The sequence below is a fragment of the Arachis hypogaea genome, chromosome 3 (assembly GCF_003086295.3).
Source record: "Arachis hypogaea cultivar Tifrunner chromosome 3, arahy.Tifrunner.gnm2.J5K5, whole genome shotgun sequence".
Lineage (NCBI taxonomy): Eukaryota > Viridiplantae > Streptophyta > Magnoliopsida > Fabales > Fabaceae > Arachis > Arachis hypogaea.
Window position 1 is genome coordinate 140,725,416 of NC_092038.1, and position 60,948 is coordinate 140,786,363.

Sequence of the window (60,948 nt, forward strand, 5' to 3'; positions counted from 1 at the left end):
TTCTTAGTCTTTTCACAAAGTATCAGACTCTGGAGTATCTTGATCTCTCCTACAACGAGCTCCGAGGAAGAATCCCCCAAGAATTCGGGGACATGGAGGCCCTGCAGGTTCTTGAGTTGTCTCACAATCAGTTATCTGGAGAAATCCCTTCAACATTAGGCCAGCTAAAGAATTTGGGAGTGTTTGATGCATCACACAATAGATTGCAGGGCCATATCCCTGACTCATTCTCAAACCTGTCATTCTTGGTGCAGATTGATCTATCAAACAATGAGTTAACAGGGGAGATTCCATCTAGAGGGCAATTGAGCACACTTCCAGCTTCTCAGTATGCAAACAATCCCGGTCTTTGTGGTGTTCCTTTGCAGGAATGCAGCAGGAATGATAACGCCCAAAGCACAGCAAATCAAAGTGAGGAGATTCCCAGAGGAGGCCATAGATCAGCAACTGCAGCATGGGCTAACAGCATTGTCATGGGGATTCTGATTTCTGTGGCTTCTGTTTGTATTTTGATCGTGTGGGCAATCGCGATGCGGGCGAGGAGGAAGGAGGCAGAGGAAGTGAAGATGCTTAATAGCTTGCAGGCATCACATGCTGCCACAACATGGAAGATTGACAAGGAGAAAGAGCCTCTAAGCATCAATGTTGCAACCTTTCAGAGGCAGCTTAGGAAGCTGAAATTCTCACAGCTGATCGAAGCAACCAATGGATTCTCAGCAGCAAGCCTAATTGGTTGTGGTGGTTTTGGTGAAGTGTTCAAGGCCACACTGAAGGACGGTTCAAGTGTTGCAATAAAGAAGCTCATTAGGCTGAGCTGCCAGGGTGATAGAGAATTCATGGCTGAGATGGAAACCTTGGGGAAGATCAAGCACAGAAACCTAGTCCCTCTGTTGGGATACTGCAAAGTTGGGGAAGAGAGGCTGCTTGTGTATGAGTACATGGAGTATGGAAGCCTGGAGGAGATGCTCCACGGCAGAACAAAGTCGCGCGACCGGCGAATTCTGACATGGGAAGAGAGGAAAAAGGTTGCAAGAGGTGCTGCCAAAGGACTTTGTTTCCTTCACCACAATTGCATCCCACACATAATACACAGAGACATGAAATCAAGCAATGTGCTGCTTGATCATGAAATGGAGTCAAGAGTGTCTGATTTCGGAATGGCAAGGCTCATAAGTGCACTTGACACACATCTCAGCGTCAGCACATTGGCCGGAACACCTGGCTATGTTCCACCCGAGTACTACCAAAGCTTCAGGTGCACGGCAAAGGGAGATGTCTACTCTTTTGGAGTTGTCATGCTTGAATTGTTAACCGGAAAGCGCCCCACCGATAAGGAGGACTTTGGAGACACCAATTTGGTCGGATGGGCCAAGATGAAGGTTCGCCAAGGGACTCACATGGAAGTCATTGATCCTGATTTGCTTCAGGTCTGTCAAGGTTCAGATGAAGCTCAGCTCAATGAAGTTAAGGACATGCTTCGCTTCTTGGATATCACTCTGCAGTGCGTTGATGACTTGCCTTCTAAGAGGCCAAACATGTTGCAGGTTGTTGCCATGCTCAGAGACCTTCATCATGGAACCACCAACACTGCTTGACACCAACATATGTTCCCTATTGCAATGCAAACTCCCAATTAATAATAACTTGTTTTCTGCCTTCATTCTTCATTTCTGTTTTCATGTTCAGAAACTCAAAAGCCCAATAAGCATGGGCCAAGGAATCAGCACCTTCAGAGAATGGGCCGGAATAACACCCCATCTATGTCACCAGGCAGGGCCCGCCATCTAAAATTTATGGCAGAGAAAGAACGTGCGCATTCTATATATATACACACAAACATGTGTATCTTGCTGAATTCCACAAGGTAAGCTAATAATCGTAACCTAATTAACTAAAGCAAAGGATTCGTTAGCCCTTAAATACGTATTTTAGTTGAGTAATAAGAACTAAGAAGACATTTAGACAAATAAAGAATTTGAATTATTTTAAAAAGAATTTAACGAATTTATGCCTTAACAATATATATGAATAGAGTTTAATTTTGATTCAATTGACATTATAAAACGTTTTACATGAAATTATAATCGTTCTTTTTTATGACCATTTACGCAGCCAATATAAAAAATAGTTATTTTTGCTAATATGACGTTATGTGATTAGATACACATGTACAACAATTTTATATTGACAGAACATTAAAATTAAATTCAAATTAATATTATAAAATAAAAATATTTTTATTAAAAAATAAAAAAGTTTTTCTTTTTATATATTTTTTATATTTATTAAAAAATTTAAATATTTTTATTAAGAAAGGTCAAGTATGATTTTGGTCCCTAAGGTATAAGTTGAAAATTTTTTTCATCTCTAACTTTTTTTTGCATACAAAATCATTCATAAGGTTCAACGTAGTTTTAAAATCGTCTTTCGGACTAAAATACCATTTCTTTTTCTTTTTCTTCTTTTTCATCACAACATCTCTTCTTCTTCATCAGAAGCAAAACCAAAAACAAAGAGCCAATGAGATCAAACAAACCAAATCCAGAAACAAACCCAGAGATATTGTAGCTCTCTTTTTCCGTTTGCACTCTTCACTTGTAAACACCAACCAAGGAAAAAAGAGAACCAGAAAAAAATTGATTCATTGATTAATGGATTCGATAAACTCGTTCAAGGGGTATGGAAATAAAATCATGGACGTGCAATAAGATCAAATTAGAAATAGAAACAAACGCAGAAACAGCCACGCTTATGGACGTGCAATAAGATCAAAGAAATAGAATCCAAATCAGAAGCACAAGAATAATGAAATCAGAATCAGAAGTACAAGAACAATAAAATCATAATCAGAAGCAGAAGTAGAATAAATTAGAAACAGAACCCTAGAGAGGACCAGCGGCGAGGATGCGAAGCAGCGGCGAGGACCAGAAGCAGTGGCGGCAGTGGTGGCTGGCAGTGGTGGAGCGCGACGGTGACGAGGCACCCCTCTTCATCTCTCTGATCGTGCGTTTTATCTCTCTTCACAAGCTCTTCGACGGCAGCAAGGCTCGCGTCTCCTCTCTCCCTCTGGTTCTAATTTCTGATGGCGGCAACGGCTCCAAGTCTCGCTGGTACCGTCCCCCCTTTCATCTTTCCCCTCTTCTTCCCTCCCTCCCCCCCCCTCCCAAAAGTGTGATTCCCTTCCCCCTTTTTCTTTAACCCATTTTCTTTTTTTATATATTTTTTTAGTTACGGGTAATTTGGTAATAAAAATTAAAATTCTGGTAAAAAGTACAATTTTAAAACTAAGTTAAACCTTAAGGACGATTTGTTTGCAACAAAAAGGTTGGAGACGAAAAAAATTTTCGGCCTATATCATTGGGACCAAAATCGTACTAAACCCTAATAGTAATCTTATCGAGAAATTGCAATGGTGGTAGGAGATGGAATCAGGGAATGGCGGGGGTGGAAGATGCCTCCCTCCTCTCCGTCCTCGCCCCTAGATTTTCTCCCTGTCTTCATCTCTGATTCTTGTCATGAGGAATATTGCTCTCCATCTCCATTTTTTGTGGGCCTTATTTTTCATCTCTTCGATAGTATTCATCTTATATAAAAACAGTAAGATTTTATACAAAAACGTTAAACAGCAGACAATGACTTCTTTCGAACTGACGCAGTAGAGAGACGCAACGGTGAGGCAGAGCATAGAGCAATGGAAGAAGTGAGGAATGCGGCAACAGAGAGAAGAATGAACACGACAGCAGAATTGCGGAAAAAAAAAAGAACGCCACGAACAGAGAGAATGACGCAATGAGAATTGATGGCACAATAAAGGGTGACAATATAAAGAGAGGTGACAGTGCGATGAAAAAGGAGAGTGGCTACAGAAAAAATTAGAAATATAGATAACGTTAAAGATCTTTAAATTGAAAAAAGATTATACAAATCAGGATTAGTAATTTAGGATATATATATATAGGTGGACGGATTTATATTCATGGATGTGGGGGCAAGTGCCCCCAGTGAAATTTAAAAATTTTTTAACTAATACATAGTAATAAAATTTATTTGTCCCCACTATATAATTAAATTTGACCCCACTATGATTAAACTTCACTCATCAATTTCAATTATGTAAAAATAAATGGTAATTCAAGATTCAAATGAATTTATTACAATAACCTTTAAAAATAGAGGTAACTACCAATTTAGTATCCAAAAGATTCAAGCGCAAACAAAATAATTCCTAAATGATTTAAAAATTTAGTCATTCACAATTAAAAAATTTAAAAAAAATTCACTTGACATAAAATTATAAATTTTTTAGAATGGAAAGATCTTATTTTTTTAATATTACTTACAAAAAATTGCATCAAAATATAACATTTAAAGTCTTTTTTCAGAAAATATATATTTAATGTATATCTAGTTCTTCGAGACTTATTTGTTGTTAACACATTTTAGAGTTATTTTTTGTCAGCGATGTAAATTTTGATACTATTTTAATTGTTTACTCGTTTAAAATAATATGTTTCAAAACTTTTTTTTTATAAATTACTGCTAGATTAGCATCTTAATTTTAAAATAATAAAAATATTTGGTAGTCAATAAAATTCAGCCCAATATTTTATTAGATTTGATTATAAATATATAAAATTATTCTGTTAAATTAATTTCAAATTAAATAAATTATCTTATTAAACTAATTTTAATATTAAATTAGAAATTACTAATAAAAATATTAATTTTATATTGACCATTAAATAAAAAATAGTTAAATAAATAATAATAATAAAATAAAAAATCAAAATAATACTATTTATTTATTAGTGCTTTTTTTTAAGTTAACTTTAATTTTTTCTAGGACAACATCAGTTGAAATTTTTTTTAAATATGAATATTATAAAGAATCGATTTTGTAATCCTATGAAAAATGAATTTTAAATCATTATTTAATGACATATATAAAAAGTGAGACATTTAATTGTATTGACAATAAAAAAATTATTTAATCTTTTTAAAATATAAAACCTAAAAAAATAAAATTTTAATCTATATATTATTATTTAAATTATTATTTTAATATTTTAATTTATTATTTAAATAATTTAAAAATTAATTATATTTTATAATAATAAAATATAATTATAAAAATTATTATCATATTATATATATTTTGTTCCATTCATAAAATTTTTTGGAGTTGTCATTAAAATATATATATATATATAATGATTAAAAAATATATAAAAAATAAATTATTAAATAAATTTATGAATTTTAGAAATGAGTAGAGACAGAATAAGAATCTCCACTCGAATCTCTCAGAAATTTTACGCTGTTTCTAACAAAAAAAAATCTCACAATTTAATCTCAAACGATTTTTGCAAAGACTCCCGTATTTAGGAGAATTTCAGCGTCCCTAAATGGTGGTAGATAGTAGCGGGGATGCATTAAAAGGTGCGGAAATTAAAGAAATAAAGAGGAGAAGAGGTTGCACGTGGTCCCAACAAAGTATTCATGATTAACAGGGTAACCCCCTCTCCCCATTTCTGATTCAGCTACTTCCCTTTGAATTGTCAAACAACAGTCTCCAAACTCCATCCCCCACTTTGCCTCCTCATCTTCTTTTTGTCTTCTCCTTTTTAATTCTTTTTACTTTATTTGTTTTTATAATAATAAGTAATTTCATCAACATATACTTTCATACTACGCTACTTCCTTAATCATCATCATTATCTCCTCTCACACATAACTCTACTTTCATACTATACAGTAGTCTAAGTAAAGTGTTTAACTTTGATACAAAAAAGTAACTTTCTTTTATCCGAAAAGCACTTACGAGTTTCGCTTTTTAATAAAGACTTAATGGTAAGCGAGCCAAAGATCTTTCTATGAAAAGAAAAAGATTCGAATCCTAGAAATAACATGAACAAAAGTCTAGCTATATTATATCTCAAAGCATACAACTAAATTTTCTGTATATAAAAAATAAAAAATCAAAATTAATCACAACATATATACAATAATTATATAATAATTAATTTGATAAGTTATTTTTAGTGTACATACGTCTTAAAAAAAGCATAAAATTCATACTTAAAAGATACATCGAAAACAAGAATAGTGAGTTAATTCGAGTCTCTATTTATAGTAATATATTTCATGTTCAGTGTATGTATCACTTTTATTTAATGTTAGATGTGTTTCTTCTATCTTTCATGTTTCATTGAATGATAGTATGTACTATGTCACTTAAATATTTTTTTAATTGTCAGATAGATCCATTCATCACAATATTATTATATAACAAATAATGATTAAGTATACATTAGATGTAATTCATAATTTAACTTTGTTTATATATATGGTAAAGATGTAATCATCATAAATTAAAATACCACAATAAATTACATATAATACGGGCCAGATAACAAAAATAACATAATACATATTACAAAGAGTTTAAATGTATATTTTCTACCCGTATTATTTTCTACCCGTATAAATTAGGTAACTTATGTTACCATATTTTCTAACTTGTATTAGTTAAAAAACGAAGCGTGTGAATACAAGCTTAAAATTTACAATATTGATAAAAAGTTATCAAATATTTTACTAAGAAAGATAATTAATATAACAAAATTATAAAATTAGATAATCATTCTATTCTAATCAAATTTTTTAAAAAAAAAATTAAAATGAGTAATTACTCTATCCAAACCGAATTCCTGACTAAGAATTATAAAGCGATAATTTGTAACATACACTCAATCTAAATATATAAAAAAAAACCTCTTATTAAATTGATCAACTTATTATGCTGTAAATATAAACTTTTATAAATTGTAAGCAAATTAAAATATTTGACTATGCATAGCCATGTTTTAACCAAAAATAAAGAGCATGCTGTAACACTCTTCTTCTAATAATATCTACTTATTTGTCCACTTTTATTTTTAATTCATAGAGAAATCAAATTGATTTTAATTTCTTCATTTAATTTTTATTAAATAAATATCTCTTGAACATACTATTTCGAGAGTTACCTGAAACATTAATTTGGGCCTAAACGTAAGGTTTTTAGCAAGGGTTTTGAGCAGATTTTTAGTAGTGTAGATCGTGAATTATACTTGGGGAGGTGTCAATATATTTATAACCACATTTGTTGGAGTAGTTTCATCTTTATTGATGGATAACCGTTACATTTATCTTCATAACTTGTTAGGATCTATCTTTCAAGAAATATTGAGATAATTGGAGAGATTCGGAGAGGCAGTTATTTAAATAAGTATAAGTTACCCCTTTGAATTGTGTAAAGAGTTCGGGTATGCGATAGAAACCACCTTTTGAGGTGGGCATTTTATTCTTATTGGCTTGACTTTTGTGTTTTGGGCTCGAATATGAACACATGCCAATGTTAATTTTTTATAAATTAAAACATGCTTTAAATAGTATGCGTATGGTATCATAAACAAATCTAAAAATTCAGTAAATTAATAATGTTAATGAAAAATATAACAAGTACTGGAGTTGAAACCTTCAAAGTTAATAAGATGACAATGTTTTCACTTTATAATACTAAAAGTCAATTTAAAAAGCAACTACGTAATTCCATTGACTCCAAAAGAAGAAAAAGCTAAACCTAATTTGCTTTCTTTTTATCTTTCAAGAGCACAAAAGTTCCCTTCCATGTTCGGATGTTCCAATAGGGGAATATAGACGTCTAGTTGCTTTAAGGTTTAGTTAACATGCTCGCTCCAAATTGATTGATGTGTTTGAAGTTGTTTGTTATATATGAAGAATTCAAAATTTGAATTATTTAGTTTAATTTGATAATGAATGTGTTTAGTTTAGCAGTTAGTAGAAAAATGATAATTAATTAATTATATGAAGGGAGGGCGTGGCATATATGACATTATTGAATGAAAAAGGTACTGTAACCCCCACTAGGGTGCTGACACTGCAAGCTCCCAGTGTGGTGTTAAAAGTATGTGCGTGTTTAGAGGCTTGTGTGCGTTTGTTTGCGTTGAGAGGGACGAGAGCACCCATTCAACTCTGGCACTGAAAAACATGGCATGGCGTCTATATGTATTATTTTATATGGATATGCATTCAATTTCATATATATGCAGTGAAAATGACCCTCCATCTTTCACCCTCCCTCTCTGCCTCTCTATTCCTCCCACATTAAATTCGACCTCAAAAGGGAGATATACCCCCCTTTGGATGGTCCCAGGCCCCAACCCTCACTGCTATCATTCACCCAGATGAATGTCACATGTCTCCTTCAATTAATATATCAACAACATTAATATCCATTGTCTCAATAATCATTCCTTCCTTATTTTATTTTCTTAATTCTATTAGCTATCAAATGAACAAAACAATTAATTAAGTTTACAACTACTCAGGACTTTTGTCAGTACTCAAACTCCTAAGCACTGCATCTCACGATCGATCACAACAACACAATATTAATAAAGAATATGAACTTTCTCTAAATCATACAACAAATTTTCAGACAGCCAAGAGTAAAAAGAAAACAGAAAAAGAAGAAAACAACCATCACTACTCAATTAGCTCGTAAACCTTTTTCATCTTTTCTTTTCTTTCTAAACGGCATAATACAATTAAAGGGGTTATATATGTGACTGACTATTCTGCTTCACCATCATCCGTGTTGTTTGCTGATGACATGTAACTCATTACAATGGAGGTCTCTTCAGACGGAACCCCAACGCCATTGTTGGAAGAGTGAAAGTTTTGCTTGCAAGCATGGCATGTTATCTCCATGAGAGTTGAAGTCATCTTCTTGATGGCTTGCTTTCTCAAAGCTTCAGCCTTTCCAAGCTCAGCTTGTGCTTGCTTCCTTATCCTCTTTGCATTCTCAAACTCAAGCTCAGCTATCTCAATCTGCCGTTTCGCTTCTCTCCTTGCCTCTTCTGCATATGCCTTTTCCGCCATTGCCAACTTCAGCTCCTGTCCTGCACACTCCTTCAACCTTGCCACTTCCAATGTGGAAGAAGAATCACCCACCATCATTACATTATTGTTATTGTTCCGTTCTTCTTCAACACTCCTCCCATTGTCCCCACCTATTGCGAGTCTCAAGCGGGTTTCGTGGTTTTGACGAGAGTTTATTGAAGAAGGTAGGAGCTGAAGTTCCAAGTTGTGAGTATTAGTATTGTTCCTGTGAATCTCTGAAGGTGGTGGCAGTGGTGGTGGTGGTGGTGGAAGTGGTTGCAGTGGGGCAGTCACCGTAAAATTAGCATCACTGGATGGACTTGTGCTTGAAGCTGTTCTTGAAGAGCATGCTGGTTGCAGTGCTTGTAACTCTGGTCGGTGCTGCCTCACAGTGCACGCATCCTGGTGTTCTATGAAACTCTCCACCCTGAAATATATTAATATTACACAAACTTTCATTTAATCTGTTACTGTTATATCCATATCACCAACATACACTATATGTTATATGCTTGTGTCGAATAAACCAAGATAGCAAATCCTTATTAATTTATTCATGCTATAAAAAATAATATAACAGAGCAGTGTATAGAATTTTAGGGTTTGAAGAGGGACCTGGAGAAGACGCGGCCACAGTCACAGGAATGGCCACGGGTGCCACAGGTTTTGATGTGAGCTTTGTAATCGGATTGAACGGCGTAACCCTTGGAGCACTTATGGCAGACCCACTGCTTGTGGTTGCTGTGCTTTCTTCTGAAGTGTTTCTTGATTCCCACCAGGTCGCCCAGTGCGTGGCACGGGTCATGGTGCAAGCAGCTGGGCTCCGGGCACACGAACACCTTCTTCTTCATCATGGTTGTACCGCCTCCTCCTTGCCTCTTGAGAAGCTTCCATGGCACCTTGTGCCTCCTCCTATGCATTTGCAGGTTCTGGTCCCTCTGGAACCCTTGGTTGCAGATCTCACACACGTAACGATCCGATTCCAGCAGCGTCTTCGGTGACAGAGACACCACTTCTGCATCTGGATCTGCGAATCAATGAAGCTCATGAATAAATGAATTATATATGAAAAATGAAATTGAATTGAATTACCAGGGGTTCCAGCGGGTCTTCTTTTTCTTTTGTTAGGGAGGTTTTGGGCATCGGAAGAACAAGAAGCAGTATTGATGGTGTTGTCTAACATGAGTGGTTTGATGATGATGGTGGTGAGAACTTAAAAACAATAAATTGCTGTACAGGATACGCTTGCAATAGTAGTAGTGGAGTTTCAGCTTTACCCGGACCTAGCTAGCTAGAATCAACAATTTTAAAAAAGGAAGAGAGAGAGAGAAATAAAAAAAAGCTCTTGCTTTTAATTATGTTCAGGGCTTTTGCTAAGCCACGACCTTACCCTTGACCTCTCACCTCCACCACCACTCACCACTCACCACCCAACTCTTGTTTATAAAGATATCTTTTCTGATTACTACATGTGTTTTGTTTGGGGGCGGGGCTGACCCAATCTAATCACATGATTAAATTAAGGAAAACCCAACGCACCATACGTAATTAAGGAATCTGGAGAGAAACAAAAAAAACATCCTCCTCCAAATACGGTAGTCGTAGAGAAGAGAGTGGTCTTTCTCACGTGACTAAGTGACAAATTGATATTACACCTCTCTCTCTAGTCTCTACTACATACGCTTAAAAGGTGGAGGAGACAGCAGGGTGAATTATGGAGGATAGGGTAAAACAATGACAATTTCAGTTCCCATTGGCGCATGTAACGGGCGCTTACTTATATCTTCTGGACTCATGCGCATATATTATGGATGGATTTCTACATTTCCCAATTAATTCAAATTAAACTTCAAACCCCACCACACATAACTACGTCTCTTTAATTTTCCATAATTCTTTCTTTGCCTACTATTATTACAAATAATCGATATCGAATATTAATCATTCAACCACAGACTAACACCTTCTGCTCTACTCAATCTTCCTTGGTACTTTTTTGTTTTATGTACCTACTTTTTTCTTCTTAATTTTATATTACTAATTTGTTAAGTTGCCACAATTTTATTGCGTATTATTTTCTAATACATACATTATTGTCTAGTTTCGATCAAAATCCATAACTAGATACCATTCTTTTGGCATGCTGCGTCAAACACTCTACTCTGCGTACAATATACTGTGTCATTCGTACCAATGTAAATAATAGAGGTCCCAAACCTACATATCTGAAGCTCCCTTTAAAATAACGTAATGTTATCTGGCCAGACACAGTAAAATTAAACGAGTCTATATTTTATTTGTATTTTAACTGGGATCGGGATACGCTCTATCTTATTTAATTAATTAATTATGATATCAGGTTTTTATAGTATTTAGGGAATTTTCTAGGGTTGAATGAAAGTAGATGGACGACATGGCATTACTGCTGGATCCATTTTTCTTTGTCTTTTGGTCATAACAACTGATCCACGTGGAACATCCACAGCATGCCACCTAAGCTTGTATATAGTGATAAACATATATGCTAGGACGTAATAAAATCATTGGAAAAAGTGATTAACGATGCATTCTGCGGAGATCAATGTTTCGCTAAGTTCCCTCTCACACTAAGCTTTATTTATATTAAAAAGGAAAGAAAAACAAAACTACATACATAGCTAGCGTGTAAACAAAAATTGGTATAAGGACATGTTTTCAAATGGGTTCTTGATTATCTGCCGCCATAGAGAAAATCTGTTGCGGATTGGCATTTTATCTTGCTTGCTTCAAATAGACCCTTATATGTATAGATGAGTCAAAAATAAAGTCCCCCACATATCAATTCAAACTTTAATCATTCTTGGTCAGAGGAATCAAATGGATCGGTCCTACACACACATTCAGCTAACTCTTTCAATTTTTCTTACCTTTGCCGACTTCATATCAATAATTTTTTGTCTCAAGTAAACCATTTTTCTACATACAGATATGGATGAAATTGTTCAGCATCACAATCACGTCATTACAATTATGTATACCAGTAGATTATTTTGGAAAAACTTTCAAATATACCGAATATTAATGTTTTTTATAATTAAAATTAACTGTTAAAAATCATTGAAATACTAGTGTATCGATATATTTAAAAATTTTATATTCTTTTGATTCAAAATATCTCAAACACGCCTAGATATCATTGTGTGTTACCTTGTGCTGCAACAACTACATTATATTCTTTTATGTTCATCAAGTGGACCATATATACTTAAAGAAATTGAAGTCAGATTCTTTTTCGGAAACCAAAAAAAATTCTAGAATAATAGGGCATATAATCAATAATCTTTAAATAGGGTATGAAATTTGTGAAATAATTCTTTCTTCGAGAGAGAACAACCTCCAAGACTAAAATATCTCCTGTTGTAAAATACCTTGAAACTAATTAAAAATTTCCAAACTATAACACCTCCCCGCATTGTAAAAGCTAATGTGGAGAATGTGTATAATTAATACGGTGGTGATGAGTTGCTAGAAGGCCGTACTGGTTCAGGCTTTAATTTGTACAAGTTATTATGTGAAGGTGGGCATATTGATGATACATGTTGTAATTTTGTTGTTGTTGTTACCCAATAGTGTGAGATGGCTTAGGTTCTTCTAACACACACATGACACATGTGAGGCCTATGATCGATTCTTCATCCATAATAGATCCGTGAAAATTGATGATATGTGCTCAGTCAGGCTCATCATCATTATTCTACATACTAGCTACTCCGGCTAGGGATGGCAACGAAGCAGGTAGGGGTGGATTTTTGCTCTACTCGATCTTGTTCTGTCCTACAATAATTCACATAGAACTCGTCCCGTTTTTATTCGTGAGTAGTAAAAAGTTAGGATCTTAATCCGTTTGTGCGGGTATCTATTTCGCCTCTATCTACCCCTATAATTATTAAAATTCAATAAATAAAATTAAATTTTAAAATTTATATAACCATCATCACATATATAACATAAATTAAAATAAAAATTTAAATATAATACAATATTATTAATTATTTTACTAATTATTTTATATATATTACACATTATATATTAAAATTATATATATACCGAAACGAATAAGAGTAGATATTATCTAAACCCAACCTATCTACCCCATTCTTCCCGAATGAATAAGAACGGAATAGATACTCACAAATTCAAGTAGTGTTGCCATGGTAACTCCGACCACTCTGATCTGTGGTGGTCCAGAGATTATATTTATATTGCATGGAACAATAACATGCCTAATATAATAATCGGTGGTTAATTAAAGATAACATATATAAGAATATTTGAAGCATAGAATTAGAAGCCCTGCAAGCGCGCGCAATATAATGCACTAGTCACGCACGTCCCTTGCAATCATTATTATCTCTGCATTTTCCAACTATCCCAATGTATTATCTTCATGCACCCATGCCCATGCCTAAACTTCACGCTTTAACTGTAAAACATTTTAAGACACAAAACATAAATCGTAAACTATTTTATCTCAAAACGTGTAACATTTAATTATTCTGTTAGTTATTATAATTTTATCATGTAATTAAGTTTTTATATTAGATAAAAAGATTTAATTAAGTTTTTTCAAATTATTTTCTGTTACAAATTGTTGGAATTTTAGATGAATTATAAAACACTATAACAGCAAATAGTTTAACATTATTCCATTGTTTTTAAAAAGGAAAAGTATAGGGTACGAACATGTTATCTGCCAACTTTTGCCAATTCTTATTTATAATTGTGTTTTATAGAAGTATGTTGGTGGATGTGTCTAATAATTAATATATTTTAAATACATATATAAAGAGACACATCCAAAAAATATATCTATAAAGACACTTCTATTAAACACAGACATTTTTATTAGACACATCCACGAACACACTTCCATAAAACACAATTATAAATAAGAGTTGGCAGAAGTTGACAGATATATTGTTGGTAACGTAGCCGAACCGTTTTAAAAAAAATAAAAACTAGATTAAATTATAAAAATTAACTTTTAGTTAATAATATTAGTCAACTTTAGAAATTAAGTTTATAATTTATAATTTAAATTTAAGAATTTATAATTAAGATTTAAAATTTAAGATAGCCAAAATAATTTAAAAAAAAGTTAGTTGATGTTGACTAAAAAAGTTAATTACTTAACATTACCCAAATTTAATTACAAATTTTATATAATATATATAAATTTAATTACAAACTTTTCAATGGTAAAACCCTAATTAGACATTTAGTTCTGTCTAACGCAAAGGATTACAATATATATCCTTAGGCTAGCCTTAAAAATGTTATTAGAATATTTGCTTTTCATCAATAATTCTCTTTCAATTTTTTTCTTTTCCTATCAAATATGAAATATCACTGTTAGTTCACTCACCGTGTAAACATTAGAAAGTTTTTGTGAAACTATATATATATATGTTACGTGGGTAACCTGAAGTTGGTGGATTAGGCTTGTGAAATTGGTTCAAGCGTTAAGTGGAGGTAGTCTCCGACTTGATTTGCGTCTGTCGTCCGATTTGTGTGTATGAAAGAATGGGGGTGGTACTTGCAAAGACACTCCGATGCCTAAGTTAGCAAGGGAGCAAGCAGGTTTAGAGAGTATTGGAGCTTAGAGATACCTGAGGAGTGTTAGTGTATTTATAGTGGTGAACCAATAACCACCGTTAGAGTAGTCCCACCTTTTAAGGTGAATAACTATCCATTTATTTTAGGGTAGTTGGGATATGGCTCTTGGTTGAGAGATTTTAGGGGCAGTTACTTATTTGAATAAGTGTTATCTGTCAGCTATCTTTCGAGTCCGACTTCTTTAAGGTGGAGTCCGACTTCTTTAAATTGAGCCTTTTAGTATGTTTGGACTTGGATCATAATATTTTGGGTCAGGATATGAACAATATATATATATCGTTTTGTGGTAGCCAACTAGACATTTCTATATACACATATGACATATCCGATATATATACCCAAACTCAAGAATACTATTGACTAGGGTAAAAGATAATGGAAAGTTTTTAAAAATATCGATACACCGATATTTTAATGATTCTTTAATTATATATATTATATATTTTTTTATAATTAAAATTAACGGTTAAAAATTATTGAAATATCGCTATATGTATACTTAAAAATTTTCGAAAGATAATATATTACTCTAACCAAACTATACGTTGGTAGCCTATATTTATATATGAACCAAAATTAAATCTTGTTTCTATTAAAAACAAAAATGATGCACAAACATATATAAAATAGAGGAGTAATATTCTAAATGAATCAATAAAATAATTAGTGGAATAATTTGGATCCATTTAGGGATGGGGCCCAAGCTGCAAAGGAAATGTGGAGCAAGATTATCGTTTAGTTTGGGTAGTAAATTTAGGGAATCTGAGGAAAATGACGATTTTAGGCACGAGCAGAAGAGTAGGACCCAAGAAGCTTTGCTTAGTCAAGATCAAGATGGCAGTATGCAATGCACGAGCTTCAAATCAATTCCCATTTTCATGTACCAAGAAAAACACTTGCATTTCTCAATGTAAATGTCTAACTTATTCATATTGTTACTACTCTACAATCGTAATACCTGAACTTCTGCTCAGAATATGTCCTTTGTTTTCTTTTACAAATTTATTCCATCTCATCAATTCTTTCAAATCTTTAGACGTTAGTTCTTTTCATCTAGTACTATTCCATTACCATCTTTGAGGAGAGAGAGAGATTTAGAAGTTTTTTTTTTTTTTTAATTTTCAGTACAAGTTTTATATATTACTATTATATAGATATATTTTTGGTTTTTTACTGTATTTTCTAACCTAGTAAACTAATGACTAATTCATCGTAGTACTGAGTTTCATTTAAAGATTTTTCGCTGGTGATGATGGCACTTTTTTTTGCTTTTTAGAAAAAAAGATCTTACTTATAGCTATAGATAATCATTTCCTAACATTTTTTAATCAATGATATTTTTCTATTTACTTAAAGGTTCTTTTATGTTGTTATTATCACTGGAAATAAGGGTCAAGTGAGAATTTTCCCTTTTTTGTTTTCAGTCGCAGACTTTTATTTAGGCCCGAAGAAGGAACTGGTTTCTTTTTCTAAAAACATTAGATTTCGTTGAAGAAACCTGGCCTAACTTCTACAATGGAGAAGATAACAAACGAGTATACTCCAAAAAGCCCACATTACACAAGGTTATGGGCTTGGACAATATGACACAAATGATACATGATGGAAAAAAAAAAAGTAACAACATTAGTGGGTGGCGTTCACCCGAAAAGGAGAACAAAGACTTTTCAGAATATAAATAAATTATGTGATGTCAAGATATATTTTTATGTATTAGTTTAACAATTTTATTAACTAAAATTTTACTCAACGAGTTCAAGTTTTACCTTCTAATCTTCTATTGTTCTCTTTCGTAAAATTATAAAGGGAAAAAATTATTTTAAAATAGAGAATTACTAATTGAAAATTCTCCCAAAGACATGATATAACAATATAAGTATATAACTAAATAAATAAATAATGTTAGAGGACTAATATTTGATTTTTACATTTACCTTGTATTTGAATTAGTACTAAAAAACTATTTTTTTTTTAATAAACGCATTTGGATCTTAGCATTTTTCTAGATTAATAATACCCAGCAGATTTTATACTATAAATTTAAAGTTTGGATCGTGTCGGATAAGATTATTTACGAACTTGCAAAGAAAAAATCGCATATGCAATTTTCAAAGTTGTGACAACTAAATATCAATATTTTATTTATGAGAGGAGAAAAATCTTTAAAAGCCGAAATTAGATATTAAAAAGGCAAAAGATAAAAAGGAAAAAGTTGAAAATAATATTTTTATATATGTCAAGACAACCTTTTTCTTTTTCTATTCACCAACACGAAAATAGTTCAATAGTTAGTATAGTTTATTATTTTTAACTAGAAAAAACTACCATTTGTGCCCATAAACTTTACGAACGCTAACAAAAATACCCATGAAAAAAGAAAAGTGACTTTGTACCCATAAAAGGCTGGATCCGTCTGTCGATAGTACCCGAACGTCATTAAAACGTTAGCTCCGTTAAGTTAAAAGCCAACGTGGAACGTTAACTGCTTACCTGGCTTTGAATCAGCAGTCTAACGTGTCCAAGCATAAATATACCGTTATAACATCACCCATTCCCCTAATTTATCCTCAACTGTTTTCCCAATTTCAATTTCAAAACCCTAGAATGTCTAGGAGAAGCAGAGGTAACCAATGTTCTTCGAATGGAAGCATCAGCGAAGAAGGGACTTCGTCTTCCAAGAGGGGTGAAGAGAAGACTTTGTCTGGGAGATGCTTCTGTGGACAGGGTGTGGTGTTGCTACAATCTGGAACCTTAACAAATCCTGGGAGATGGTTCATAAGGTGTCTTCTATAGAAGGTAAGTCTTTTTGTTTTTGTGCTTCTGATCAGATTAACTTATTGTGAATGATTCCTTATTCCTCCCTTTCACACTACAGATGATGGATTGCAAGTATTTTGTATGGGTGGATGAGATTGACGGAGGATGGGAGGGACTGGCAAGAGCCCTTGTTAGAAAAAATCAAGATAGCTCCTGTAGTAACCATGAGGTCAATCTCACTGGGCAAAGAAGAGAGATTGAAGAGAATAGTGTGAAGATCTTGTTAAAGATAGGGAAGCTCCAGGGTGAAATTAGAACTATTAGGTCATGGATTATAACTATTTTTTTGAGTTTACTGATTTGTGTAGGGCTAAATCTACTCCAATTAATCAATATGTAACTGTACTTATGGTGTATGTTGTCCTGGGGTCTTTTTGTGCAGCTTTTTGGTTTCAATGATGATGAATTTAGAAGCTGGTTGGTCTCGATGATGATGAACTTCGAAACTCTGTTACTATCTTCGCTTGTTGTGGAAAAAGTCAAGTTGTGTTATGACATTAATGTCCATGATTGTTAATGTATTTGATATCTGCTAAATTGGAGTTAACTCAATTTTGACAAAAAAAGAAATATAAATGTCATGATTTGTCTTAATCTAGCCAGAAACATGATATTATAAAATACATAGCAAAGTTGTAACCTGGAAATGGAACTAAATATTCATTCCATAAGCTATAATAAACCTTGAAGTAATTTACTCATATGCAGTTATCAACAAAAGCCTCAAAATGAGGGTATGAGTTTGATGTAGTAGTACCAAATCAAATGTACCTAATAAAACCTTTACAAACCATGAACATGAAAGCATCAAGTTGTGTTGTTTAATTACTAGGCATAAGTTACAAAAAAAACCACAATATAAGAGTTCATAGAGCTCTCATTACAGTAAGTACTTCATCAAAAAATAAATTCACACAAGAAAATCCTATTTGTTGGGTGTGGAGTTGCTGCTGCCACTAGAAACCCCATTGTTGTTGCCACTTGAAGATGCTCCTATTGGTGGACGGAACCCAGGTACTGGCCATCTGCCTGGTGTTTGAATTGTGGATGGTGGAGTTGGCATGATTGCATAAATCGTGTAGTGGTACCTCGGCTTGCACCATGCATTGTTTGTCTGGTAACTCTTGGAGGTGGTTGGTTAGTTGGTGATGTAGGCCTAACAACAGAAGGTTGTGGTGTGGTAGGCGTTATGGGAGTAGGTTGTGGTGGGGCAGGTCTGAGGGGAGAAGGTTGTGATGGTGGTGGCCTCTTAATATTTCTCCTCCTAATTGGTCTCTTGGACATGGTTGGCTTTATGATAGGTCTAGGTGGCACATATGCAGTAGAGGAGTTAGAAGGTGGAGGTCTTACTGCCATAGGTTCTTCAGAAGGATTCACACAGTTCAGATCATCAACATTCACCTATAAATGTTGAAAATTGCATTAGCTCAAATTTTTAATGCAAGATAAATTTATCTTCATGCCAATAAGTAGAAGAAGAGAGTGGATATAAATAACTTACATTGGGTGAATCTGAAGCTGATGCTTTAGCATCTGCTGCCTCCAAAGTCTCTTCCCAATACATCTCTTGCTCTCTGGCAGTATCCTCATCAAGATCATCAACACCCATACCTTCAGATCTCACTTCTGCACCCTGTTGCTGACGACCACTACCTGATGCAGCTCATCCACTAGCCATAGCTTCTTTCTTCTTGTCACATCCTCTGCTGTTATGACCAGTCTGAGAAAACAGTAGCAATAATTGCAATTTTAATTTCTTTACAATACAACCAATATGCATAAGTAAACAAATGAGATATGGAATATAAGGTTATACCTTCAGACAATATGTACATTTAATAGGGCCATATCTCCTCTTTGCTCTATGGAGATCAGGATTCTCTCTAGGACCATCTCTACGAGCGTCTCTCTTTTTAGTAGGTCTCCCAATAGGCTTCCTATACACTGGAGGCAACAATGGATAATGGTTTCCCTTCTCCTACTACTCCTGGCTTGGGACAGGTTGAACTGTCCACTGATATGCTAGGTTGTATGCTCCCATAGTAAGCCAGTTGTGAGCAAAGTCCTCGGCCCTGCGATTTTGGTATGCAATGGCAGCACAGGCATGCCTACATGGAAGTCCAGTAAGCTGCCATAACCTACATGAACAAGTCTTTCTCCCCAAGTCTACACTCACCTTCACAGGTAGCCTTTGAACCTCATAGACATTCCCATCTTCATAGTATAAATCTTGTAATAGCTATATCACTCAACTAGATGTACCCAACTACATTTTCTACTGATTCCACTAATAAGATTCCACTAATAAACAAAATCACAAAAGGCACTATAGCTATTATATTGATAAGGTACATTTGTGGACCCATCCAATACACTGATAAAGAGGAAAAAGAAAATTTAATAAACCACTAAACAATTGAGTGGCCTTCCAGTCCTTTATATTTGAAAACTGAATTTAAAAATCATTGCTTCTTTGTTTCATGATGATATCACATCCACCTTATTTAACATAGCTAGTTAAGCTACTGCTTAAATCACCTAATAGGATAATGTTGTAGAACGAATACCAACAAAAAATGCAAACATGACAAGTTCTTATAGAGTGAAATTTGAACAAACCTGCCAAGAGTTTCATATGGCCAGTTCCCGTAGCTCGATAAGCAACAAGATCGCCTAGTAATCGTGCCATTATTTGAAATTTTAGATAAACTCATTCATGAGCCTAATACATCCATTAATCCTTTCCATTATTTATTACATGAAAAATGGGGTTTCAATTATTGATTTATAGAATAATGATTTGAGATATATATGTTATGATGTTTGGTGAGGAATATGTAATAGGCTATGCTTGCTGCCAACCCGTGTAAAATAGTGAATGTTTTCAGAAAAATGTCCCCTGAAAACTATAATTATCTTATGGTGGTGGTGGTATTGTTTTCAACTGTGTAAAATGTGAAGAATTTACCAAATTATATTTTGTTAGGTAGGTATCTCTTCATTGAGTGACAACAATATATAGATAACTTGGTGTAAAACAAGGACATTCAACTAGCGCATAACCAAAGTTTAATCACAATCATCATCACAAAGTTCAGAAAACTGCATATTTGTGAATTAAAATGCCTAATGAAAACAAAATTTAAGCCCTATGCTGATTAGATATAAGGTTTAAATAAAAAACTTCATTCAGGCGATATATCGAGCATGTGGTGTGCAGCAAATTCAGACAGCGTGTTTAGTTCTATGTTGGCATCAAACAACCCAGAAAATTCAGCCAGAGCAAACAAGTGAACAATAAAACACAGAAATCATGTAACTTAACCTACTCAGATCACCAAAACAGAATGAAAAAGTAATAAAATTAAAGAGAAGAAAGACAGGGAAGTAGGGAAAGGGAATTGAACCTGCGCTAATGAGAGGGAAGGACGAAGAAATTGGGCGACGCGGAGGAGCGGCGGTCACATCGGCACAAAAGTTCACCGCCCTTGGTTCCTCGCCGGACTGGAAGATGCGAAGCAGGGGCTGTTCGCGCTGAGACAGAGTGACTACGCGCAAAGGAGGGAAGAAATAGGGAAAGGGAGAAGAAAATGGAAGAAGGATTGGGTGATGCTAGTCGCCGGTGGTGTTTTGGGCGGACGGAGGTGGTTGGGCGGCTTGGTTGGTGGCGTCACTTCAGTACGTGGTTCACGTCTCTCTCTCTGTTAGGGCATGCATAAGGGTGGTGAGGAAGAAGATGGAATGGTGCGAAGTGACTCTAATGTTTCTCTCTCTCTCTTCTATATCTACCTGGAAGGTTCTTAAAAAAATTTAAATTAAAATTCAAAAGCCAGGTAAGCAGTTAACGTTCCACGTTGGCTTTTAACTTAACGGAGCTAACGTTTTAATGATGTTCGGGTACTATCGACAGACGGATCCAGCCTTTCATGGGTACAAAGTCACTTTTCTTCTTTCATGGGTACTTTTGTCAGCATTCGTAAAGTTCATGGGTACAAATGGTAGTTTTTTCTTTTTAACTATTAATCTAATTATTTTAATCTAATAATTTAACAACATATTTTTAATAATATTTAAAAATATTATTAATTAACTATTAGCACAAAACAGTAAATTCTACTGAATTTCTTCAACATTTATCTCCTAATTTTTGTTTGTGTGTCAAATAAGGAAAGTTAATTAAGTATTATTGGTGAGTTAATAACTTCCACATCACCGTTAAATTATCTAAGAATATTACTTATATAGGAGCAGATTTGTTCTTCTAATACTAGTTTGAAAGTAATATATTTTTTCTTAAGATAGAACATCTTAATCGTTTACTATAAAAAAAACATAAAATACCGTCAGATTTAATAATGGACATTACTAGTAAATTTTTCGATAATTACAAACAAGAATCCATTTTTCGAATTAATTTCTGTCGAATTTAAAATTCTATACTTAAATTTCACGACAAATAGAAGCATAAAAACTATTTTTATTCACACTAAAATTAGCATCAGATTTTTCGTCAGAATTTTTTGACGTAAAAGAATTTCAGAGAAATGCGACGTTTAGGCAACGCTGACCACTCTACCGTAGGAAACAAAATAGTGTTTTTTTCAGGCGTAGAATTCGACAATAAATTATTATTGGCCAAAGTTATATCGCCGGATTGTGTTCGACGATAAATTTACCGATAATATGGTTACCGGCAGATTATTTTTATTATTCCACCGGTACTCAACGTTTTTCTTGTAGTAATTAGATTAATAAATTCATTAAAATCAATTATTAACTTTTTTTAAATTATTATCTTATATCTCATTCAATTTAATATATTTACTAACAACTTTGTTAAATAACCAATTAAGATACCAACCAACTCTATCAATTACAATGTAGTCTCCAACAAAAATCCCAATAACACAAAAAAAACACTCCACAATATTATCCAAACCTAACCCTATTTTGATTTTTTACTATTATTCCTTGTAAAAAAAAAAACAACTGCACACCCCACTTTCCCCTTCCACTCCTACTCACATTGTTCATGCTACCGTCTTCCTCTCCTGCTCTAGTCACATTGTCGCGTCGCCCTATAATTGTTGTTGATCATTCGCTCACTGCAACAATAACCCCAGTCTTCTCACGCCGACGACAATGGCCACAACCCGACGAAGGGAACCAATCAATCCTCCTTCACACTGTTGCGTCGCCTAACTTCGCTGTTGAACCAGCGCTGCAACTCATCTGCCTCAGCAAGGAGCCACCAAAGACGACATCCACTTCGTCACGAAGGAATCTTCGGATGGCACCCACTGTGCCGCGCCCAATCATGTCGTCGACCAGCCCTTACCCAATCTCCTCCCACGCAATTCGTTCGCGTAAAAGGTGGACAAAGAACCCCTCGCCGCTTATTACAACGAATACCCTAAAAAGGTAAATGCGAGATGTTTCTTTTGTGAAACATGGATAGTGCGAAATAAAACAGAGTTGTCCATTCGTTATCTACAGCAATGTGTGTTCAGTTGCTGTCACATGAGTATGGAAACGATGTAATTTTGGACAATAAAGCATTTATTATCTTTTGAGTTTTCACATAACATTTATCAACTGTTCTCTATCTATCACGAATTCATCTAAAACGGGTGAAGTTTCACTCCAAAAATTGTTATCTACATAACAATCTTTTATAAATAAACACGTTACAATAGTTAACGGTACATATAAGTATCACTGTTAAATTTTACATGATAAATTAATAGAAAGATATAACGTGTCCACTGTTTATTATCGTAGAGGACTAAATTAATACTTTTTTTTAGAAATTAATTAGTCCAAAATCAAAATCTTTAGAAACCTGATTATCATTTTACTCTTTAATTACCATAAAATCATTACAATAACATTAATATTAAAATAGTATCAACAACAATATCGTCAAGAACAATAATAAAAGTAACAACAACATTAACGACAACAACAATAATCTATATTCAGTCATTTATATATAATGTCCAATAGAGATGTTCTTTTTTATTAATAAGGCTAATTATATAGTGTCATTATTTGGTATTTAATTTTTTCATAACTTACTTTTTATAGTAAAATTTAAATATTTAAAAATTATTTATTAAATTAAATATTAATTTCTAACATATTTTGATAAGTTAGACACCACTTTTTAGCAGCAATAACAATCATTTAATAAATATTATAGAATATATCAATTTGATATCAAGTTAAATTTTCAACCCTTTTTTTTTATTTCATTTTTCCTTTTTATAGTTAAAATGTTGAATTATAATTAAAAAACTAGATTACGTATACAATATCAAAAACATAATTTAAGAAAAATGTTAGAATTTAATTTTGATATAATATTAATGTAAAACAATTTTCAGTGTAAAATAGTTTTACATGTATATCTAATTATATAATAACGCATCAATAAAAATAATTATTACTTTTTAAATTGAACGCATGAATTATCACAAAAAAGAATGAATATAATTAAACAATGGTGTAAAATATTTTACTTAGTATATCAAAATTAAACTAAATTGTTACTCATTTTAGTTTATTAATATCTCAACATAATATTTTTATGTGTTGTTAAAAATATTATACTAATTTTCTAAAATTCTGATTATCTACTGTCGAAATTATCTAAAATTATAGTTTCATTTATCTGATTAAGTTAGAGAGCTGTTATACATCTAAGTATTTTTGACAATTAAGTTCAATTAAGTTGGATTAAATTCAACAAAAATTACTTTTATTATAGGTAGTGTGTACACATGCGCTTCACTAATGCAAATGAAATTTCGCTTCACTTTGCGTTTGTTCTTCGTGCGCCTCCTCCTCCTTCTATTGGTGGTGTTGTTGCTGCGTTTTGTTTTTGTTTCTTCTTCTCCTCCTCTTTTTCATGTTATTGCAGTCCTTTATTTTTTTTTTTATATTTTCTTCTCTTTTTCTTGGTTTTATTCCTCTCAAGAGAGTAAATCAAGAAGAATTTTGAAAAAATGAAATAAAAAGGAAAAGATAAAAAAAAATATGAAAAAGAAGAAGAAGGGAAAGATGAGGAGGAGAAATTCAAGTGAAACGAAAACTAAATGAAACTAAATTAAACTAAGAAATGAACTGAGATTTCTTAAGGAATAAAACATTTGGTCAATACTTAATAGCAGCATTAAGTGAACCTTAGTTAATTCACAAATGAACTAAAATTAAAAAATGAACCAAAATTTTTTAAGGAATAAAAAATTTTGGTCAATTCTTAACAGCAATATCAAATAAACCTCAATTAATTTATAAATAAACTAAAATTAGTTCAATAGTAAAAAAAACTTTATTTCATGTTAATTCAGTCATTTCTATCGCATGTTGTATATGTTGTTGTTGTCGTCCTTGTTACTACTATTGTTGTTACTCTATTGCGCTGTTAATGTTTTTGCTATTGTTATATTTTACCAGTCGTTATTATCATTGTAGTCCTTAACATGTTAGACAAGAAAATAGATAAATTTTATCTAATAAATCGTAATTAATATAATATTGAAGTTACAATTTTAAAAAGATATCTTAGTAGATCTATTAAATAAAAGAAATATAAATAATTATTTAAAAAAATTAATAATTAATTTTAATTATCTAATTATCTAAATATTAGAATTTAGAGAAAAATTCTACATCCATGTAAAAAATACATGGATGTTATCCAAGTAACTTCCTCCACACGCGCGTTCTCCCACCTCACAGTCGTTTGTTATACACGCACATCATATAACGTATATAACGTAAACCTTCTGCGGCGTGATAAACCTTTCTCAACGTAAACCTTGTTCTCTTCTCGTGTTTTCGTTCTTCTTCTTCTTCTTCTTCAACCTAATAAAATTCCTTGTTCTCCTCTGTTCGCGTTTTTTTTCTCTGCATTATGGATCTGGATTGAGTTTGACGTAATTAGCTTCGTCATTCTTTTTCTTCTTCGTTTTCTTCTTCGATCTGGACTTCTGAATTGAAACAATGAATAAATCAACTTCAAATCAGTTGAATGAGTGCGATTTGGATTATTCTTCCGAAACGTATCAATTTGATGAGGTTTGGATTATTGAATTTTGAATTGAATTCAATGGAATGCAATTGCTAATTTTATTTGAATTGAATTGAATGGACAGAGGTGATCTGAATCTGAATTGAATTGAATTGATAATATCTAAATTATAGACAGAGTTGTTTCGAATTTGGTTTTGTATAATGGATTATCTTTCGTTCACTGTGAGTAACTTTTCGGTTCGGTAAGTATTATAGAGTTGTTTCACCATGAGCATGTGTTTGGTTCGGTATGCAAAAAAGAGTCTGTAAAAAATTAGAGGAAAAAGTTTGTTATTCCACGAAGAAGCAACGTTGAGCGATGTGAACGACCTTCAAAGCCCGTCACGCGTCAAAACAAGAGGCCGGCCCAAGAACAGATTTGGAGCAAACTTGGAAAAAAAGATCTCAAATGCCATGAAGAAAAAGAAAAAGACAACTCCAAGCGAGGTAAAATTGACTTGCTTTCGATTAGGTAAAAATTTAGTTGTGCATTTTGCTAATATACAATTAATTATGTCTTTTTTGTAGTTGAACCTTTTAGACGCTGGATCATCGATTCAGTCAAGCTCCAGTCTTTACAATGCACCAGATATGAATTATCCAAGAGAGGATTATACGAGTTTTAGTTTTTATTAATAGATATTTCTGTTCACCCATGAGCACATTTCAGTTCGACAAGTGTATTAATTTCGATTCACCGAGGTTATAGGTGGGTTAATTTCTGACTGTTGTTAGTCTTTAATGAATAGTCACTTTTTTGTGAAATTCTTTATTCCAAAAGTCAATTTTTTCTTTATTGTGCTATGTTATAGAGTTTAGATGTTTCTAAAACTGAATAGTGATAGAAACATTTTTTTATAATTAGCTCTTTGAATTTCTGTACAGTGTATTTACAATTTTCGGTTCGGCCAGTGTATTAATTTCGGTTCACTGTGTTTTTTAGTGTTCTTAATGTATTGGTAAATACACTGATTCCGATCGCTGGAGAACCTGGAACAAAACAACAGCTCCATCAGATAGGATAAGGAGTAATTAATCTTGAATCAGATATAAATATTAACATTTGATATATACATTGATATTAAAAATAGATATATACATTAACATTTACATTAATATTGACATATATACATTTAAAAGAAGCATTGTTTATTTTTTTAAACAAGTTAAACAAAATATTATTAATTACAATCAGTTAATCATAGTATGTCCTATTTACTATCTAAATCCCCATATGAGAATTTTCAATAAGGGCTGGAGAGGGCAGCAGATGGCTTCGGGAGTCTTATTACTTCAGATTTCCGAATCAGTTAATGTGCTTACATTATAGTGCGGCTTCTCCTTCATTGTCACCATTGTCTTGTTCTGTTTTGCTGTAATGAAAAAAGTTGGTCAATACTTCACTCAATACACCGATAAGCACAAGCATGTATATCTTAATCAAGTCAATTAAAATGTCACAGGCCACCGAACCAAAACTCATTCATGCACAGAATGAAACATGATAAATAATGAAACAGCTAGGAAATGATTGCTGCATGCTATCACAATAATCTTAAACACTGAAAAAATTTGGCCAATACTTCACTCAATACACCGATAAGCACAAGCATGTATATCTTAATCAAGTCTATTAAAATGCCACAGGCCGCCAAACCGAAACTCATTCATGCACAGAATCAAACATCATAAATAATGAAAATACTAGGAAATGATTCTTGCATGCTATCACAATAATGTTAAACACTGAATAAAGTAAAAGGAGGCCGTCGAACTGAACAACATTCATTTGGTGAATAAAAATCACAAAGGCTACTGAACCGAACAACGTTCATGTGGTGAATAAATAGTGATCAACTTTCAATCAACAAGAATAGTATTTCTCCATACAAAAGAAGTTCTGAACAGAGTAACAACCAATTTCAAAGTCCTAGTTAAACTATCCACTTAACTGAATGAAGATAACAACAAATTTCATTCAAAACCCTAGTTATACTGTAAAAATTCAATCACAGTAATCCTAAACCCTGAACAAAGAAAAAGAATGCCACCGAACCGAACAATGTTCATGTGAAGAATAAATCATTTTCAACTTTTAATCATCAAGAATAGTATTTCTCCATGCAAAAGAAGTACTGAATAGAGTAACAACCAATTTCAAAGCCCTAGTTACACTATCCACTGAACTGAATAAAAATAATAACAAATTTCATTCCAAACCCTAGTTATACTGTAAAAATGCATTCACAATAGTTCAATCTACTAAATGAAGCAAATCAATCCAGTAAACCTAAAATGCAACTAGGAGAAACGCGACATTGCAAGATTTCAAATGAACAATAGTTTTTCTCATGCCTTTGTTAGTCTCTGTTACTGTTTTCGTTCGTTTGTGGTCGTTCCTTGCCAAATCTTCTCGCGATTCTTCTGCAGTAGTGGTTTTAGTAGAGAACGTGACTGAAGTTTGAGTGATTTTGAGAGAGATTCGAAGAGAATGAGCAATTTCGTGCGTTTTGAAAAAAAAAAGAAATATTTTTTCATAATGAAGTGCGTGAAAATCACGTTTATTTAATAAGATTAGAAGCGCGTGAATTATTTTAGGTTTGGGCCAACTTAGTTATATGATTATATGTATGTGTAACATCCTGTAGAATTTATTACTCTCAAACTAAAAATAGAATTAACAAATCCCCGCCCTACTTACATAATTGGATGAGACTCCAAAGAATGTTAGTATATATTTATTACACATGCAGGTCAGCTTCATATGGCAACCCTTAAAGAAATGGCATTGAAAAAGAGCTTAGCTTGTAGTTTTCAAGAAGAATATAAAATGAAACATTTTCCGCTTTATATAAAAAAACTTTTTGAAATTAGATCTTATATTAGATATAGAAAATTAGGTATGCTATAAATTGTGTTATATTTAGTAAAAAGATCTCAGCAAATATTAAAAATATATATAGAGACATAGACACATAATGTGTATACGAAAGTTTTATTTAAACTTTTTATGTGTATAAAAATTAAAAAATAATATTTATATTATTTTTGTGAACACTAATTTTGTACATATGTTTAATGAATAAATTATTATTTGTATTTATGAAAAATACAGACAAATATATTCATATAAGAATAAAATGATAATTGTAACTATAAAGTCAGTGCTAAGAGTATTCGAATATTGGTTATGCAATTGATTCGTTAGGATACTCTTAGCACACGTAAGTCAGTTTTTGTAGTTATAATTATTGTTTTATTTTTATATAGGTACATTTGTCAATATTTATATCTTTTATAGATACAAATGATAATTTATTCTATGTTTAATGATATAAAAAATTTGCCAATGAGTAATAACTTAAATGGCATAATCTCCCCAATATCCCCATACTCAATTAAGAGGTTGCGGGTTCGAGTCTTATATCTTTGGTAAAAAAAAATGATATAAAAAATTTATTACTTATTTTTAATACTTAAAAAAAATAGATAAAAAATTGTATAAAAAAAATTACATATAATATTATTCTATATTTATACTTATTATAAATTAAATTTAACATAATATAGTGGCCATCGGGAACCCTATTTTTTAGATCCGATTTCTCTCTCTCTCTCTCTCTCTCTCTCTCGTTCACGTTCAGATTGTTTTAGTTTGGTGATTCTCTTTCCTCTATTCGCACTCTCTCTCTCCTCTCTCTTTCTCTTTCTCTTTCTCTCTCTTTCAGATTTCTGTCTCTCTCATCTTTCTCTCTCCAGCAAGGGCCAAACCCTAAAGAGCCGTTTGCACCCACCAAGTAAGTTTTCTCTCTCCTCTCTCTTCTCTCTCTCTCTCTCTCTCTCTCTCTCTCTCTCTCCTTTAAAATTTGAATAGATGGGGTCCTTCATCAACCGTCGAACCCTCTCATTTCTTTTTGCATCCTTATAAATATTCTGTTATATGAATTTTCCTTTTTAGTATTTTGGATTTTGTTTGCCGTTATAAGCTAGATCTCCTATTCAAGTTCTCACAATTTTGGAACCCTAGTTCTGATTGTTGGTTAGCTCAAATGGGAATTGGGGATCTGCGCCAGATGCTATGTTTTTGTGTGTGTTCTGTTTTGTTCTCGGGAAAATGTAGGGACCACAGGGACCTTCAGATCGTGAGTTTTCATCTTTGTGGTGACTCAAAATCGAGGAAGTTCCCGAGTTCTTCACTCGGAAATGCTAAATCTAGATTTGTCTGAGCGTGATTTGGTAATTTAGCTTTGATAATGTCGGAAAGTTTCAATATTCTGTCGAACCAAATTGTGAGGGTGTTCCACTTAGAAGGCAAGATCTATTTGGGTCCATTGCTTTCGTTTTTCCCCCTCTCTGTGCTTGTTGGTGTCGATTTATTTTCTTAGGTTCAGCTCATGGACTTTGAAAAGTGCTTCCAGATTATGTTTCCGTGGAATGGTGTTATGCTAAGGCTTTGATGATGTACACTGAAAAAAGAAGCAAAAGACATAATTTTGAAACTTCGTGATCTTTTTGTTTCTTTCCTTTGTGTAGTTGTCATGGATGATGATATGTTGAACATGACCAATTGGGGATACTATGAACCCTTCAAAGGAGGGCATCTTGGCCTGCAGCTCATGCCTGGTATGACAGATCGTGACACAAAACCATTTATGCCTGGTCGGGATCCAACTATGTTAGTTAATACAAATGGAGCATTTCACCCTCGAGACTGTGTAGTTTCCGAAGCACAAATGCCAATCAACTATGTGAGGGATAGTTGGATAAGCCAGCGAGATAGGTTTTTCAATATGCAGCCTACCAATCCCAATTATCCTGTTCTTCCGGAAACTTCAGCCGCTCCAACACAAATTACACAGCCACCTGATACATCAAGAGATGAGAAGGCTGATATAGTTGAAGAAACAGTGCAAAAGGAAGGAGTCCAACCAAGGAAACGGCAGGGTAGGGTTGCCTCAACAACTCCAAAAGCGAAGAAACCAAGGAAGCCGAAGGATAAAAGCAATGCTCCTGTCCAAAGATCAAAGCCCATGAAGACAATTGAGTTTGTAATAAATGGAATTGATATGGATATTTCCAGTTTACCCATTCCAGTTTGTTCATGTACTGGGACTCCGCAGCAGTGTTATCGCTGGGGATGTGGAGGATGGCAGTCTGCTTGTTGTACTACAAATGTGTCGACATATCCATTGCCAATGAGCATGAAACGACGTGGGGCAAGGATAGCTGGACGGAAAATGAGCCAGGGTGCTTTTAAGAAGGTATTAGAGAAACTAGCAGCCGAAGGCTATAATTTTGGTAACCCAATTGACCTGAGGAATCACTGGGCTAGACATGGCACCAACAAATTTGTCACTATCAGGTAGTTAGGTGCTTCTAAGACCCATGACCTATGGTCTGTTTAACTTGTATATAACACCTGTGTTGAGTTATTTCACACAGATGTTGAGTTATTTGTTCTCAGTTATCTAAGAATGTCTTGGTATGGTACTTCTACCTGAAATTTGAACATTCCATTTCTTTTGTTCTTTTACCATCTTCTTATGTGACAAGGGATGGCTATGTTGGTATGGCATTAACATTTATGTAGATGATCTTTTACTAGATCGACTATTTTTGGGTAATACTCATTCACATTTTAATTGTATTTGCTCAAGTTGTTGACTAATGTTATGATCTTTGTTTTAGATATGTTACTATTAACAATGAATTATAGTTTCATATTTAGTTTGTCCTAAAGGTTCATTAATCATATGCTGATTGTGCTTTTTTTATTTAACCAATCAGTTTTGTAGTTGCATAGGATCTTGATAGCAATACTTTCACTTAACTGCTTGAGACGTACCCCATTTAGACTTCTTTTATCTCGGTTAGAGTTCTAGCACAACATGCTTTTCCTTTTTCGGATCTTCAGATCTTACATCTATGATGTATAATCTCAAGTGAAAGTCTAATCTTTAGTGAGTGTATAATCCGCCAAATATTCCATGCCTCTGTGTTGTAGCAGAATGAGATGAAAAAATCAGTACAAGGTAGACATGATTCAATCCCGGTGATTTTTAGCTGTCAATGCAATGTAACGACTCCATATGTTTTGCTGGCTCTTATTATTAGTACAGCCGTACAGGATTGTGATATTGTCGAAAATAGGAATTTGGCCTTGGTACGTTTAAGGTTTAATCACTATTTTTGTTGTGAATAACTAAGCAGTTTTGTTTGGTGCAACGAACTGGCAAGAGCTTATCAACTAAAACTAATTTTTCTTAATGTTAGCATGAATCTGATTCTGATTCTGATGTTTTGTTAGTTGGCAACTCTTAATGGAATGCTGACAAAATATGGATGGATTCTTTAATTAGGAACCTGTCGATAGTATTACAACTTTATCCTGTTTGGCATAAATTAAGGTAAGAAATTTTGGACTTTGTAGTTTGTATGTCATTTTGGTTTTGTCAATTTTGTTAGAGGTGTATGAGTATGAGTATTAATTAACGATGTGTGTATCAGTGCCATATAAATTCTTAGAGCGTACAAAATAGCTTGCGAATTTTACTATAACATACTAAAAGGAAGAGATGGGGATGCTACATATTGTACTTATGAAATGCTAAATACATAATATCACTGCCCAAATAGTCAAATGGAACCTGAGGCCTGAGCTGAGCGTAAAAGTTGTTGGTGGCAATGGATGTACATAATTTTCGATAATTGTAAGAGAAAGTATAAGTAATTAATATTTACTTAGTCAATATTAGTTATTTAAAATTTAGGTTTATAATTTATAGTATAAAATTTAATATAAACAAAATAATTTAAAAAAAGTTGATTGATGTTTACTGAAAAAGGTTGGTTTATAAAGATTAGGGTTAAGTACGATTTTGGTCCTAAGGTATAAGTATAGGTCGAAAATTTGTCTCTAACTTTTTTTTTACATATATTTAAAACCAAGTTTTAAAATTGTACTTTTTACTTAAATATTAAAATTTTGGACTAAATTATTCATAACAAAAAAAAATTATAAAATAAAAAAAGAGAGAAAGAGAGTGTTTCTGTTCATGTAAAAGGGGAAGGAAAGAAGAAGAAGTTGTCTACGATCCACCTCTGTCTCCGCCTCCGCTACCACCTCCATACGATTTTGGTGCCTAAGGTAAAGATGATTTTAAAACTAAGTTAAACCTTAGTGATGATTTTATATACAAAAAAGAGGTTGGGGATGAAAAAAATTTTCGGCCTATACTTTAGAAACCAAAATCGTACTTAACCCGATTATTATTTTTGCTCAAAATTGTGAGCAATCAATTAATAAAACGAAAAAATGAAAAAGAAAAAGAAGATAAATATAGAAGAACAATACCAGTCATCTAATAATCAACTGACATAAATTTATGCTGATGCTTTTTGTAATTTTGCTGGAAAAAAAGAAGCAAATGAACCTCTTGCAAAGGTGGAAAAAAGTTGATAGCACTAGCCTTGCTCCATTGGGGATCCTCTGCTTTCTTTTTAAAAATGAGTAACTTAACCCACATGTAAAAGGTAGTCAAGGTTAGTGTGATTTAGCTTATTTATCTTTTAACCTTGGATTTGGAATGAATGGTGGTAGTACATGGTTCTATATTACAAATGCGATGCAACAACACGCACAGAATGCAAAAATGAATGCATGAGTGAAGGAAAATGTTGAATATCTATCTAATCATAAGATTAAGAACAATAAGAAAAGAAAAGACAGTTGTACATAGAGATTTTTAAAACTCTCCTAATAAACTGAATAGGTGGGATTCAAAAATTCCTCTGCAAATGAGGATCGGAGAAGAGGAGGATACATTGATAAAAGAGATATACGTGTTTCATAACATGTAATGGATAAGGTCTAATTTCAAAATGGGGGGGAGCCATTACATTTATTTTAAGCAGGTACGCTTAATTGGTTATGATGATGATATCCTCTCTAGAAACTAATTAGATCAGGAAGAACTTGAGGTGGAGGAGGAGGAGGACATAGGAGGCTGTAGTCATATGATGAATCCAAGAAAGGGTTCTTGTTTTGCCATGAAGAATAATCATCAACATCATCAAACACCTCCCACTGCTCTGTGATTACCGTCTTCAACTCTTTCTCCATGCAACTGTCGCTCAGCACAATGGCCATGTTGTCTCCGCTGCTTATGATTCTTTCAAGATCCTCAATGTCTTCATCGGAGATTCTTTCAATCTTGGGGCACTGAGAGGCGTTGAGGACACCAATCACCTTACAGAACTTGAAGTAGCAAGACAGATCCTCGCCTTGGGACGACGCTTTCTGAAGAACCTTGAGAGCCACGGCAGCCTCTTCTCTGCCACCAACATCGTAGATTCTCATCAACACATTCGCCATTCTCTTACAGAACTTGCTGTAAACGTCGAATATCTCAACTATCACGCAATCCATGGCTTCAAGGATCAGTGCATTCTGCTTCATGCTCTCGTTCCGGGGCTTTATGTGAAGGAGCGAGTCAATCAGCGCCTGAAAATTCTGCAACATTTTAAGCTCCTCCATCAACGTCTCCTCAACCTCAAGACCATCCTTCTTGTTGTTCTTCATGCTCACCCTCTTGAATTCGGAGGAAACGAACGCTGACCTTTGGTCCAAGTAATTGAAATAGGCACGCACGAAGGAGTTGAATCCCCAAGCTTTTGAAGGGTGCAGGTATCCATCGGAGAAGTTTGAGAAATCGAAGGGTAACCTTCCCATCTTCTGCACCGCAGCAATGTTGGTGCAGAAGACGCCATGCATGAGCATGAGGCCCTTGATGGCAACCACCCAGTTCTTCGTCTTCTCCATTCGAAAGGACAAGGCGAAGAGCAGGGGCTTGAGGTGCAACGGGGACGTTCGGAGCCATTGAAAGACTCTCTGCACGTTCTTGCAATCGATGCAGTGCTCATCATGGCTTGTAGCCTTGATGACCACCGCTTCGAAGATAGGATTTTGATATGGACCGTTATGCATCAATTTAGCGGTCCATATACTTTTCCTATCTTTGATAGCCCCCGTTGCCTTTTGCCATAGCCTCATTTTTTTCCTTTTCCCTCCTCCTCTTCGTGATTCTCTTTTTATTTGTTAAGGTTTTTTCTTCCTTGAATGTTCCGTTATTACGGTTAGCGTATGTTTTGAAATTACCGTTTGGGCACGTGGATATTGGCGGCAACAAGCAAACAACAACAACAACGAAGAAGAAGAAGAAAGGTTGTTCTTCCTCCTTGTTCTTGTTCTTGCTGTTGTTTTGTTTTTTCCCGTCCAACTATCTAGAATGTTTTGTTGGAAGTGGGTTTGTGCCATTCACGATGGTTGTAATAAACGTGTATTTTGGAGTTTCATGTGGTGGAATTTGGTAGTTTGCAGCTTGTAATGATGTGTCAGCCAGAAACACGCTTTGCTTATTTCTTTCTTTCTTTTGTTAATGTGATGAGTTGTCGTTTTATGGAGTGACTTTGTTTTAATTTTGGATGTTTGTGCTATCATAATTAACAACTAAATATAGATTAATTTAATCACTAATAGAAATTGGTCCAAATAGAATAATAATCAATAAAAACTTTGATGTTCACTTTTTCATATCAGAACCATATAGGTGATATTTGATGGGGTTGGCCTCTTGCTGAATTGCTTGCCTCTGTCGCCCTTTAAAAGGCAATATTTGGATGCATGGAAAATCATTCATCAATAATTGGTACTATTTTCGGCAGTTTGAAAAATGAAAACACAACATATATGTATGTGGAGCAAGATTTGTGGTATTTAATATTGCTAACACTTAATTTTCGGCTATAAATTCAGAATTAAGTTGTAACAAGCCTCCTATTCATATAGTTAGTGGGAGTGAGTTACTTCTCCTGTGGACTGTGGTGCCAACTTGTTTGTTCCTTTTGCTTTTTGGGTCTACTACTGTCCCATTTTCCAACACTAAACAAAACATATGTCATTCAGTAATGTCTGATTTGTTCATTTGCAATTTAATTAATATAAGACATTAGTATATATAACCTAAAATTAAGCAATATAGAAATAAAGATAATAACATAAAGCAGAGTTGTAAGGCGAATGCAAATGATGTAGGCTTTCCCCACCAAGTGCACCTTTGTCGTCCTCGATATCTGCAAATGGCAATAACATTGAAACTAGAACAAATGATACCAATCCCATTCCGATCCTACAAAAAGCATGTTATATATGGATTTAATTAAAAACCATACATGCATCGATGTAAACGTAGTAGTAGGGGGCATTCAAAAGTGAGAATGAGGACTAAAGTGATAGCAAGAATGACGCTATGTTTCTTGCTTTCGGCTCTTTGATTTTGCTCTTTACGATGATGGAATGTCTTGTGTGTTGGGTGTAGCAGCAAGCAAGCACAAAATCCCCCTTCTCTCCTGCAGGAGGTGAGAGAAACTAGAAAGAGATTGATGCTTACATTTTCAACAAAGCAAAGCAGAAGAAGCTAAGAAAGCCAATAATAAAAGGAAAAGCGCAAAATCGTATTTGAACCCTTTTGGGGTTAAAATATTCATAACTTGGGTGAAATACCATTCTATTTTGCTTTAATTTGTACCTTGGCTTCGTCTTTGCACTGTGCGTCACTAGTCTCTCTCTCTCTCTCTACTCCTTTTTATGCTGCTCACTGTCCCCTCTCTTTTCCTCTTTCTTTTTCCTCTCTCTACTGGAACAACACATACACAACACTAAATTAAAGTGAGAGCACTGCTTCTGGCATGAACTTACAGGTTCATGGGATTTTCATGCGCGGATCATTTCATTCTTGTAAGTCCCTCTTACTATATAAGTTGCTGCATGAGAGAGGCAATTTTAATTAGCAAGCTAATTAAGTAAGTAAGAAGCTTTCATTTGTTGTGTATTGCATTATTGTCAGGATGAAAAGGAGGGAGATGAGAATGGGAGCAGTGCAATAACTCAGCAAGGTCAAGGAAGGGCCTTCATAATGGAAGTGCATCATCATCAGCATAGTAATAATGAGAACAACACAGATTTCTTTCCAGTGGAACACCCCATGGAGCCTACAGATGAAGATCGTCCAGTCAAATGCCCAATGCCCGAGTCATCCGTTATCAATAACAACGTAAGCAACGTATTCATTATCTGCATTACATGTTTTCTTATGTTATGGCGTTTGCATGAAGAACTAATTAAACCACCATGCTGATATAAATTAAGTAGCTGCTTCATATTATTATAATGGTCTCTTTCACCAAGGAGGACTATGAATTTAACTTGTATATGGTTCTGCCAGTTTTGCAGTACCATTTCACTGAACACATCATATCTTGAGCAATGTAGAGATCCACTCTATATTTCTCTCTCTCTCTCTCTCCTCAATCAATTATTGGTGTTTGGTGTGGTGGGTGAACTTTGTATTTTTATGGTACTGTGAATTCATATATAACATAGAATACTGTATATGAAATGGACATGACTATTCATATTGCCTCAAGACAAATTCTGCTACAGTAATATATAATATATTGCTCATCATCTAGTGATCTTGGTGTTTATGAAGCTACTCTTTTCTATTGTCTTATGGACTTGTTCTAAAGGTAAACACTTAAAACTTAATTCACAAAATATGTTGTGGATGTTATAAATGGCTTTGGCAGGATGGTGGCGTGCATGATAAAAGACATGCAGAAAGCTTAAGGAAGAGAGTAGAGATATCTGAAGCCACAGTGGAAGGAGGAAGAGTGGCTACCTTGGATACAGAGCCTCGTGCTCGAGGAGTCCGAAAGAGGCACCACACCCTCACACATGGAGGAGACCTTGTAATGACTCCATTAATCAGAATGCCAACGCCTCCTCCCCTCCCCTCACACCAGAATATTGCCATCTTTGAAATGCTTCAGCAGTTGGACAAATTTGAGCCTTAATTTTTTTTATAAATTTTAAGGGAAGATAGAAAGAGGAAGTTCCATCACAACATTATATGTAATCATAATGCATTTTGATTTCATATTGGTTTAGAGAACAAGAGGAGAAGCATAGTTACCGCATACTACTCATTATATATCGTGGTATAAGAAAAATGTACCTCTCATGTGTTTCACTAAATCCAGACATTATTATACCTTATGTCAATTATAAAGACTAAATCAATATTTTATGAGCTTAAAATTTTTCCATTGCTTGGCACCTGGTGATTGGATGTTAGTATAAATGCTCTATGCGATATTCCAAAATCTAAACCTGCATCCAAAAAGTTTGCCGAAATAGTGATGGACCACGAGGTCACAGCCAGGTTCAGTTCAATTTTAATAGGAAGGAAATCAACTAATAAAAGATATAAAAAGAAATATAAATAAGACAAACCCAACGTTTTAACTCACGTGTATAAGAAAGAGGAAAGCATTTTGACTGCTATACAGCTCAAAAGAAAGAAAAAGAAGAATGTTACAAGCTAACATAATCTGACAAAGACAAAGAGCTTGTGCTACGGCTAGTATCATTAAAGGAGCATCTCTACTATACAAGGCTTCACTCAGCTGGGGAGAAAGGAATCATTTCAAGCATAAGCCCTGACCATTCTGTTTGATCTATCATTTTCTTCCAGTTCCTCCTACAAGCTTTTCCGGGTCCACCATTTTAGCAGAGAATAATGAAAATCATTTCTAGACACAGTTTTGCATATACCTTTTCTGAAAATAATTGGCACATCAAGAATAAATGATAATTTAAATTCCTCATTCATTCTACAAGGGAGATAACAAGGGCAACAGCCATTCCCATTGCCAGCGAGATAATTTGGACTACTGTACTTCTGAATGTTGTTTTCCCATTGTTATTCATCTCTGCAAGCACACCAGCTATTGCAATATATATAAATCCACCTGCTGTAAATCCCTATCAAAAGGTAGATAGATATGTCATTCCCAAAATCAATTTTAGAATCAACCAATAGATTTATTATGGACAATCCCTCACCTCAATCAGAGATGACTGTCCAGGATCTTTCCCCCAGAGAAGAGCCTGCATCCATAACAGTGATTTACTATTCCATTTTGTGTTCACTCTTGGACACAGTAACCATTAATGGTGGCAAATCTAAAAAGCTGAGAGCATGACATGCCCTACCTCTGTTTAGGGTATGGGGACATGGAAATGAAAGAAGATGTGACACATACAATTGTTCCGGTAGAACATTTGGATAATAATGACCTTGTTACCACACAGGAATCTAAGGCAGTATAATATTCCCTCTTTTTAATCATTATGTCATTTTAGTTTGGTAAGCAAAAATGATTGAACTGTTTGCTCTTTCCAAAACATGCAATAGTTGATTGTCTTTCTATTTAACCGCCAAAAAATATTTTTGAAGACTGGATTGTCATTATTCACATTCCTATTTTTGTTTATATGTTTGTGTATTTATATCTTCAATTTCTGGATCCACTAAAAAACAGACTGTATTTGGTGAAGGCAGCACTCACCAATGCAGTTCCTGCAAGTGCTACGAGTGCTGATAGAAAGTTGAAGAACAAAGCTTTTGGTATGGTGAAACCAGATCTTATTAGAATGCCAAAATCACCAACCTGTTTGTAAGGGAAACAAATAACATTAGATATTTGACCAGAAACAGACCATACTAATGCAAGGTACATGATGACAAGTGATATTATAGCCAAAAAAATATTAGAATCTTTGACGAAAATCACTGTAAACATTTAATCGTAAGAGATGGTGGAACCCATTTTTTCATCAAAAGGCTAAGGATAAATTTATCTCATTATGGCAAAAATTCTGACTGTCTAGTATGTATATTCTTTTCAAATTACATGCTGAGACCCAAAATGTCATAAAAGTGTCGCATGCAGCAGCTTTGCTTATCCAATATGGAAATCATACCACCCAATGAACAACTTATATTTCTCAGAACGAGCTATTGAGGAAGGCTACTTAAGATATGGCAACCAGATAGACCAAAGTTCCAACAGCATGCATATATGTTACACAATCTCTATTGAAAATGATGCTATGTATTAAACACACAAAAGTTTAACGCCTTTAAGAAATATCTGTTGCCATTTGTGTCATGCCTGAATAAACAGGATGCTGTAGCAAAATGTTCTGCAAATAGGCATAGTACTATGCATGATATAGAATAAGGACTGATTTGAACCTCTTGAGGGAGCTCATGTGCAAGCAAAAACAGAGTTCTAGACCAACCGCCAACAGATCCATAAAGCAAGAATGCACTTCCTAGAGCCATTCCATCGGTGAAATTATGCTGCGATATTAACACAGTCAGCATGAATACATTGAAAGCCTTCATTTAAATTCAAATATTCAATAAAAGGTAAAAATAGCTTACAACTCCATCAGAGAACAGATTGAGATAGCCAAACACAAGACTTGATGGTTGTCTAATGGGTTCCTTAACATCTGAGGATTTGGTTGTGGAGCTACCTACAGCACTAGCCTTGACATTGTCGCCTTTGCCTTTGGTTGCTTTGCCACCAGTTCTCTGTAATACAAGGATATGTCATATATACGACAAACTTGTCTCACCACTTCCCGTATTCCATTCAAGTTAAAGAAGCTGTCTAAGTGTTCACACTACACTGGACTACAAATAATATTAGCAACTATCTAATATTACTAAATTTTTAACTATATTTTCAAGATTAAAATGCAAAGCCAGCCCAAAAACTACTAGAGATCTCAATTTAGTCCATTGTTGCTACATATGTTGTCAAATAGGGACATCCTATCTATATAAGTATAGTCTTCTCTAACCTATCAAATGCACTCTACACTTAATAACTTTGACTTATGAAGGGAAAATTATGTATAGTAAGAAACCATATTGTGATAAAATAGTTTGTATTCGATTTTTGCTCCTAATATTAACTTATGATGTGATAACAAAAGTATGACCACGTTAACTATTTAGTTGTATACTTTGTATCATTGTATGCACAATGTATTTTGAAAACCAGGCTTATTCATTCTGAAATTGAATCAACAATTTGTAAACAATCATCTTACCTTTCTTAGTGACGATTCAGATTGAGATGGATTATCTTCTTTCAAGTCATTGGATACCTGTTTGGAATCTTTTCCCTCATCTAGAAATTTCTCTTCTTTTGTATTTGAGTTGCTATCATCCTTCAACTTTTTCTTACTGTTGTGATTATGGTGGTGGTGTCCATGTGTCCATGAACTAGCTCCTCCAGAGTTTTCTTCAACATACCTCACTACTTTCTCCACAAGAAGAAAGAGTGCAATTCCAGCTGCAAGAATTGCCAAACATATAAGAATTAATATGTGATATACCATAAGAAAAGGAAGCCAAATATGCTACATATCTTTGCAAGGTGAGAATTGACAACGTTGCTAAGAAAGATCAAACATATCATTACCAACCTAGGATGGACATTCCCGTAGAAAGATCAGCTATAGAATGTGCATGTGCATGTCCATGTCCATGGCCATGTCCAGAACTATCATCATGATCATGATCCCCATGAGAATGGGAGTGTTCACCACCTACAGTAAAAGAGAATCATATTAGGTACGAAAAAGGAAGAGAAATATAATTAGAAAAAAGAAAAAAAGAGAGACACAGTGAAACTAGGAAAAGGAGGAGCTATCCTCCATACAAAAATAGGAAAAGAAGGAAAAAGAGGAAATGTTCTCTGTCAACAACACAGCAATGCTGCCCAGTCTCAACCAAATCAGAGATGGAAAGTGGCTTCTAGATTGCAGTGCACAGAAAACTTATAACCTATATACCCTTTTTCCAAGCCATGCACGTTGCATTTGCCCCTACCCTGCTTTTTAATCCCTCTGTCTTCCCATACTAAACACTTCATACATGTTTCAATGTTTCATTCAAGGATTGATTAACAAACTTCAGAATTTTTACACTTTCATAACATTATTAACCAAACTAACAAAGCTTGGAAACTACCAATGCTGTAGGGTCAGCACCAGTTCAAAAAATAATAATAATAATAAAGGAAGAAAGAGATATACACACCACATACGCTAGAGAGAGAAACATAAGGTCCCCCAATGATATCAGATAATGGAATACTAGCAATTATAAGATTTAAACACACATAAAAGCATTAAAATATTGCTTAAGAACCAAAATTAAATGAAGTTAAGAGACACATTCATAGTAAAAGCAAAAATTTATTTCAAGCATTTTCCTCCTTTTTCTTCTAAATTTTCAATTGGAGGGTGGGGGTGCTGAATGGAGTTTTTAAGAATGTATTTTCAAAGGAGCAATGAATTTGCCTAATGAGTAAACTTATTTTGTGAAAATTCAGGCATCAGCTATATTGAAGACAGGTTGTGTAGCATTTCATACCAAATGCGTGCGGTAACTGGTGAAGAAAGGCATCCCCCAACATAGCTCCCGCCTGCAATAGGCATGATCAATGAGAACAAAGGGAAAGAAATGTGAATCAAAGAAAAAAAACGGAAAAGGAAGATATTACTATGTTGGTGATAGATAATTACTCAGTAACTTTCTTTGTCAATCTGGTCTGTGGCTTATATCAAATTCAAAACTAGATTGTCCATGTAAAGTGAGTAATGAATTACAGGACATGGTTTGAACTTATTCATAAATAGTTTTACGGAAAATAACAGATGGGATAAAGTAGTAATCTTGATGAAATAAACAGTGTGAATGAAAAGCAATCAAAAGAAGCATTCAAGGTGCTGAAGGCAAATAAAGGAGGTCGAAGAAACCTAACCCCGAATAAAGCCAAAGAATCAACAACGGCCTTGGATGGTTTCCCTTGCACTGAAACAGGAGAGTAACCCAGAAAAGTTGAGTTTTGCGCAACGTAAATAGTCCCTTTATGATGTTTGAAAAGATCAATTTGGATTGTATGATCCATAATATAGAATGAGAGATAAATTACTTACCAAAGATTAAAGGGAGGATAATGAGGCAGACAAGGGAAGCCATGCTCACGAGAAATGAACAGCCCAGCGCATTCAACCAAAGGCCTAACATCAAAATTACAAATAAAGAAGAAAAGAGAAGAGCCAGTTACAGAAGAGTTGAATTGAATGTGTGAATCAACAGGAAAGAGCTGAATTTGCAGCAGATAAAACATAAAAACAGAAAAAGCGATAGATTAACACATAGAATGGTCAACTGGGCATATTCACAAACAGATGGAGTACCTAAACCAGATAGCTCTGTGACCTCAATATGGTGGTGGTGCAGATGCCCATGATGATGATGATGACGGCCATGATCATGGCCATGGTCATGAGGATACCCAAAGCCATAAAGCTTCATATCTTCCTCCTCCGCCAACTCCTCGGGAAGCTTGTGGTTATGATGAGCATGGTCATGGTCATGGTCGTGGTTGTGGTCATGGCCATGGGTACAGAAGGAGGCGGAAGAGTGGGAGTGAGGGTGATGCTGATGCGCAGTACCCAGATCCAAAGAAAAGAGAAGAGTGAGAGCCGCAAAGAGTAATGAGTGAAGCAATGCCATGAGAAGTAAATTGGTATTAGGATTAGGAGCGTGATTTGCAGGTGCCTTCTATGGTGATGTAGCAAACGATTATTAGAAACAGCACGATTATTCCCACTATGATCCCGAACGTTATTACATCCATTTTTCACCTAACATAACTTATACCTTCATTATTTTCAATTTTTCATTTTTGTTTCTTCTTCGCTTATATCCAGGCTACTTGAACTCGAGTTGAGTGAGTGCGGTGCAGCCGTACCACTAATAGTCAATTTTGGACTCCAATAATCATATTCATTATCATTCTCAAAACTTAATCAATGAATGTGTTAGCTTATTATTTATTTTTCATTCTTCAAACAAAATTTTAGACTACACAAAGATATTAAAATATTCTTTTTTTTTTTATATATTTTTACAAAAAAAAAAAAACTAGTCATTGGTAAATACATAAAAGAGAACACACAAATGAGTATGATCTGCAGAACATGGTTAAGCATTGAGTTTGAGAAACAGGCTCCTGTTATGAGTTCTTACAAGAGAGGAGTGAATTTATATATGTATACAAGAGACGGAGGGTAATCAACTCCTAGCCTCTAACATGTTTTAATGATTTTCATGGTGTATCCTGAGTTCATCAAGGTGTGATTTCCCACCAAGTTGTCGTGACAAGTACCATCTAAAGTGTTCCACTACGCTCATACTCTTAAACTGCGCTGGTCTTTCTGAGGTAACAAGGCTTGGCGCCGGAGCTATCATTGCCCCCCTGTTAGGGCTGTAAAAGGTAGCTATAGACATCCTCTCCTTCTTTGAATTAACTGTTGCTCGATGCTCAACGCTCTGGAAAATCCCGTTAGTCATCATCTGCAAAACCATGTTAGCAAGCATCAAAATCGTCACAATATAATCCACTTGTGTTAGATGTACTCATTTTAAATAAGCTATCAAACTCACTCATGTGAGTTCTATTATGACTTGTGATAGATAAACTATTGCTAGCTAACTACTAATTCAGTAATCAGTAGTATCACATTGACTAATTCAACAGTCAAGTGGGGCTTGAGTATTGTTGGTCAAGTACCTCTAAAGTGTCTCCAATGTTGATGATGAACGCATCAGGGAGGGGCATAACAGGAATCCACATGCCATCTTTTCTTATTTGAAGGCCTTCTACATCATCAACTTGGAGTAGGATTGTGATGCCACTAGCATCAGAATGAGTGTTCAGGCCAATGACAAGTTCTGGTTGAGGGCATGGAGGATAACAATTGATCCTCATTATTTGTGTACCTTCCTTAAATGGCTCTTTAATTTCCTTGGGGTCTATTGCCAGAGCATTTGCCATAAGCTCCAGGATTTGGATGGAAAGGTTTTCCAGTTCTGCAGAATATGTGTCTAAATCATCTCTGCATTCAAACCAAAGTTATGAAATCACCATATTATAGACTCAAAATCTAAATGCCAACTAACTGACCTGAATGGGAGGGGGATATTGGGGAACAAATGGGGTTTCCTGATGTGAGATGGGAGTGTGATCATGTAAAATCTATCTGCCCAATCTAGTTTCTGTGCCTCAGATACAACAAAGGACTGACCAAATCCCTGTATATCTCCTTCTGTCTGCCAAAACCTGTTCTTGTCTTCCATTGGAAGATCAAAGAACTGTTTAGCACCAGTTTTCACATTTTTCACCAATGAAGTGCTCACTCCATGATTAACCAACTGTTGCCAATAAGAACAAAGTTTCTAGCATCAAAACTTAAAAAAGAAATCATACTCACAAGTACTAATAGGACTAACAGGAGAACCTGAAAGAAGCCCCATTCTTTGCAGGCATGAAACAGTTTCTGCAGCTCAGATTGCTTGAGATCTTGGGACAACAATTTGGACAGGTCAATCACTGGAACATGAGGCAAAGACTCACTAATGGTGGTAGATAATAGCGGAGGGTCTTGATCTGGACGAATATATTGTTGTGGAACAGTGGTCAATGGCTCTTTTGCTAGCTCTTGCACACAAGGCACAAGAATAGATGTTGCTTCCATTCTTCTCCTTCTTCTCTCCCTTGATTATCAGGAATCCTTCTAATATTTGCACCAAAAATAATTGTTGTGGTTACGGTTTTACTAGCACAACAAACCAAAATCCTAAAAGACAGAAAATAAAACATGAATTTTATTCATGAACCCTCCAAATAAGGTATCCTATCTTTGCCTGGATCTATCTTTACAAAAAAAAAAAAAAATACAAAAGAAAAATCAAAACAAGCAATTGTACACAAAGAAACTATGATGACAATTGGATTTGATTTGGAAATGTTTTTGAAGAAATGTTTGTATTTTTGATAATCACAAGTGGTTAATAAAAAAATTATGTATTTATGTTTGTAGTTTTAACAAATCAAGTTTATGTATATAAAAATTAAAAAATCTAGTATAATATAAAATAGAGCTAAGTTAAATTTTAGGAAGGAATTAAAATTTATTTTGCAAAAAAAAGGATAAAATTAAAATTTTAAGGGAAAAACTAAATTAAAATTTTGTATATAATCTATAGAAAAAAATTGAAAGAAGGGATTACCCCCTTCTGCTTAATGAAACTCGATTCTCGAGCTCTGAATATAATCCTATATATTATATATAATAAATATTAAAATTTTTTTATTAATTATTGTTGTTACCTGTGTTTATACTTTTACTTTGAATTTTTAAATATAAGTGTTACAAATTTTAAAATATTATCTTTTAAAATAAATTTTAATAAACTATTTATAAAAGATAAAATTTATCAAATTAAGAATAAAAATATTGTTAGAGAGTTAGTAAAATTTATTATTATTAATTAGCAGTTAATCAGTAATATTTAAAAATATAAACTAAAAATATGTTATTAAATTATTAAACTAAAAAAATTAAATTAATAACTAAAAATACTAATAAAAACTAATAAATTCTACTGATTCTTGAACTTTTGTCTAAGAATAATACCCCATCACCGTATAAAATGGGACTTAAACCATGCAAAGAACCATATTATTCTTGTACCCTGGCCTAACGAGGAAATTTACTAGCTACGAGCACAGACAGCGTAATAAAATTATTAATGGCAATATATAAATTCCACTTAATGTGGCAACCGATGAATTATGATAATAATTCTTTTTTTTTTTTCTGGGTATAAGCTAAGGAGCTGGAGAAGTCTCCTAGTCTCCATGATTGAAGTTATTTAGTGTAACTATTACAAGTTTACAACAAAATTATGCAGTGTATAGAATATGCAGTAGCACGGTATTTTATCGTGAACAATCAGCATACACAATTATCAGTGTTCTTATTACATAATATGAGCTTGTAAGAGGTTTCCTCACTTTCCATTTGGGATCCTAATGCTATCAAGGAATGATTTCCCACGCAGTTCTTGTGAGAGGTATCCTTTGAAGTACTCCCCGGCGGCGATTCTCTTGAACGCTGCCGGTGTTTCAGGAGTAACAAGGCTTGGTGCGGGACCAATAATAGCATCTAAAGCAGGGTTGTAAAATGTTGCTATGGAAAGCCTCTCCTTTTCTGAGTTAACCGTTGCTCGATGTTCAACGCTGCTATAGATTCCATTCGTTATGATCTGCCAAATCAAATTCACATAAATCATTGCAATTCACATAAATTCACTGTGGCTAAAAAAATGTAAGTACCTCCAACATGTCCCCAATGTTAATGATGAATGCATTAGGCAGGGGCCTAACAGGAATCCAGAGTCCATCTTTTTTAATTTGGAGGCCTTCAACTTGATTGGCTTGAAGAAGTATGGTGAGGCCACCACCATCAGAATGAGAGCTCAGTCCCATGGCAAGCTCCGGCTGCGGACACGGCGGGTAATAGTTCATCCTTACTGATTGCTCAGCTTCACCTAACATGTCCCTTATTTCCATGGGGTGTATAGAAAGATCATCAGCCATAAGGCCAAGCATTTTCACTGCAAGCTTTTCCATTTCTCCGCAATAGTCTTCCAAATAATCTCTGCAGCTTAAAAATTAGATGCTGTATGACTTTTGAGATAATGGAAAGAGTGAGAGAGAAAAGGAAGAACCTGAATGGTAGGGGAATCTTTGGGAACAAGTGGGGCTTTCTGATCTGATGTGGCAGGGTGAACATGAAGAACATGTCAGCCCAGTCTAATTTCTGTTCATCAGAGACTACAAAGGCCTGACCATATCCCTGCACATCTCCATCTATCTGCCCAAACCTCCTCTTCTCTTCCACTGGCTGATTGAAGAAATCTTGAGCACCTTTCTTCACATTCTCCAATAATGAAGTGTCCACTCCGTGATTAATCAGCTGTATATATAATCATAGTCAAACATCAAAACCATAAACACTCATAAAATGCTTTTAAGATATGAAACCTGAAAGAATCCCCAGTCTTTGCAAGCATAGTGCAGTTTCTGCAGTTCAGGTTCCCTGTGATCTTGTGACAACAATTTGGCCATGTCAATGACTGGAACTTGAGGCAAATCATGAGGATTAGTGGAGGTGGTGAAGATTGGACGGTCATGCTGATGACGAACATAACGGTGTGGAACTTGTGCTAATGCCTCCTTTGCTATTTCCTGCACAGAGGGAACTAAACCAGATGCAGCTTCCATTCTTAACTTTTAATTGATCACACTCAAACTAACACCAACACACCATGAGTTCAATATATCCTTCTCCCTCTACAAATTCAGACGTCATCATGAGTTGAATATGTTCGGTTGTTCATTTGTCAATTTCACGTTATATTGACTAAGAAGATTCCAACCTCAGTAATATGTCACATACTCATAATTTAGTTGACTAGGACTACATAATAACAATATAATATATGACAAAATAGATACCAGTAATTCCACATCGCAATTAATACATAATGAAAATATCCTCAATATTATTATGGAAACTAGCAAAGCAAGTGAACAATTAGTTCCAACTAACGTTCAAACTCCAAATTTCTTAATCACTCAAATTTGTTACATGTAAATCAAACACTGAAATGAGACAGCTTTTATCATTCACGTACAAAAAGAAAAACAACAGAACAAAGAAAGTGAATGGCAAAGCAATCCCAAATGCTAGTATCATATCCATATTTTCATTTAAGAGGTTTCCTGATTTTCATTTTGAAGCCTCATGCTCTGAAGGTATGATCGGCCGCGGATTTCTCTTGAAAGGTATCCCTTGTAATATTCTTGCACACTAATTGTTTTGAACACAGCTGGTGTTTCTGGAGTCACAAGGCTTGGTGCTGGTTTCAGAATAGAATTGATATCAGGATTGTAAAATGTTGCTATAGAAATCCTCTCCTTCTCTGAGTTTGTTGTTGCTCTGTGCTCAATGCTTCGATAAATTCCATTGCTTATCATCTGCCAATTCCCAATCAGTTAATAATCTTTGTTAGAACTAATTGTGTTTTACAATCCATTGATGACATTACCTCAAACATGTCTCCAATGTTAATAATGAAGGCATTGGGGAGTGGCTTAACAGGAATCCACATTCCATCTTTTTTAATTTGTAGACCTTGTATTTCATTGGCTTGAAGAAGGATGGTGAGAGCAGCAGCATCAGAATGAGGATTGAGTCCCATCACAAGGTCGGGTTGGGGACATGGTGGATAATAGTTCATCCTCATTGATAGAGTTCCTCCACCAAACACCTCTTTCATCTCCGTGGTGTGGACTTGCAGGGCATCTGCCATAAGGTCAACCAATTCCATAACAAGTTTTTCCAATTCTAAGGAATAGGCCTCTAAGTTGTCCCTTTAACCAGATCCAAATATCATGAGACATAGTCATAAAATCAGAAGCATGATGTATAAAATGACATGCACAAAACAGAAAGAACCTGAATGGTTGGGGGATGTTTGGAAACAAGTGTGGTTTCCTGGAGTGAGGTGGCATAGTGACCAGAAAGAACATGTCAGCCCACTCTAATTTCTGTTCCTCAGAGAATACAAATGCCTGACCATATCCCTCTACATCTCCTTCCTTCTCCCCAAACTTCCTCTTCTCTTCCACTGGAAGATTGAAGAATTCTTCAACTCCTTTCTTCACATTCTCCACCAATGAATCGCTCACTCCATGATTAATCAGCTGTAAGATACTCAAAAGTCAAAACAGTGAAGTGCTCTTACATCAACAACTGTGGATGAAGTTGATGACAAACCTGAAAGAAACCCCAGTCTTTACAAGCATGGTGCAGGTTCTCCAATTCAGGTTGCTTGAGATCTTGGGACAACAATTTGGCCATGTCAATCACCGGAACTTGAGGTAAAGGCTGGGTAGCAGTGGCAGATAAGATTGGACGTTCATTGTGTGGACGAACATAGCGGTCTGGAATGGTGGTTAATGCCTCCTTGGCTATTTCCTGAACACAAGGGACTGTGACGGTTGCTATTTCCATGATCAATTAGCAACACTCAGTGTCAGAGATGGATCAATGAGTTTGGCTATGCAGTGCTTCATAAATGTTCAACTCAAACTAGGATCGGTGACACATAATGAATTTATTTAGGAACATTAACAGTGGCGGAAGTAGAATTTTACTATTAGGGGGCAACTTCTTATAATTAATGTTAAATCTACATCTACAATATTATACTATGGAAAAGTTTTTAAGTATACGGTGTTTCAGTAATTGTCAACTATAACAATTCTCATTGACTTAATCAAGCCAATCCACTCATGAAGTGACTTGTGCCGGCTAAAACTGCCACTCTTTCCGTCATTTTCATTGCACAAGAAACTTATCCAGAAATAATTAAATTGTTGTTTTTTATTCTATTTTATTTATTTTACAAAGGGAATGGGATAAATACAAGATCAAGACAACAAAGAAGCAAACTTTATTACAAAGAAACTTTTGTGCGTGCCACATGGATATATTATGTGTCTTTGACTTTTTTGTTTTCATCTTGGTTATGAATCTTGAAGTTATCAAGATATGATTTGCCACGAAGCTCTCGCGAAAGGTATCCTTTACGGTATTCAGCTACAGTAGTTGTTTTGAACATTGCTGGATTTTGTGGTGTAACAAGACTAGACACTGGACCCAAATTTCTGTGTGGCTCAGCGTTGTAAAATGTAGCTATAGAAAGCCTTTCCTTGTCCACATTAACTATTGCCCGATGTTCAATACTTTTGTAAATTCCATTTGTTATTATCTGCACCCACGCATGACGCATGCATGATTTTAGAAACATAGTTGACAAGTGAAAATAAAAATTGAAATTAAGGTAGCATATACCTCCAATATGTCGCCAATATTAATAACAAAGGCATTAGGAAGGGGTCTGACAGGAATCCAGATTCCATCTTTTTTGATCTGGAGACCCTGCATTTCGTTGACTTGGAGAAGGATGGTGAGGGAACTACCGTCAGAATGAGGATTGAGTCCCATGACAAGTTCTGGCTGGGGACATGGTGGGTAATAGTTCATCCTCATTGATAGAGTCCCTTCACCAATTTGCTCTTTTATTTCCATGGGGTCCACTCTAAGGGCGTTTGCCATAAATTGAACCATTTGGATCGCAAGTTTTTTCATTTCCGCACAATAAGTCTCTAAGTTATCTCTGAATGGTAGGGGCAGGTTGGGGAACAAGTGTGGTTTCCTCAAGTGAGGTGGCATAGTCACCATATAAACCATGTCCGCCCACTCTAGTTTCTGTTCCTCAGACACCACGAAGATCTGACCATATCCCTCTGCCTCTCCTTCCTTCTGCCTTAACTTGTTCTTCTCTTCCATTGGAAGATTGAAGAATTCTTCAACACCTTTCTTCACATTCTCCACCAATCCACCGCTCACTCCATGATTAATCAGCTGTACAATATTTCAAAGAATCATTACACATGATTATTTGATGTCGGTAGGAATTAATTAATTAAAACCGTACCTGGAAGAAACCCCAGTGTTTGCATGCATGGTGCAGGGTCTGAAGTTCAGATTGGTTGAGATCTTGGGACAACAGTTTAGCCATGTCAATGACTGGAACTTGAGGTAAAGGCTCATTAGTCGTGGTGGCAGATAAGACCGGACGCTCGTCATCTGGACGAACATAACGCTCTGGAATGGAGGTTAATGCCTCCTTGGCTATTTCCTGAACACTAGGGACTACGATACTTACTTTTTCCATTAGCTTCAACTAACACTCGCACATATTAGCTTGTTTTACTTCTCACTACTTGCTTCAACTATATATTAATGGCTTCCCTGTTACGTGTGCTCTATTTTCAACTCCCAAGAGTCAATGATATAATATCAAATTATCAATCACATGATACATGCACTTAACATAACAATCCAACGGATAATATATTAAATTGGAGTAACTATGTAGCCTGTACCAGTTGGTTACGCTACTAATAATCTTTGTATACTGAATGAAGGAGATGAATAAAGAAGTTCAAATAATGTCTCATTATATTGTTAACAATAATATGATATGTTTAAACAAAGACTTTAGTTACATTGTGTTTTAATTTTGAACATAGTTACATAGACACATACATTTTGTCTTCTCTTTAATTACTCAGCTTCTTTTGCGATCTTCATGCTATTGAGGAAGTTTTTCCCACGAAGTTCCTTTGATAGGTAGGCAGAGTAGAATTCTTGATAGGCAACACTTTTGAAGATTGCTGGTGTTTGAGGAGTAACGAGGCTTGGTGCTGGACCTATAGTTGATCTCATGGCAGGCACGTAAAATGTGGCTATGGAAATCCTCTCTGTCTTCGCATTTACTATTGCTCTGTGTTCTATACTTTGGTAAATCCCATTTGTGATTATCTCCAATATGTCTCCGACGTTGATGACCAAGGCATTAGGGAGTGGTTTAACAGGAAGCCATTGACCATCTTTTTTGATTTGGAGGCCTTCAACATCATTGGCTTGGAGAAGGATGGTGAGTGCACCACCATCAGAGTGAGGATTGAGTCCCATCACAAGCTCCGGTTGGGGACATGCTGGATAATAGTTCATCCTCATAGCTTGACTCCCACCACCAAACAATTTTCTCATTTCCTTCCTCTCCACTTTCACTGCATCTGCCATAAGCTCAATCACTTGGACCGCTAGATTCTTCATTTCCACACAATAAGTATCCAAATCATCTCTGAAAGGTTGGGGTAGGGTTGGTAAGAGGTGGGGTTTTCTAATTTGAGGTGGCAGGGTTAACATGTAAAAGACATCTCCCCATTCTAGCTTCTGTTCCTCGGAGGCCACAAATAATTGTCCATATCCCTGTATGTCTCCCTCCTTCTGCCTATATTTGTTCTTTTCTTCCATTGGAAGATTGAAGAAATCTTTACTACCTTTCTTCACATTCTCCAACAATGAACTGCTCACTCCATGATTAATCAGCTGCATGTATGTCATATATGCAATCACTACATACAAAATAATAATAATCCATCAGCAAGAAATTAAATAAAATAAACCTGAAAGAAACCCCAGTGTTTGCAGGCATGGTGCATGTTCTGGAGTTCAGGTTCCTTGTGTTGTTGGGACAGCAATTTGGCGAAGTCAATAACAGGAACTTGGGGCAAAGGGTGGTTGTTGGGGGTGGAGGATAGGGTTGGACGCTCATGTTGTGGGCGGATATAGCGTTCTGGAACATTGGGTGATGCCTGCTTTGCTAGTTCTTGCACAAACGGCACTAAAAGTGATGTTGGTTCCATATCTGATGATGATCAGATACTTCTTGTTTATTATATGGATTCTTTTGCTCGCTTTAAAATTAATTACTAATTAGTACCAGTGTTACATATATGTCAGACATACAGGATGAGATGATTCATGCACCTGGTAGTTTTTGGCTTGCTATCCCCTGGTAGTGTTGACTCGTGTTAAGAGAGTTGGTGATTTGGCAAGTGCAACCTAAAACTCACCGCTTTTATCATTATAGCATCAAGTATCACAATGGAGTGTTAAGGGACAGTAAATTTTGTGATTTATAGTCATTAATTAGTTATTATTGATATTTTTAATAGGATAAAATTTTATTTAATAGTGTGATATTATTACTCACTCTTTTTTTACTAATTAAGTACTAGACAAATTTTAATAAAAGTATTCTCCTTTAGACTTTCTTTAAACAAAATTAAATCTAAACTCTATATATATATATATATATATAATTCAAGTAAAGACAAAAGATATGAAAACTAAGGAGAAGTCTAGGTGAAGTTATGAATGCTGCCATCTTTTCAATGAACGCTTGGAATGCTTCTGTATCTATTGTGGCTATGTAGGACATGAATGAAGAATATGCAGCAACTACTTTGAGGATATAGTAAAGGACGAAGTGAAAGAAGATAGATGGGGAGGTTGGTTGAAGGCGGAACAAACAAGCTGGCGAGTGGAGGAACAGAAGGAGAATGTTAATCCTAATGCTCAAGGAATGGAGATCAACAAAAGGAAGACCCTGAGCCACCCAACACCAGCAAGTCTGTTGAAGAGCTTTGCTAGCTTGTCAGTGAAGGAAAAACAGGAGAAGCAAGAGGAGGAGGTGTACAGTTCGATTAATGGTGATGGTGAAATAAGTCAGAGAAAAGGAGAGTGTGGCAAGTCGGGTTAAAATTTGGTTCGAAGACAGCAACTAATCACCTACCAGGCAGCAAAGGAGGTAGAAGAGGAAAATGGGTCTGTTGCAGGCAGGGCTGGAAGTGAGTCAAGCTAGCTCATGAGCGGCTCGTGAGGTGGTGAGCCAAGCTTGAGCCTGAAATTGAGCTCATAAATTAAATGAGCCGAGTTTGAGCTTGGATAAGCTCAGCTCATTAGCTCGTGAACTGGCTCGATTATATATATATATAATAACAATTTTAATTATTTTTTGGTGACTAAAAAAAATAATTAAAATTGTTATTATATATATATAATAACAATTTTAATTATTTAATATTTATATTTATTTTTTACATATAATTTTAATATAGGACATAAATAAAAAATTTATAATTTATTGATAGATAAATAATATATAAAATTGATCTTTTCAAATATTTTTAAAAATATATAAATTATAATTTATTGATATAAAATTATAGATTATGTATTTATGTTTCTCTTATTTGAGCCAGCTCGTGAGCTTTTGGTGAGCCGAGCTTGAGCTTAAGAAATAAGCTCGATTGTTAATGAGTCGAGACGTGAACCAAGCTCAATTTTCGTGAGCTGAGCTTGAGCTTGATCTAGCTCGGCTCATCTCGGCTCACTTCCAGCCCTAGTTGCAGGGGAAGAAAGTAGGAATGATGAATTGGAGGGTATGGGAGACACTTTGAAGTCAGGCTTTCAAATTGGTCAGAGTTCCTATGCGGATACTAGCAAGAAAAGGTCAATGAAACTAAAACATACGGCAAAGAAACCTGATGAAAAAATAACCAAGCAGATTGGAGAGAAACGGAGAACAGGGGAAAAGATACAGCAAATGTGAAGAAGCAATGAATCAATAAGGAGAGCTCAAGTTTGAAGGGACAGGGTGCCAACCCTCAAGTGGCACCCAATGAGGGATGAAGCTATTGACGTGGAATTGTCGGAGTTTGGAAAAATCCCTGATAGTTCACAACATACAAGAGATCAATAGATCTCATTCCCTCGAGGTGCTGTTTCTTTTCAAAACCAAAAACATTTCGTTTGTGACTGAATAGTGCAACAAGTTGGGGTTTTAAAACGTGATATGTGTGGAGCCTCAGGGTTTGTCAGGGGGACTGGTTCTGGCATAGAAAGATGAGGCGAAGGTGTAAGTGATAAGGTATGAAGACTTTTATATTCACTGGAGATTGCATGATCAAAGTAACCAAAAAATATGGGACCTGATGGGGGTTCACCTACATGGCAAAGATGGCAGCGTTCTTTACAATACAGAATTATCCTAAACCAAATAGACTCGGCCGGGGAATATTATTTGGTACTGGGTGATTTCAATGCTATATCTTCATCAGAGGAAAAGGAGGGTGGAAGACCGAAGTCAACAACGTCCATGCAAGGATTCAACAATTTTATTAATGCAGGAGGTATGGTAGACCTGGGCTTTAAGGGAGACCATTTCACATGGAGCAATAGGCAGTTCGGAGGGATGTTGGTTAGAGAACAACTAGACAGATGCTTAACCTCAATCCGATGGTTGGAGGACTATTCAAGAGTTGGGATTATGCACCTACTTGACCAAAGTTCAGATCATAGACCTATCTTACTAAACTCTGATGTAATACAAAGGAAGGCAAGGAGACGGATGAAATTTCAAGAAAGATTGTGCGAAAATGAAGAAGTAGTGCAAATTGTGAAGGAGTTATGGAAGGAAGAAGCAACGGGCTCTTCATTGTACCAACTGTTCACAAAGTTAAAGAGATGTCGACACCGAATAGTTAACTGGCAGCAACTAGGCGGAGCTAACTCTTTGAACCAGATGAAGAATTTATAGAGGAGAATTGATGCTGAAAAGGGCAAACATGACCAGAAGGATGGAACATTGATCAGAATTTTAGAAGAGGAATTGACTGAAGCGTACCTCAGCGAGGAAAGATATTGGAAAGAAAAATCAAGGGTACAGTGGCTAAAATGGGGGGGTCAAAATACCATATTTTTTCATTCAAAAATAAAAATCAGAAATAGGACAACAAAATTCAGAAATTGGAAGCTGAAAACGGAGTAATAAGATTTGAGGCAGCGGGTATCAGTCAAATAGCCCAAAATTACTTTGAAGAGCTATTTACAATAATTGTCCCACCCAATCCAACAGAGATAATCTCAACGATGAGAAGAAAGGTTACAGCTAGAAATAACTGGTTCCTTACTAGACTAGTCTCAAAAAAGGAAATTAAAAGATTAGTTTTCTCTATTAACCCGTTTTCAGCTCTGGGGGATGGTGGTAATACGACAAAATTTTACCAATTTTTCTGGCACACCATCAAAGAGGATGTTCTAAGGGCAGTTCGTAGCTTCTTTGGGGGAGAAAAAATACTCAAAGCTTTTAACCACACTCATATTTGCCTCATGCCAAAGATTAATAATGCAACTACTATAGATCAGGTGAGACCTATAAGCTTGAGTATAGTTTTTTATGAGATTATTTCAAAAGTGCTTATTCATAGAATACAATCCATCATGAATAAAGTTGTTAGTGAAAATCAATGTGCGTTTATCAAAGAGAGGTTAATAAGTGATAATGTACTTATAGCACATGAGTTTATGCATTTTCAGAAGAATAAGAGATTTGGGGATTGGGACATGGCTTTGAAATTGGACATGAATAAGGCATACGACTAGGTAGAGTGGAGTTTTTTTATGGAGAATTATGCAATAGCTTGGATTTTGTGATCGGTGGATTAATTGGCTCAAAGAGTGTGTGTCTACTATTTCATATTCTATTAGTGTGGATAGTCAACCTAGAGGTTTTTTTCAACCTACTAGAGGGCTCAGACAAGGAGACCATCTTTTTCCATACCTATTTATTGTTTGTGTGGAGGGATTATCCCATCTGCTCCACAGAGGAGAACAGAATAATATACTAACTGGCCTTAAATTAAATAGTAACTGCCCTACTATTAGTCATTTATTCTTTGCTGATGACTCTATCATATTCAGTAAAGCTAATCCTCAGTCATGCCAGAGTATTATGCAGATATTACAGTTATATGGACTCATTAGTCGTCAAGAGACTAACCTGAGCAAATCGACTGTGTTTTCAGCCAAAATACACCACAGCATAATAGAGACAAGTTTGTGAATATTCTTCAGGTCCCCAGCGTTGGTGCCCAAGACAAATATCTGGGTCTGCCGACTACTGTCCAGAAATAAAAAAATCAACATTCAAATTTGTTAAGAAAAAAGTTAGCAAAAAATTGCAGCAATGGAAGAGAACTTTGCTATCACTTAGTGGTCGAGAAATTTTAATTAAATCAATTGGCTCAACAATCCCAATTTATAAATTTGGGTGTTTCAAACTTTCTGAGACTTTTGTGGATGAAATTCAGAGTTTGTTGACACTCTTTTGGTGGGGACAAAAGCAGGGGGAGAGGAAGATGCAATGGATAAAGTGTCCCACTTTATGCCGACCAAAAGGACACGGGGGATTGGGGTTCAAGGACCTCAAAGCTTTTAATTTGGCTATGCTTGGCAAACAAGGATGGCGTTTAATCACCAGACTTCAATCAATGGTTATAAACGTGTTTAAGAATAAGTACTTCGGACACACTTTCTTCCTAAAAGCTGACACAGGACACAATCCATTATGGACTTGGAGGAGTTTACTAGAAGGTCGAAAAATTTTAGAAAAAGGTGTTATATAGCAAGTTGAAAGATAGTCTATGATCAAAATTTGGGAAGATCATTGGGTTAAAAATCATGGGCTGCAATCACATAAGCAAAACCAACAAATTAACCCCAATTTGATTTGGGTAGCTCAACTCATCACAGAATCTGAAAATTGAACACTTAACTAATTAATAACAATTTTTAGCCAAAAATTACACATGCCATCATACAAACTCAGATTTATTCAAGGAAAAACAAGATCAAATAGAGTAAGGAGAAAAATGGACTTACACTGTAAAATCTGGTCAGCACTCTGGGACCTCAAGTGCCCAGCAAAGATAAAGGTTCTGCTATGGAAAGTTTTGCACGAAGGCCTCCCTGTTCGGAAAAAATTAAATGCAAGGATTCCAGACATAATCAGCACATGCCCACGGTGTAACCAACAAGAAGAAACAGTCAACTATTGTTTACTCACCTATATTCACTCAAGACAGGTTTAGAGCCTAGCTTAAATCCCAGCAACTAACCCAAATGAGGAAGACGACAATGTCCTGTTTCGCAAATGGTGGAAGATGATACTTGATAGAACAAACGGCGATAGCCACTGAAGAAAACGAAGAAGCTCGGTAGCGTGCTTAACCTGGAGCATATGGACTAGCCGCAACAAATGAATTTTTGAAGGCAAGGTATTGACACGAGCAGAGATTTGGAAGGTAGCTGAATATTCAATTGATGAATTCTTGCAAAAGGTTCCTGTGCCCTAAGTTCTCGCTCACTTCTCGCTCTTTCCTATTTGAGTTTCAATTTGTAATTTGGAAATGCCATCCCTCTTTTGTCTTTGACCGTCCGATTTTGGACATTTGTGTTTCTTTCCTTTTTGTTTGAATGAAATGCATCTATTGCCTTGGAAAAAAAAGTAAAGACAAAAGATATTCATATTTCAATAATGTTCTATATTTAAGTTTATTAGCAACTAAGTCTAACTAAATTATTTACATACACACGCACATTTTTTTTTTGCGCTTTTGTTGTTTTTTCTTCTCTTCTTCATACGTCGCTACTGTTATTGCTTTTTCTTATTCTTCTCTTTTTTTTATCTTTCTCTCTCGTTAACGTCATCACCACCTCCTCTTTTTCCTCGTCCTTTCTTTTTCATTTGAATTTATTCTCCTATTTCTTTTTTCTCCTCCTATATCATCATCATCATCATCATCATCATCATCATCATCATCATCATCATCATCATCATCATCATCATCATCATCATCATCATCGTTATTGTGCTTTTTTCTTATATGTAAATTACCGTATTTCTTTTCCTTCTTCATTCTCTTTCAAATTTTTGCACATGTAAGATTTCAATCTAATAAATGTGCATTCAAGTCTAATTGAGAAGCAATGTTCTTAAAATAAGTAAGATCAACAGGAAAAGAGAAACAAGAATAAGAAGCAAAAAATACAGCATTAAAAAAAATTTCTATGTTTTTGAGCAATATTTCGGTGTCAAAATTAAGAAATTTCAATATTTTTTTGTTTCTGACGAGAATTCAATCTAATAAGTATGAACCTACATTCATTCAATTAAATAAGATTCTAATATAATACAAACATGTTCATTCAAGTAATTTTGATGTTATCTTGTGATCTTTTAGTATGTAATTTACTTTTTACATGCATTCAATTAAATAATATTGTAATACATATTCATTCAAGTCTAATATGAGAAGTAATACTCCTAAAAGAAGTAAGAATAATAATTCAAAATTCCTCCTCCTCCTCCTCCTCCTCTTCGTTATCTACTTATCTTGATCATCATGATTACTTAGCAAGATTAGAACATCAAATTAGAATATTCTTTCTCATTATCTTTTGTTAGTAAGTAAAAAAAAAAAAGCTCTCATTGAAGCATAAGAAGTATAAGAAGACATTTTTGTGTTTATAGTAAAATTTTGGTATCAAAATTAAGAAGTTTTTGTTTTCTTTGTAGCAACATTTCAGTATCAAAATTAAAAAATGTTAGTGCCAAAATTAATAAATTTTGGTATTTTTTATTTTTGAAAAAAATTCAATCCAATAAATATGAACATGCATCTATTCAATTAAATAAGATTGTAAAATAGTACAAATATGTTCATTAATGTAATTTCGGTACTATCTTATGATCTTTTAGTATGCAATTTATTTTTTAGATTCATTCAATTAAATAAGATTGTAATATATGTTTATCCAAGTCTAATATGAGAAGCAATATTTCTAATAAAGAAAATAAGAATAACAATTTAAAACTACTCCTCCTCCTCTTTCTCATCATCATCATCATCATCATCATCATCATCATCATCATCATCATCATCATCATCATCATCATCATCATCATCATCATCATCATCATAAGCTAACAAACAAAAAATAAAAAATACAGCATTAAAGAAGTTGTGTTTTTGAAGTTAAATTTCAGTATCAAAATTAAGAAGTTTTGGTGTTATTGTTAAGAAATTTCGGCATTATTTTCTAATAAATTTTACATAATTCAAAACTCATCATCCTCCTCTTTTTCGTTAGAGAAAGTATGAGAAGCCAATAAATTTAGTATTTTTTTTTTTGAAATAAAAAGCTCAACACAATAAGGTGGAGCATCAATGTCTCAACAGAAAAGTACTAAACAGATAAAATAAACTAATTCCTAATCATCTTCGACAAAAGCCATCAACAACCCAAAAGATCAAATATCACTCCACTCTTTGTAACTCTTAATCCACCTGTTAACTACTCTTGCAATACCTGATTCTTGATTCCTGAAAATTCTGTCATTTCTTTTCAACCAAGTGCTCCAAATGATAACAATGAAATCAAACTCACCAATATTCTATTAATTTGACTGCACGATTGACCCCCTGAACCACGTAAACTTACGGTCATTCAATTCTATATCCACCAGTTTGATAATGTTGTTAACACACTAGCGCCTTTTCTTTCTTCCAACTGCACAACCTCATTGAAAACACTCATGTAGCAAAGAGGAACCTGACATATTTTCGATAAAAAAAACTCAACTCTTTCTACACAGCAAGCTTCTCTTCCCTTGTATGTGCACCATACACCAAGCAAACAGCACAAAAATTATTGTTTGTCAATTCCCCTTCTATACACAACCATCTCTCCCCTTTGTAACAATTACTCAACCTAAATATCATAACATCCCACATTATTAATAAACCTCCAGAAGCACCTTCCGATCCCACAAATTCCAAACTCACCGCATGATTATCCCAAATTGCACTATATCAAACTTAAAAATCACCTCCTTCTTTGTCTCTATCAATCCTAACATATTCACATTATTTTTACGCTTGAATTTTTTACCATTTTCCACTTTCCAACACTCCCTAAAGCCCTCATATTCCACGAACTAAAATCATTTAAAAACTTTATTACACACCTTATTTCGATTTTTGGGGTGGAACCTTCTTGCTTTCTCTTTCTATTTTGCTTGCCTTCTTTTTTGTGCCAATACTTCATTTTGAGCTTGGAGAATAGTCCTAATGACTAATGTCTTCATCCTCGTCATATAAAACAACTCCTGATTCGACAGCTAGATCCCAAGCAGCCCTATTTTCAGCCATATCTTTATCCCAACTTTCTCCGTGCTCATCTTGATTAGTTTCACCATCTGCATCTTGCTCTGAGTCCTCCGA

The 60,948-nt window shown here is 34.8% G+C and overlaps 9 protein-coding genes across 10 annotated transcripts in view; 3 read left to right on the forward strand and 6 right to left on the reverse strand.

Annotated features, from left to right (window-relative positions):
- LOC112734693 (serine/threonine-protein kinase BRI1-like 2) overlaps positions 1 to 1,660 on the forward strand; it is a 3,877-nt gene extending 2,217 nt beyond the window's left edge. The window contains exon 1 of the mRNA XM_025784125.3: positions 1 to 1,660. This exon is cut by the window's left edge and continues 2,217 nt beyond it. Within this exon, the coding sequence (XP_025639910.1) occupies positions 1 to 1,595 (1,595 nt within the window). The 3' untranslated portion in view covers positions 1,596 to 1,660.
- A 6,640-nt stretch (positions 1,661 to 8,300) lies between these two features.
- On the reverse strand, positions 8,301 to 10,701 carry LOC112734696 (zinc finger protein SHOOT GRAVITROPISM 5). The gene is made up of 3 exons (XM_025784127.2): positions 10,039 to 10,701; positions 9,562 to 9,973; positions 8,301 to 9,373 (listed from the first exon to the last, which is right to left on the reverse strand). The coding sequence occupies exons 1-3, from the start codon at positions 10,127 to 10,129 to the stop codon at positions 8,638 to 8,640; spliced, it is 1,239 nt and encodes a 412-aa protein (XP_025639912.1). The 5' UTR covers positions 10,130 to 10,701; the 3' UTR covers positions 8,301 to 8,637.
- An 18,329-nt stretch (positions 10,702 to 29,030) lies between these two features.
- LOC112734697 (protein BASIC PENTACYSTEINE2) lies at positions 29,031 to 31,162 on the forward strand. The gene is made up of 2 exons (XM_025784128.3): positions 29,031 to 29,291; positions 30,028 to 31,162. Exon 2 carries the CDS (start codon positions 30,033 to 30,035, stop codon positions 30,858 to 30,860), a length of 828 nt encoding a protein of 275 aa, XP_025639913.1. The 5' UTR covers positions 29,031 to 29,291; positions 30,028 to 30,032; the 3' UTR covers positions 30,861 to 31,162.
- Positions 31,163 to 33,236: 2,074 nt separating this feature from the next.
- On the reverse strand, positions 33,237 to 34,890 carry LOC112734698 (putative clathrin assembly protein At1g25240). Its single transcript, XM_025784129.3, has one exon. It carries the CDS (start codon positions 34,544 to 34,546, stop codon positions 33,443 to 33,445), a length of 1,104 nt encoding a protein of 367 aa, XP_025639914.1. The 5' UTR covers positions 34,547 to 34,890; the 3' UTR covers positions 33,237 to 33,442.
- A 675-nt stretch (positions 34,891 to 35,565) lies between these two features.
- On the forward strand, positions 35,566 to 37,651 carry LOC112734703 (uncharacterized). Its single transcript, XM_025784134.3, has 3 exons — positions 35,566 to 36,289; positions 36,399 to 36,605; positions 37,141 to 37,651. Exons 1-3 carry the CDS (start codon positions 36,257 to 36,259, stop codon positions 37,405 to 37,407), a joined length of 507 nt encoding a protein of 168 aa, XP_025639919.1. The 5' UTR covers positions 35,566 to 36,256; the 3' UTR covers positions 37,408 to 37,651.
- A 185-nt stretch (positions 37,652 to 37,836) lies between these two features.
- LOC112734699 (IAA-alanine resistance protein 1) lies at positions 37,837 to 43,337 on the reverse strand. Of its 2 annotated transcripts, XR_011878136.1 has the most exons (12): positions 42,683 to 43,299; positions 42,419 to 42,502; positions 42,244 to 42,293; positions 41,853 to 41,904; positions 40,901 to 41,023; positions 40,523 to 40,767; positions 39,846 to 39,998; positions 39,654 to 39,761; positions 38,965 to 39,066; positions 38,459 to 38,503; positions 38,168 to 38,377; positions 37,837 to 38,100 (listed from the first exon to the last, which is right to left on the reverse strand). XR_011878136.1 is itself a non-coding variant. In XM_025784130.3 (11 exons), the coding sequence occupies exons 1-11, from the start codon at positions 42,999 to 43,001 to the stop codon at positions 38,222 to 38,224; spliced, it is 1,437 nt and encodes a 478-aa protein (XP_025639915.1). In that variant the 5' UTR covers positions 43,002 to 43,337; the 3' UTR covers positions 37,837 to 38,221. The 2 variants fall into 2 exon arrangements, 1 of the variants encoding a protein (XP_025639915.1); XM_025784130.3 differs by having other exon boundaries at positions 37,837 to 38,377; positions 42,683 to 43,337.
- Positions 43,338 to 43,455: 118 nt separating this feature from the next.
- Positions 43,456 to 45,593, reverse strand: LOC112734702 (oxoglutarate-dependent flavonoid 7-O-demethylase 1). The gene is made up of 4 exons (XM_025784132.3): positions 44,789 to 45,593; positions 44,455 to 44,702; positions 44,062 to 44,386; positions 43,456 to 43,844 (listed from the first exon to the last, which is right to left on the reverse strand). Exons 1-4 carry the CDS (start codon positions 45,023 to 45,025, stop codon positions 43,587 to 43,589), a joined length of 1,068 nt encoding a protein of 355 aa, XP_025639917.1. The 5' UTR covers positions 45,026 to 45,593; the 3' UTR covers positions 43,456 to 43,586.
- Positions 45,594 to 46,123: 530 nt separating this feature from the next.
- On the reverse strand, positions 46,124 to 47,792 carry LOC112734700 (oxoglutarate-dependent flavonoid 7-O-demethylase 1). Its single transcript, XM_025784131.3, has 4 exons — positions 47,380 to 47,792; positions 47,064 to 47,311; positions 46,669 to 46,993; positions 46,124 to 46,598 (listed from the first exon to the last, which is right to left on the reverse strand). The coding sequence occupies exons 1-4, from the start codon at positions 47,617 to 47,619 to the stop codon at positions 46,344 to 46,346; spliced, it is 1,068 nt and encodes a 355-aa protein (XP_025639916.1). The 5' UTR covers positions 47,620 to 47,792; the 3' UTR covers positions 46,124 to 46,343.
- Positions 47,793 to 47,872: 80 nt separating this feature from the next.
- Positions 47,873 to 52,983, reverse strand: LOC112734704 (uncharacterized). The gene is made up of 8 exons (XM_025784135.3): positions 52,444 to 52,983; positions 51,682 to 52,366; positions 50,258 to 50,571; positions 50,058 to 50,174; positions 49,178 to 49,216; positions 48,857 to 49,104; positions 48,447 to 48,771; positions 47,873 to 48,375 (listed from the first exon to the last, which is right to left on the reverse strand). Exons 1-8 carry the CDS (start codon positions 52,681 to 52,683, stop codon positions 48,109 to 48,111), a joined length of 2,235 nt encoding a protein of 744 aa, XP_025639920.1. The 5' UTR covers positions 52,684 to 52,983; the 3' UTR covers positions 47,873 to 48,108.
- Positions 52,984 to 60,948: the final 7,965 nt, after the last annotated feature.

What these genes read in the sequence shown, in the direction of transcription:
- LOC112734702 (XM_025784132.3), bottom strand. Translation starts at nt 45,025, where the DNA reads ATGGAAGCAACATCTATTCTTGTGCCTTGTGTGCAAGAGCTAGCAAAA. An exon ending in AAGAATGGGGCTTCTTTCAG is followed by an intron (nt 44,703 to 44,788) that starts GTTCTCCTGTTA and finishes TATTGGCAACAG; the next exon opens with TTGGTTAATCATGGAGTGAG. An exon ending in ACATTGGAGACACTTTAGAG is followed by an intron (nt 43,845 to 44,061) that starts GTACTTGACCAA and finishes ATGGTTTTGCAG; the next exon opens with ATGATGACTAACGGGATTTT.
- LOC112734700 (XM_025784131.3), bottom strand. Translation starts at nt 47,619, where the DNA reads ATGGAAGCTGCATCTGGTTTAGTTCCCTCTGTGCAGGAAATAGCAAAG. An exon ending in AAGACTGGGGATTCTTTCAG is followed by an intron (nt 47,312 to 47,379) that starts GTTTCATATCTT and finishes TTATATATACAG; the next exon opens with CTGATTAATCACGGAGTGGA. An exon ending in AAGATTCCCCTACCATTCAG is followed by an intron (nt 46,994 to 47,063) that starts GTTCTTCCTTTT and finishes TTTAAGCTGCAG; the next exon opens with AGATTATTTGGAAGACTATT.
- LOC112734699 (XM_025784130.3), bottom strand. Translation starts at nt 43,001, where the DNA reads ATGGCATTGCTTCACTCATTACTCTTTGCGGCTCTCACTCTTCTCTTT. An exon ending in ATTCTTTGGCTTTATTCGGG is followed by an intron (nt 41,905 to 42,243) that starts GTTAGGTTTCTT and finishes TGCCTATTGCAG; the next exon opens with GCGGGAGCTATGTTGGGGGA. An exon ending in GACAGTCATCTCTGATTGAG is followed by an intron (nt 38,378 to 38,458) that starts GTGAGGGATTGT and finishes ACCTTTTGATAG; the next exon opens with GGATTTACAGCAGGTGGATT.
- LOC112734697 (XM_025784128.3), top strand. Translation starts at nt 30,033, where the DNA reads ATGGATGATGATATGTTGAACATGACCAATTGGGGATACTATGAACCC.
- LOC112734696 (XM_025784127.2), bottom strand. Translation starts at nt 10,129, where the DNA reads ATGTTAGACAACACCATCAATACTGCTTCTTGTTCTTCCGATGCCCAA. An exon ending in AAGACCCGCTGGAACCCCTG is followed by an intron (nt 9,974 to 10,038) that starts GTAATTCAATTC and finishes ATTGATTCGCAG; the next exon opens with ATCCAGATGCAGAAGTGGTG. An exon ending in TGTGGCCGCGTCTTCTCCAG is followed by an intron (nt 9,374 to 9,561) that starts GTCCCTCTTCAA and finishes AATATATTTCAG; the next exon opens with GGTGGAGAGTTTCATAGAAC.
- LOC112734704 (XM_025784135.3), bottom strand. Translation starts at nt 52,683, where the DNA reads ATGGAACCAACATCACTTTTAGTGCCGTTTGTGCAAGAACTAGCAAAG. An exon ending in AAGACTGGGGTTTCTTTCAG is followed by an intron (nt 49,105 to 49,177) that starts GTTTGTCATCAA and finishes AGTATCTTACAG; the next exon opens with CTGATTAATCATGGAGTGAG. An exon ending in ACATTGGAGACATGTTTGAG is followed by an intron (nt 48,376 to 48,446) that starts GTAATGTCATCA and finishes GGGAATTGGCAG; the next exon opens with ATGATAAGCAATGGAATTTA.
- LOC112734698 (XM_025784129.3), bottom strand. Translation starts at nt 34,546, where the DNA reads ATGAGGCTATGGCAAAAGGCAACGGGGGCTATCAAAGATAGGAAAAGT.
- LOC112734703 (XM_025784134.3), top strand. Translation starts at nt 36,257, where the DNA reads ATGGGATTTTCATGCGCGGATCATTTCATTCTT. An exon ending in GCGCGGATCATTTCATTCTT is followed by an intron (nt 36,290 to 36,398) that starts GTAAGTCCCTCT and finishes CATTATTGTCAG; the next exon opens with GATGAAAAGGAGGGAGATGA. An exon ending in CATCCGTTATCAATAACAAC is followed by an intron (nt 36,606 to 37,140) that starts GTAAGCAACGTA and finishes TGGCTTTGGCAG; the next exon opens with GATGGTGGCGTGCATGATAA.